Source organism: Mercenaria mercenaria, chromosome 14 (assembly GCF_021730395.1).
Source record: "Mercenaria mercenaria strain notata chromosome 14, MADL_Memer_1, whole genome shotgun sequence".
Taxonomy (NCBI): Eukaryota; Metazoa; Mollusca; class Bivalvia; order Venerida; family Veneridae; genus Mercenaria; species Mercenaria mercenaria.
The window spans coordinates 28,547,538-28,599,685 of record NC_069374.1 but is presented as its reverse complement, the minus strand read 5'-3'; the positions used below and the strand labels follow the sequence as shown (position 1 = coordinate 28,599,685).

General features: G+C 35.8%; 1 protein-coding gene across 1 annotated transcript; it reads left to right on the top strand.

Annotated features, from left to right (window-relative positions):
• The first annotated feature begins 9,998 nt into the window (after positions 1–9,998).
• On the top strand, positions 9,999–26,731 carry LOC123527103 (uncharacterized). Its single transcript, XM_053522554.1, has 9 exons — positions 9,999–10,116; positions 10,872–10,935; positions 11,283–11,289; positions 13,401–13,559; positions 16,716–17,631; positions 18,011–18,181; positions 19,238–19,330; positions 22,275–23,303; positions 26,232–26,731. Exons 1-9 carry the CDS (start codon positions 9,999–10,001, stop codon positions 26,729–26,731), a joined length of 3,057 nt encoding a protein of 1,018 aa, XP_053378529.1.
• Positions 26,732–52,148: the final 25,417 nt, after the last annotated feature.

Here is a 52,148-nt window from a genome sequence, read left to right as displayed (position 1 = left end):
GCCAGTGACCGGAAGTCTGCTTACTTAACCACTCTGAGTCACAGAGACCCCACTTCAGAGGTGATTATAAGCGAGGCCAGTGACCCAGGAAGTCTGCTAACTTAACCACTCCGAGCTACAAGGCCCCTCTTCAGAGGTGATAGCTAGGTCAGTGACTGGAAGTCAGCTAACTTAACTTCCGGTCACAGAGCCCTTTCAGAGTGATAGCTAGGTCAGTGACTGGAAGTCTGCTAACTTAACCATTCCGAGCTACAGAGGCCCCTCTTCAGAGGTGATAGCTAGGTCAGTGACTGGAAGTCAGCTAACTTAACCATTCCGAGTCACAGAGGCCCCTCATCAGAGGTGATAGCTAGGTCAGTGACTGGAAGTCTGCTGAACTTAACCATTCTGAGTCACAGAGGCCCCTCCTCAGAGGTGATAGCTAGGTCAGTGACTGGAAGTCAGCTAACTTAACCATTCCGAGTCACAGAGGCCCCTCCTAAGAGGTGATAGCTAGGTCAGTGACTGGAAGTCACCTAACTTAACCATTCCGAGTCACAGAGGCCCCTCTTCAGATGTGATAGCTAGGTCAGTTACTGGAAGTCAGCTAACTTAACCATTCCGAGTCACAGTCTGCTAACTTAACCACTCCGAGTCACAGAGGTCCCTCCTCAGAGGTGATAGCTAGGCCAGTGACTGGAAGTCTGCTAACTTAACCACTCTGAGTCACAGAGGCCCCACTTCAGAGGTTTAAATGACAAAACTTATGTAATAAAAATAATTCATAACAAACCCAAAACTTACTACCTTCGGAAGTATATCATTTTTAAATTGTAGTTCAATTTTTATTGTTGTTGTTGCTGTTGATTTTTCCCAGGGTTCCAGTTATTTCTGATGTTTTTTGTGTTACTTGTCCCAATGCTGGAGTTAGTGTCATGTCCACTGTCTGCTATGCTGGAATATATTTGCAAATCAATTTATGATTTAGCCGTGCCATGAGAAAACCAACATAGTGGGTTTGCGACCCACATGGATCCGACCAGCCTGCGCATCCGCGCAGTCTGGTCAGGATCCTGCTGTTCGCTAACGTTTCTCTAATTGCAATAGGCTTTGAAAGCGACAGCATGGATCCTGACCAGACTGCGCGGATGCGCAGGCTGGTCTGGATCCATGCGGGTCGCAAACCCCTATGTTGGTTTTCTCAGGGCACGGCTCATATATTGTAAGTTCATAAACCAACACAGTCAAATTCACTGAAATTTATCCTCAGCCAAACAGGATGTTTTGTGAATAAGGGGCTACATTTTTTAACAACACTGTCTGTTGACAGTGCGCTCGACTTTTTCGAATAACTGATGGAAGTAGGGTCAAAATATTACCAGAGATTTTCAGTCAAAGAAGAAAAATTGAAAAGACATACAATTACCTGTATTTGTGGATTTGGGATAATTTAAGTCTTCCACTTATGTGGCAATGTGTGACCATGATGGAAAGCAAGTGTATGAATTTTTATTAGCTTTGCCTGCCACAGTTATGTTACATTTTGTACTCTTGCCTTAACAGATGGAGATCATTGGATACCATAAGCAGTGTTCAAAGTTTCAAAGCCACAATGTCAAATAGTAACTGAAAAATTTAACATGTACTGTACAAAAACTGAACTGATTTCCTAGTCCAAAAAGGTAGCAAAAGGGGTCCGGTACATGAGTGGATTGAGTTTAATGACTTATTTTTGAGTCCTAGAACCATAATTATGAAAAAATCCATACTAATACAGGGAGTAGTTATATTAGTATACGGATTTTTTCATAATAATGGCTCTAGGACTAAAAAATAAGTATTAAACTCAATCCACGCATATGTGCCAGACCCCTTTGAAGGTATAGCTATAGAGACTGTTATAATAAACAAGTGTTCAAAGTAAATTAAAAGCAAAGTACGTCAAATAGGTTTTAAAAACATGAACTATTACGAAATCGAACCAATTTCCAAAAACCCAAAAGAGAGCCGTATAATTCGACGCCAAAATACTTGACATTACCCAAAAATTTTATGTACTCTTGCTACACTCACTTGTAGAGACTGTTATAAAACTTGAAAGTGTTTCAAGTTTGAAGGAAATATTTTTGATGGTATACAAGTTATTACCATAATTATCATCATAAAAACTGCAAGTTAACCAACACCAACACTGCATTGAGTAGTACATTTCTTCATATTCCTCGAATAGTCACGCCAAAAAATGTTAATTGATCCCGATATGCAAAATTAAAGACTTCATCAGTTTCTCATGGGAGCCAGAGTGCGGATGTTGTGGTTCAACCTGGTTAGGCTAAACAATTTGAGATTACACCATCCCTTAATGGACACAACCTCAGCCTCAGACATTTAAGTTATGGTAGCTAGAACTGATTGAATACAGGCCGACTCGGACCATGGCTCATTCGGCCCAGATTTACTTTGCTCATTCGGCCCAAATGGTTTTTGACAATAATATCCTGAATAAAAATAACATTAGCAAGTATAAACATTATCTCCTGAACACTGATGAATCATCCAAAATATATGATCCTAATTGACTCTTAAATCAAAGTTTGTGGTCCAAATCAGCCAAAAGGTATGGTCATTTCATACTTTCTTCGAAGTATTTGGTCCGAATCAGCCAAAATATTTGATCTGAATCAGTCTGGGCCGAATCAGCCATGGTCCGAATTGGCCTGTTTCCAAACTGATCATAATGTCTATACTGTGATAAAAGTATTCTAAGTTTTTAATTTATCGTTGAAGGTCCCAGATTTGTCCCGGCCCATCTCGATTCGACAACATTTTTGATTTTGTCATAAAGTATTGTGAGATTAACGGTGCGTGCATACCTAAGAAACTTTTTACTTTCTTTAAATAAATGATCAAGTAAGAGATTTATCGTAGAACCAGTTAGTTATTTCTGTACTTTATTGTGTCGATCCTTGGTTTTTGGACCTTGCTCATCTTTCATCGATAATAGTCTGTCTCAGACAATATCCCTACTGCTAGTTATAACCGGAATTGATTGTTAGGCAGTACACCATACTTTAATTATATAGATGTTCCACTTTCAGTGAGGTTCACAGATCCTTGTTTATTTTGGTAATCTAATTTAACTGCATGCAATTATTTTATTTTCATTCATAATAGATCCTCTAAATGCAATCACAGGGACCCATTCGGCTAATTAAGATAGCCTGTTACCTGTCCGACATCGTGCAATACTCTCTGTTTTCTCTTTATTTTTTCTTTATAAGAGCACTTGCTTCCATTTTGTAAATGTAGTCTACGTAATCAAATTGTTAAGTACTACGGGTTTTCATGGAACCGGACGCGTCTTAAATGTGTTTTTCCCGTACCGCACCGTTTATTGGGAATATAAACAGGATAAAGTTACGGTTTAGTACGGGAACTATGCACAACCATAAAACGAAAGTAGGTTTCCCGTGGGTTTTTCCAGTTTCAATTGTGTAAAGGAAAAGCAGTGGTAGGTGGAAAAATAATTTATTTAACCGGTGTAAAAATCCTAGATTTTCATTTGATTTTTTTCCCCCTTCCCTTTGCCAAGCTGGTTAAAAACAGTTAATCAGAATTTGGGTAATGTAATTGTTCAGAAAAAAGTATGTAACAACAGGAAGGTCTAATACGGGGAGTAAAAACTCCGTATAAATCAATACATTTATCTGTACTATGCGTCGTCATACCTGAATATCGACCAGTCGTTTGCGACGATATTTGTTTTCCGGCCACTATCCCATTAGCGCGTTAATTAGCATATTACCTAATTTTAATCAGGAGCTATAACACTTATTGTTCAAAGGGGTTTCCAGTCACATGTTTTAAATGGCGATAATTAGATGATCAAGATTGATCTAAAGGGATTCTGAAGCAAAAACAGCATGCGACTGCATGTGGTATATGCTTAATTATTAATGAATTAACTCGAGCTCCTTCCCGGAAGAAATATTTTACCACGTACTTCAAAACCTTTATCAAAGGGCCGATTTTTGTTGGATTTGAATAAAAAAATGGAAAATAACAGAAAGCTGAAAACTTTCTTAATCTTGTAGAGCCATAATTATAATTATTGTTTATAATGTCAGATTCTACATACAGAAAAAAAACATCTTCTTGAACTTTGGGAATGTTTCAAACGAATTGTTGTTTAAACTCCAAAATTTGTTTAATAAATTTAATATTAAAACTGATGTGTGAAAATACAATGTATTTAATAAAATAACAATATTTTTTTAAAAGGGCCGAAAACGAAGTTACATTTAGTATTCCGAACTTTTAGATAAAACTGCAGAAAATCATCTAGGTTTAACACGCATTTAAATGGGAAGGGAAAACAGCAATATCATAAACAAATATTTTCAGCAACTTTAAGTTTTGACTTCTATTTTCATTAAAATATGTCCTAATTTTTTTATTCTAAAAACTCTGAACAACAAGGCAAATATCATGTAAAAACGAATCTTTCTCTCTGGTAAGACATCTAGATTTAGCCATTTTTACAGGGCGAAAAGTACATTTAAAGTAATATTTTCCATTTAAAAAAACAGATGCAGCAAAAAATTTCATGGCAGAACTTTTGTTTTCAACAAAAAATTTAACAAATGCTTTCCCAATTTTCACTGAAAGGACGAGTTAAACTGTAAGGGGTAAGTGTTTGAGTAATAGCAGAATAACCTACGGCATACGCTTCGATTGGACGACAGCATCAGATAAGATAAATGCCAGTTTCCAGTCCCCGTATCAGTTGTTCCAGGTAACAACTCATTAATTTGAGTTCATTAATTTGAGGTCACTAGATACATTCTTTAAAAACAAAGGTTACTGTAGACATCATAAAATTTGATTATCCAATGGTTGCCAAGTGCATCTATGTATTAATTAATCTAATATTATGTATTTTGCCAAAGCCTTTGGCAAAGGGAAGATATGAATATAACATGTATAAGGACTAGCTATTATAATAAATTGTCAAAGATTAATATTGACCAATGTATGTAATGTCTACGTTCCCGCAAGGGGTTTGACGTTAATATATAGATAGTAATTAAGTAGAGATGTAAGTTTATAAAATTATTATTACCTCCCTTAGCCTTCTCGATTGCGCAACCATTAATTAAAAATAGATTATTTAAATTTCCCAACACACACTGTTTTAAAACTTGCCTAAATAAAACACAATATCCAAAAACTTTAACACAGTGTACAGTAGTCCAAAAAATTAGACCGTACATGCTCATTTTAAACCCTTTAATATTCATTATTTTGGTATTTTATTTTCAAAGGCATTGAACCCCAAAAAATTTAAAAAAGTAAAATATGTATGGACGAGGACATAATCCTTGTGGATTTTGCAAGGCCGGAACACACTTGCATCCTGCGCGCCGCATGAAATCAGATCTGCCAAACAGCTCTTGCACGTTCAGATGCCATGCTGCGCTAATTTAGATAGATCAAATGAAAGACGTTTAAAGAACTTGCTATTTTTTTGTATTTGTTTTTTAATTCCGAAGTATTCCATTCCATTGTCGGGTTATATCGTAGTTTGATTTAAGAATGCGGCTAGTGTGTTGGAATTATACACAAAGAAATCAAATGAAAAAAAGAATGTAATTTTCGGAAACAGCGAAATTTGAATTTATGTATGTATGTATCTATTCTGCATGACGCCCCGTTCGGGTATAACTGGCAGGTGCGCTACTGTGCCAGAATAAAAGTTAAAAGAATGACAGTAAGACGTCAAAGGAAGATAGTGCAAGATAAAACTGTATTAACAAGAATAAAATCAGGATAAATCAGGTTGTGGTCATTTATTACTAATTGGATGCGTTAACAGCCTGTCTAAAATGTTCAGGATCAGCTGATTGACGATCAGGGGCGGCGGTTGATTCCAAAGGAAAACGGTATATGGAAAGAAGGAGAACTTGAAAACATTAATGGTTGTATGGATCTGCCTGAGGGAGTGTGCATATGACGAGTTTGTCTCAATGGCTGTACTAGATACGGAGGGATTGGAATAGCTTAACCATGAACGATTTTGTAGAACATGAAAAGTCTAGCTATTGTCCGTCTGTCCTCGAGTGTCTGTAAGCTAAATTCATTTAACATGTTTGCTACACTATCATAATATGAGTATTGACTCTTTAACCATCTGATTTGTTTTTCTTTGTACCATTTCTATCTTATATATGTTTCTTTGTGTATGCGGTGACCATACCGTAGTGGCATACTCTAGTTGTGGTTTAACTAGAGTCTTGTAGGAGGTTTCTTTAATAATTTAAGACTGCGTCACACTACAACTATATGTGTATTCAAGGAGAGATCATTTGCTATGTCAACACCTAGATACTTTGCACTGGAGACCACTTCCAGGATTTGACCATGTAATATGTAATTGTGTGTAAATTTCTTTCTGATTCTTGTTATGTTCATGACCTGACATTTGGTAGGATTGAATCCCATCTCCAAAACATGCTCCCAAATTTCTAGTTTCTGGAGGTCCTGTTGTAGTGTGACGCAGTCTTAAGAGATTGTGGGGTAAACTGCAGTATCATCTGCAAATAACCTGACTTGTCGTTGTAAGGACTGAGGTAGATCATTTATGTATAAAAGGTATAAGAGAAGGCCAAGGACTGAGCCTTTAGGGACACCTGATGTGACTGGTACCTCGTTGGATTTCATTCCATCTACGAGTACTGACTGTTTATTGCCAATCAGGAAGAACCTGATCCATGAGATAACCTGTTTGTTAACGCCGAACTCCTATAGTTTAAACAGTAACTTAAGGTGGCTGACCTTGTCAAATGCCTTACTGAAATCAATTAGAAAGAGATCTGTTTGTTAACCTTGACTTAACTTTTTTTGTACTAGGTCATCAATAAGTTGTATTAATTGTGTTTCACATGACCTTGTTCTCTCAATTCATGTTGCAGATCAAACAAGATGTCATTCTTGTTAAAATGGATTGAGAGCTTTGATGAAATGATGTGTTCTAGTGATTTACATAGAATGCATGTTAGGTCTATAGTTGGTATAGTTCCCGTGTCAAGGGATTTTTGAAAGAGGAGTTGTATCACTGGTGCTAACTCAGGATGCAGTTTATTTAAGACAAGTGGTTTGATATTATCAGGACCTGCAGTCTTGTGGGGGTTTAAATTACACAGGAGCTTTTTGACACCATTTACACTTATATTTATATCAGTCATATCTGGGTTTTTACTCTCTGAGGGTTGAGGAAATGAAAAAAATGTGACACTTTAGTAAGTACCGATTAGAACTGTTTAGTAGATTGGCTTTTTATCTGTGCTTTGGTCTAATGTTACTCCTGTTGTGTTATAAATTAAGAGGGAATACCCTGTGCATCCTGCTTTGACGCCTTAAGGAGATTGTAGAGTTTCTTGGTGGAATATGTAGAGTTATGACCCTTTTTACAGTCTGTGAGAGACAGAAATGAAAATTTAGTCGATTTCTTACAGTTCCTTCTTTTAAAGTAAAATAAATGAACTTAAACGTCAAGAAAATCTGATCTGACAGAGAAGTGGTACAAACAAAGACTTTGAATTATTTGGCCACCAAAGAGTGTCCGAAATTTTGAAAATGTCAGAAAAGAGACCGAACGTGTAAACAAAGACACATTACAACCAAAAACCAAATGAAAAATGAACAAAGTTGGACAAATCAGTATAACAGTGACTATCGTCAGTAATCAATAGCCAATCAGGCGTCGTCAGTTTAAATACAGTAAAAATTATTGAATAAAGCTACAAAATGTAATGATAATGGGTCATAAAGCAAAACAAAACACGAGAAGTAACCAAACAAAATCCAAAACTAGAAAAAGGTCCTCATCAACCAAACGAAAAGTCTCTTCACCTGACCAAGTGAAATCGTACGAGGAAAAGGATAAAGTAACGCGAAGTCCAGATAAATTTTGACACTGAAATTGATAAACGTCAAATTTGTGACACTTAATTAAAAGACCAATTTGTACAAAATAGAGAAACAATGAATGACCAGGATAGTTTAAACAGAACACAAGTTGAGACACTAGACCAACAAGGGTCACAGGTACCTATGTTCCCAAAGCATGGCTTCAATTTGGGCTCACCAATGATGCCACATATGTCAGTCCCAATATTAATTACCTCTCCTCTACATCCGCCAAATATACAGCCCACAAGTTTATCTTACAATGATCTAGTGAGAATAGCAAACCTTCTATAAGAAGCATTGAAGGAGGAAATATACACTCTGATAAGTATGAAAGTAGATAAAAAACATCAGTCATGGAAAAAGATATTAATATTCTCGAAGAAGAAATAAAACATTTGAAAATGCAAAACTCTGAATATTACAGCTGAAACAAGTTGAAGCAGAGCAATATAGTAGGAAAAACAGTATAAGAATAAGAAATTATAAAGAAGAAACAGATGAAAATACAGCTAGCATAGTAACAACATTTGCTGCAAAGTCAATATTCAACATAACCAAATGCTGACATAGATATTTCACACAGAATTGGTGCAAAGAAAAAGACAGACACAGAGATATTATAGTCAAGTTTACCACTTACAGAGCAAAGATAGAATTCCTTAAAGGCAGAAAAGCTCTAAAGAAACTAGGTGAAAATGTTTACATAAGTGAAGACCTAACAAGACACAGAAGTGACCTTGCCTATGAAGCAAGGGAGATGAAAAGACATTACAACACCAATGTCAAAGGGTCATGGACCTTTTATGGATCAATATACATTCAAGCACTCGCAGATGAAGTTGTCAAAATAAACAGTAGACTCGATCTGAAGAAATAACTAAGCCGCCAGAACTAGAAGAGTATGAAGTAGAATGATTCAGTTACATATAACTGGCAAGTGACGAAGTGTCTGAGGTTTTAAAGTGCATTACATGTATATTTGGAAACTATTTTTTATACCTCACATCAATGTCCAATGCAAATTTCCCATTAGTTTAATTTGAATAATATATCATATTTACCAGTGATTTTATATAACATGCGCACAAGCGTTCTTTTCAATTCCTGCGCAGGTGATATAATCCATAATTTCATATCACATGCGCATCAGTGTTTTTTTGTTTTTCTGCGCATGTGATATTATTTTTTCATATTACCCGTTGAGAGATTGATACTTTCACATTGATTAAAAGACTGAGTAGATAAATTTTCAGACGAGGTGCTTATATAATTATACGTTAGGGTTAAATTACCCTTTTATGGTGCTCTTGCATGTGCAAACACGGCCGTTTCTTTTTTTATGCTACGTGCAAAATATTTCGTAAACAATTTTTCATCAAATATTGAATCGAAACCACCACAATAAGTTTGAAAATGATCTAACTAAGAAAACGAGTGCTCACACTTATATGTTTCGTTTAGAAAAATGAAAGTTATCGCCGTTTTTCGAATGCTACTGATTGACGCATTGTGGAAATATTAGAATGAATATAGGGGTCAGCGATATGTAAACGTTTCGAATAAATCTATCAAAAAAGTCTTATTACACAGCAAATTCGCCACAAATTATGAGTGCTAACAAGTAAAGACTCTTTAATTCTGTCTTCATTATTTGTCTAGTAATTACTTTTTAATGTTAAATAAATTATCATGTTGATTTTCCAGTAAATGCTTTGACCCTTATAAGCGTTCGGTATAATAAAATAAATATTGCATTCCTGAGAGGGTGAGATGGAAAATGCTCACCGCGAGATATATGAATATAGACCTCGGCTGGCGCCTCGGTCAATATTCATATATCTCGCGGTGAGCATTTTTCATATCACCCTCTCAGGAATGCAATATTTATATAATATTTATCGGAGTATATCTTAATCTAATATCTAAATTAGTTTGAAGACTATGATATTCCTTGTATTACATGTATATATGTAGAAACGCTGTATATATCTAAATTAGTTTGGAAACCTTTGATTAGCTTTGTATGTAAACTAGAAAGGATGTCCTAGATGTCCTGTTTGATATGTCAGTTTGGTAATGAGTATGCTTACCGTGATTTTGTTGATAATTATGGTTTGATGGTTGATATGATGGTGATGATGATGGTGGTGATGGTGATGATAACGAGTAAATGATGACTGTGATCTTACAGAGAATACTTACAAATTAAATAGCCATATATCTCGTTTGTTTTGATGAATTAACTATCTGCATTGTATATGAGTATGATGTTCATACTGATAACTAGTGTAGTGATTACATGAGATGTAGGTCTTGTAATCTTGTGATGATTAAATGTTAAACATAAGAATATGATGATGATGATGATGATGATGATGATGATGATGATAAATACTGATATAATAGTTAAAATAAAAACTGCATGAGATTAATGTGTAAATTAAAAAGTTATATATTAGAAAGATTTGCAATAAAAGAAATATTTGTGTGATGTGTGATAATGATGATTATAATGATAATGATATTGATGACTGCTGTTGTGAAAGCAAACAAAATAGTGTAATGATAACATGAAATGTATGTCAAATAACAAGAATACAATTGTCAATTTGTGATGAATAAAATTTTATATAAAAAAAATGAGATGATGATGATCATGATCATGATCATGATGATAATGATAACGATGATGATGAATACTGATATGATATACTGATTGCTAGAAAAAAAACTGTATGAGAATAATGTGTAAATTAAAAAGATATAGTCATATATTGAATAGATATTTAATAAAAACATTTGTATTATGATGATGATGATAATGATACTGATAAGTAAAACGTGTAATGATTACATGAGATGTACCAAGTCAAATAACAAGAATATAATTGTCTTGTGATAAATAAAATGTTATAATGAAGGATATAATGGTGGTGGTGTTGATGATGATGATGATGATGATGAAAATGATGGTGATGGTGATGAGTACTGATATGAAAGCTAGAATAAAAAACTGTATGAGAATAATATGCAAATTAAATAGTTCTATATTTGATAGATATGTGATAAAAGAAATATTTGTATGATGATGATGATAATGATGATTATATTGATGGCTACTGTTGATAGCTAATAAAATAGTGTAATGATTGCAAAAGATGTAGGTCAAATAATAAGAATAAAATTGTCTTTCGTGTGATGAATAAAATTTTATAAATAATAATAAAAATAATAATTATAAGATGATGATGCTGATTATGATTACTAATATGATAGCTAAATTAAAACTGCATGAGAATAATGTGTAAATTTAATAGTCATATATTTGATAGATCTGTGGTAAAAGAAACATTTGTAATTTGTACCATATATATTTAGTATCACTTTGTAGCAGACAGCTAATCATTTCTGAAACTAAAAAAAATAAGAGTTTAACTGCTTTAGATGAAAACCTCACTTTGCATCCCTGTCAAACATATACCGGTATTTTATAAACATTTTGTACTCAATACATTCTAACGTTATAAGATAGCAATACCAAACTACCTAATATATAATTTACTCACAGAGATGTACTGCACGCACACTATATCCAACGCAACAGCAACTAATGTAATGTGTACACGTCAGATGTTGTGGGAGATCCATTCCATGATCAAATCAGATTTCACTATCCCATATATTGTTGTCGCAACTACACTAAGCCGTAGCTAAAGACTTTCAAAAGAACGGCATGGAAATTTGACCAAGGCGACTACGACAGCTTGAGATAAGAGGCTGCATCTACCAACTGGGACTTCCTAGCGGATGATGATACTGACTATCACTCAACATATCATTTCCATATACATATTCGTAATATAATAACTAGAATTAGACCAGCCGACCCTCCATTGATGCACAATGAACTAAACATCACAAATATGGAAAACAACATATGACAAGGCAAAAAGTACCCAAAGTGAATATCACTGGACCATATACAGACAAATAAGAAGTAAAACAACTCATAAATAAAAAAAACACATCATTCACAAAAACTGTCAGATAAAGAAATAAAAAACGAAAATCTCAAACCAACAAATTACTGGAAAATTTTAAAGAAATTATATCACCTTTAACTAACCCAGCAGTTCAAAACTTAAATGATAATGCAGGTCGTATCACATCAGACACTGACAAGGCAAACCTACCAATATCTCTACTTAGCACCATCAGCAAAGTATTAGAAAAAATTGTACATAAACATGCTTTCAATTTCTTCTTAGAATACAACTTTATTTCTTCTCTTCAATCTGGATTTGTCCCTAACGACTCAACAACAAACCAGCTTGTTTCGATATACAATACATTCTCTCAAGCAACAGATGAAGGAAAAGAAGTCCGTGCGGTCTTCTGTGACATCTCTAAAGCCTTTGATCGCGTCTAGTGAGTGAGTGAGTCGGGTTTTAAGGCGAATCGACACAAAATGGTCATATATCGCCGAGAAGAAGTCATATTGCAAACGCCAACTGTAAAGCATAAACATTGATGTAAAAATCTAAAGCATTCCTAAAAACATCCATGTAAAAATGTAAAGAACACTATGAATAATATAAAACATGTCTAAAAACATCCATGTAAAAATATAAAGCATATCTAAAATCAGTTATGAAAAAATGTATATACGTTTGTGTTAAAATATCAGCTGCAAACATAATAATATTGCAAGATGTAAATAAAAATATGAAATGTTAGAACTTTTGATATATTCCTATCTGCTTTAAAAACGATAAAATATTTCTGACTTAAACGTTTTCAAATAACTCTTTCAAAGATTGAACGTCATAATATGTACTGCGTTGTGTAGCAAAGTACATACATTCTATTAAAATATGTTTAATAGTTAGCGATGTTTGACATGGTTCACATTCGGGTTGATCTTCTTTATTCAAAAGATAAGAATGAGTCAAACGGGTATGACCTATTCAACAGCGAACTGCTTTTCTGCCCTTTCTTTCCTGTTCGATCTCATAGATGCTTTTCTCTTTAATTTTGCTTTAGATACAAATGAATACACGTATATTTGTTTTCCTACATTTTATCTCTTAGCAGCAAATATACGATTCTGTTTATTGTAAAGTTAACATGTTACCGAAACAAAATAAAAAAATACGCATGGAGAGAGTTTCAAATTAGCTTGGCTTTCTACTCAATCCTTCTTGCTTTAACTATGTAGCGTTTCATGTTGTAACTGTACATATGTGAATAAAAAATTGTTTAAACCAAACAAATAAAATATTTAATTTTTTGACATAGTCACTTGATCTCAAAATATTTACTCAAAGAAATTACAAATGCAGGTTCTTGAATGAGGGGGAACACATTAATGGTTTTAGAATGTTTTTGACAAGGTTTTATTCAAATATGCTATATATGTTCGAATTACAATTGATTTGTTTTCGTTCTAGGCAAGAGATGCAGTGAGAGTAATCCGACATGGTCCGGAGCTGTCAATAAGTGAAAGTGATTTGAATGACTTTTTCGTCATACTCCTCCGTTTACTAGATGAAGTATATTCACTTACCCATGATGATAATCTCATGGAGGCTGTGGCAAGAATAAGGAAGGTATCGGCAACTGGTTTTATTTCAGTGGTAAAATACAGTGACATATACATGCATATCTTAAATATTCTATATTCATAATCATTCATAATAAGTTTTTGTCAATTATTTAACTTTAAAATCACCATTGATCCAGACATTTCTACCGAATATATAGTAGGCTTGATTAGCATTTTTATTGATAGAACTTTTTTTCAAAACATCGGGGAATGCAGTGTCGTGTAAGAACACTGTAACTACAGGTTGGTTGGAATTTCGTTGAAATATTATGTAAAGTGTGGTGTCAAGAACGTTTCTCCTGATTCGCACGTTTGTACATTTTGATATATATCTGTATTTAAACAACATTACGATGCATATACACATTATAAGAACCGTACAGACACAAACACAGACAAACATTGGAATATTATTGAAATCTTTTTTAAAACGAAATATACCAGTATTTTTCAAAAATGGCGGGGCTATCGTATCGGTGATGGCGCTATTCAGTTGTGGTGGCATTGTGGTGTATGGTGTGCGTTTGCTGTTAAATACGGGCTTCCAAGTTATTTTCCTATCAATATAAGTATGTATTATAAAAAACGACCACTTCAGGACAAAGGAGTCCTACACGTGTGGGTCACCTTGATATGGCATAATAAATAGTCCTAAGCCACTGGGGGCAAAACATGGGTTATTAGATATATAACTTTGACCAGGGAAACTGCTCTCTATGGGCCTTAAAACTACCTCACTCTAAGAAAACCCCATTTTAACACGCTTCATTGCATCCATTGTTTCTCTCTGAATTACAGTACTAAGCATTGCCATCCATGAAAACACACAACTTTAATTCAAATCTTAAACGATATTCATTTTGTTAAACTTTGTATATGACACAGTTTAACGGATAAATTTCCATCCATTTACACGCGTTTTTACACACAGAATGCATCAGTAAAATGATGCTTTGAAGCAAATTATCGGCGAGTAATTGCTACAGATTGATAAACAAATACATTTTACTAAGACTCACCACTATTGTTATACAGTCAAACCTGTCTTTAAAGACCACCCTTGGGAGAGCCAAAATGTGGTGATCTTTATTCACATGTTAAAATACACTCTAAATGTTAAAATCGAAAACAAAACATGTGGCATTTAGAGTCAGGTGGTCTCTGTTCAGAGGTGGTCTTTAACACAGGTTTGACTGTATTTCTGTTTCACTTAACATAGACAAAAATCAGTTCCAAGTAAATTTTAATACATCCTCCATATTCTACGTCGCGTGCTATTGACAGAACCGGTGATGTAACAATTGATTTTTCACTCACGTGCTCATCTTGTTTCTATGATGACTTTTAAGGCCTCAGGATAGAAAGGCAAATGACAATCCATTGAAGCATACCAGATTTCTTAAGAATAAAACTTTTTGTTCTAACGCTCGCTGTCCGTAGCCACAGCGCCACCACTACTATATAGCGCCACCACTGATACAATAACGCCGCCACTTTAAATAATACTGGCATATATTTTTTCTAAGGGAGATTTCATTTATTCTAATGTTTGTCTGTGTAAGCATCATACACATTTAGACCATTTGCATACATGATAATGTTCCTATAATGTGTCTATGCATCATAATGCAGCTGGAATACATATTGATGTCAAAATGTACAAACTTCTGAATCAGGAGGAATGCTCTTGACACCACACTATACGTTATATTTTAACGAAGTTACATTCAGCCTGTAGTAAACATGTTTCAACACGGCCTTACATTCTCCAAGTTTTGAAATAAGTTCCACAAATGAAAATATAGAATAAAATATAAATTGTTCCCGCCTATTCGCACTTTGAAATCAGTGATATCTGCACCACGGAAATGTCGACAGCTCCTAATGTTTGTCTTAAATAAGTCTACTTAAAGTTTGAAATTTGGTCACCTGGCGCTAAAAGCTGGTCAGTAAATGAAATCATAGAGAAACAATCTTAATACCCTAGATGAAAGATATTTTACAGGTACATTTCTCTTTACAAATTATAGAAAATATTAAGAACAGGGTTATCTAGGATATCAAACTGAGTCACAAGGTCATATCATAGAAAAAATTCATTTCAACATTTCTAAGGCCTATTTTCTACCTAACTGATCTGTTATAAAATCAGTATTAAGTTCGACATTCAGTTATCTTGCGTCAATAACTAGTTTACTAGATTATTAAATATATAGTTTCTGTTTGATCTATATATAATCTGGTCTTATGAAGTGTATATCGAGTCAATAATTCGTTGTCTGTGATTAAAAAAACCAGTAGGTCATTTTGTCCGTCCTTACGAACCATATTGCCAACAGCTCACATTAATGACTCATTTAAGTTCATACTCAACAATCCGTCTTTCAATACCTTCAAACACACATATTACAGATGTAATTGACCCTCCAGCTTCAAACTTGAAACCTTAATAAACAGCATTTTTGGTTGTACAGCCCACATAAATGGTAAAATTTCGTTCTTACTCACACTCAACAAACCTCTTACCAAAACCTATAAACTGACATAAATATAATTATGATCTTGACCCTTATATGACCTTTATCGTCAAGCTTAAAACTTCTGATAAACAACATTTTGGTCATTTAGCCGACATAAATGACCCAGTTTAATTCATACTCACACTCAACAAACCTTGTGGGAAAACCTTTATACTGACCTATATATCGTCACCTCAGTGCAGAAAGTGGATAACTCCATTGGCTTAATGAAGGACTTATTCACTTTTTGCGCTAAGGTGAATATATAGGTGACCTTGATGACATTCGCCTTCAAACTTAAAGCCTTAATTAACAACATTTCTGGTCCTACAGTCAACATAAATAATCCTATTTTGCCAAAACGCACTCTTTACAAACCTTGTGACAAGACCTATAGGCTTAACTTAACCTTCATATGATCTTCACTTTTAAACTTTAATGCTCCTTTTAGTTAATTGAATGGTTTAAACCAAACTGAATCCATTATTTTGAAGTTCCAATTCAGTGGCAAATATGTTTAATTTGAAAAATAAATCAGAAGTACTTTACATTATGAAATCCACTGATGATATCACGAATTCTAATTTATTATAGAAAAAATGTAGTTTTAATAGTATCATTAAGTCTCTTATGTTTTGTAGCTTCAGTCAAATACATTGCCAATAGCAATTGCTGACATAAATAGAATATTTGACGATGGTATAAAGCAGATGACTACAGTTGTTCCTAAAGAGATGGTACAGATAGGTCGAGAAGCAATAGAGAAAGTAAGTGAAGTCCGTCATAAAACTATGCACGAGATGCATGGGTTTATAGACGAAAGCGAATGCAAGATGCGAGATTTGCATCAAGAACTGTTACATGAACAGAGACATCTGCATGAAGAGATGAACCAAAGAATGCGCAAAGAATTTGAAATCAAAAGAGAAAAAATTTATGAAGTAGCTGATGTTTGCCAGGATAAGCTGCAGAAGAAAGCAGATGCTTTGTTAAAAATGCATATGCTATCTACAGAGTCTTCGATCAAAGAACATAGAGAAATACAATACGATAAAGGGAAAACTTTTGTTGAAACGGAAATTACTTTAAGTGATGCGATGATAGAAATTAAAGAGTGTGGTCAAAAGGAAAGAGAAAAAATTGCACAGTTTGCACAAGACCAAATAGAAATTATCAAATCACAACAAACAAGCCAAAAACACTTTAACGAAACGAAGCAATTACAACGCATGAATTTTGAAACTGGTGATAAAACTTCGTTACTAGACCATGAAGAATATCATAGAAATTGCGAAGAAATGGAAACCGAGACGGATATGCTCAAACAAATTTACGAGAAGGTTCCTGTTACGGTTCTTCTTGAAACAGCAAAATGTAATTTGCCTCAAGATGATTATATTTCATACAAAGATTTGGAAAACGTAATATCGAATTCCAGCCACCAGTGGTTCTCAAGTGTCTTTTCAATGAAAGAAGAGGAAATCCTCGTCAAATCTAGAACTCATAAGGAACCAGTTTCAGCAGAAATTAGTCCGACTCAGATGGAAAAGGAACAAGGTACGTTTTATTTTTTTGTGCATCATATCTACCAATTGAAATGTTGAGGACAAAGGTTATAATCTTTCAAGTGTTTTCATATCTTGATGGAATCTCACCAGTGGTCATTTTGATCAGCATAATAATCCAATCTGTAGTTAAAAAGTTCAAATCCTGCTGAAATAAAAATACTACATATGTATGCCGACATAAATTCTATTTTGTAGCAGGTCACAACTCAGTTATCATTTTTAAGAAAAACGAAAAAGGGTCGATGAAGATTGAAATATCTTAGTAAATTGTATATTTTGATACAAGTATATATTCTTGCAAAGGCACTGCAAAATCATTTACAAAAGAAGCAAAAAAAACGTATGGCTGATATATTTTCTTTTCGTAGGAATTTCCAGCGAAGATGGAATACAAAACAAATGCATAGTGTGTAAAGATAGGAAAAAATCCAGCATAATATTACCGTGTCGCCACTTCGTAACTTGCCTTGATTGCCTGAGGAAACAAACTGCTTGTCCTCTATGCCGAGGTGCTATAAAGGAAGTTTATATTTATCAAGGTATATATATTTGTTTAGCCTATACGTTTCAATGATATGCAATATCGGACCTGCTTTTGTACTTGTTTAACGTGTTTTATGCTCTTGTTTCAGGAAACGTGTATGTTTGTATTTGCTATTGACAAAGAAGTATAAAATACACAGAACTTACACAAAGTACACGTTTCTTACCATCAAAAGAAGAGTGATCATACGGTGATAATTAATTTACCGATGAATAATTGCTTTTGCATACAAAATGGCGCATGTAGAACGCGTCACTTCCGGTAAACGAGATCTCATTCAGTTGTCACGTTTTGTTTTTTGTTGTTGTTTTTTAGCATGCTTTTGAAGCATAAAACGCAACCACGCAAAATAACAGTATACTCGGTTTGACTGAGTCATGGCTTAAAGGAACTGTTATACAGTAACTTTCAACGAACATCCTAATCAAAGTACGAGTCGATTTCGTATGATGAGCGTTTGAATGAACGAATTCATAGGACGCATGTTCCTGATGTGCCTTTATAACTGATCACGTGTTTAAAACATTATGAAGATATTCATATATTTTAAACGCAATAAAATCCGTTTCAGTATTTTGTTTGCTAACGTTTTATTTTATAATAATACATATAATAATAATAATAATAATAATAACTTTATTTGATATAGCTAGCATGCAAAGTGTACAAATCATAAAAATAAAACGTACATGACCTTCAGTTAACAACAACAATAGTATACATGTATACAAACATTTACAATTTCACATAGCGTCATTAAACTTTATACAAATGATGTTAAGCAAGTGAAGGTTTGTTCCGGAATCCCTATCAAAAGCCCCTCCCAAAGTTAGTATGTTAAAAACTTTGTATTGTGAAATGACAGTACGGTATAGTGAATGTAAGTGGGGACACCAGTGTCTTATGGACTCGCATCTAGTTCATCTTTACTATTATAAAGTCACCCTTATTTCTCTTTACTTTATATTGCTCAAGCATCATGTAATCGCAGAGAAATATCTAATATTTGTTTAATTCTATCAATTATAAATGATTATTCGGATCATTGCAGATGTAGTAGATGAGCAGAATTTGCAAGACGCTCCTTCTGATGAAATAAATTATGTCGACCAGACTGAACAGACTGAAGATCGGGAAGAGTATGGTATGATTATTGCAAGACATGGCACGGCTTAATTTAGTTTTCTAACCTGAAATAGATTAGTACATCGATTATAACATTATATTTTTCTACTCAACATTAATATGATCATTTTTTAAGTCACAGAATAAAGAGAGCGAAATGGTCTGTAGCAAGAACATTTTACTCTACGATTTGACGAGATGACAGTCTGGAGTATAGAACTGAACTTCTTGCATACCAGCATGGGGTTTCTGGTGATTTCTCCGATGCTGGAAATTTTCATCTTACACCCTGGGTTGTCAGTTGACTCTCGCGATTAAAATGACTATGTAAACAATTTATGCAGTAATTTGTATTTTTAGCTCACCTGACCACGAAGTGCTGAAGTGCTCAAGGTGAGCTTTTGTTATCGCCCTATGTCCGTCGTCCATCCGTCGTCAGCAATTTGACTGTTAACAGGTTAGAGGTCACAATTTTGGCCTAATCGAAATGAAACTTGGTCAGAGTGTTACCCTCAATAAAATTGTGGACGAGTTTGATTTGGGTCATCTGGGATCAAAAACTAGGTCACATGGTTAAATCAGAGGAAAATGTTGTTAATACTCTAGAGTTCACAATTTTGGCCCGATCGTAATGAAACTTGGTCAGAATTTTACCCTCAATTAAATCTTGGAGGAGTACGATATTGGGTTTGCTGGGGTCAAAAACTGGTCACCAGGTCAAATCAAAAGAAAAGCTTGTTAACGCTATAGAGGCCACATTTATAACTGTATCTTCATGAAACTGGACCTGAATGTGAATCTTGATGATCTCAAGGTCCAGTTTGAATCTGGGTCATGTATAGTCAAAAACTAGGTCGACAGGTCAAATCAAAGGAAAAGCTAATTAACACCAGAGACCACATTTATGATCATATCTTAATGAAACTGATCTTTAGGTCAGGTTCGAATCTGGGTCATGTGGGGTCAGAAACTAGGCCACCGGGTCAAAAAAAAAAGAACAGCTAGTTAACACCTTAGAGGCCACATCTATGACCATATCTTAATGAAACTTGGTCAGAATGTTAATCTTGATGATCTTTAGGTCAAAGGATCAGATGATCGATACAGGGCCTTCATGGACCTCTTGTTACATAAAACGAGACAAATATCTATCAAATAACATTAAAGTGTTTCTTTTTTCCTTTAAGTATATTTTTCGATTAAATCCCGTTATTGTATGGTTTACGGGTGATAACTCATGAAAGGCTTGACCAATTGAAATAATTTTTGGTACACAGGTGTAACATCATAAAATACAGGTCAAGTTCGACTTTGAGGTCTATCGGTCAAAGGTCAAGGTCACAGTGACTCGGAACAATTAAATGGTTTTCGGATGATAACTTGAGAATGCTTGGGTCTAGGTTCAATTTTTTTGTACACAGACGTAACATGATTGAATACAGGTCAAGTTCGACTTTGAAGCTAGTAAGTTAAAGGTCAAGGTCACAATAACAAGAAACAGTTAAATGGTTTTCGGATGATAACTTGAGAACGCTTGGGTCTAGGATCATAAATGTTTGTACATAGATGTAACATGATTAAGTACAGGTTCGACTTTGAGGCTAGTGGATTAAAGGTCAAAGTCACAAAAACACGAAACAGTTAAACGGTTTCCGGATGATAACTTAAGAACGCTTGGGCCTAGGATCATGAAAATTGACAGGGAGATGGTCATGACCAGCAGATGACACTTAATGCTTTTGAGGTCAGCAGGTCAAAGGTCAAGTTCACAGTGACTCGGAACATTTAAACTGATTTCGGACAATAACTTCAGAACTCATGGGGCTAGGATCACGAAACTTAATAGGGAGGTTGATTGTGACCAGCAGATGACCTCTATTGATTTTGAGGTCAGTGGGTGAAAAGTCAAGCAAGTTCAGCTTTGACATTGGCTTAATTCTGTGACAAGGCCATATTGTGGGGGTATAATTCGTCACTCCTGTGACAACTCTAGTTTTTTTTAAACAAAATGGCGGCTTTCCTGTTTAGGGACGTTGACTTCCCACTCTTTGTTTAAATACGCTACTGTAAAATAAAAGTGCTATAAAGAATGCCATCCGTTTGATTTCATTTTTACTAATGTTTCTTGAATATATCATTACCTGTACGTGCAGACAGAAATATCCGGCTCTTGAATACAGTTACCCTCGAGCCGTATATTCCCATCTGGATCTGCAATTTTTGAAAGAATATAAGATTCTAAATGCATATATTTCGCATAATTATTTCACGTATGCTAATTTGATCAACTATAAGATGAATGAAAACGACTTTTGAAGGATAGACTGATATTAGATATTAAATGATAATGACTCTTTCACTTTAATGCATATCTAATCGTCAGAAAATATTCTAATGGCATTTAGATAACAGATACATATCTCATATTTATTATACTTAATATACAACTGTAAAATATAAATGAACGTTTATTGCGGACAGTTTAAGATTAACAAAACGCTATTATTGATAACAATTTCATGACTAACTCAGTTTTTAAATTGGTATAATTTACAGCCGTTATCCATCTTATATTAAGACTACTAAACACAAAATTTACAAAAGTACGAGAAAGAACAAGTCTAAAGCAAGAACAAAGATTCCAAGACTTTTCTATATGGTATTCAACGGTGTAAATATACACTTTGACAGAGTACCATAAGACTAACTGATACTAACTTGTACTGTATTGTAATACTCACATTAAAGCGACAACAATGTCATTGTTTCGTTTGGTGAAGTATAACCCGAAGACAAAAAGCTTTTTAGTCGTATTTAATTATTTAGGTTTAGATGACCTGTGATTTTAATCTGTTAATATTTTTCCGTCAAGTAAAAAACATTACAATTTTTTTATCGAGATATTTCAACCTAGTGAATGTGGTAGCAATGTACATACACGCAAGTTTATGTTTTATTTTTAGATACATATCTACAAAGACGATACTTACGGAAGCATACAGTTCGTTCTATGAAAAAGGGGATATTTCCAGATCAGAGGTTACTGAATGAACTTTGCTTAGAGTTCGGCAGAAAATCGAAATTCTTAGTACAATTATGTTACAACATAAGTGAACATATCAAGGCACTGGATGAAAACATATTGCATGTTTGGGCTGCATACACAGTAAAAGACAGGAATAAAATTACGTTTGTGGTAGTTGTCAAAGAAAACGTCCGACTGGAAAAAACAATACAGTATTCTTTCGTTAAACGTGTGGTAAATGAATACAGTTTAGAAGCAGAACATGTAATGTACAACAACAAAGAGGTCTCCATAGATCAACATGATTTGCAAAGTCTGAAAACAAGCATAAGCAATCATGCAACCGAACTAATGAGAAAACACAAGTACCTGTCGATTATTTCTGGGAGTTCTGTAAGGTCAAGAAACTATGGAATCGATCAAGCCGATGCGGTCAATTTAGTTGAACAACCTTGCATTGTTTTGTATGTACATACAAAACACTTTATTCCAATTGAAGAAGAGCCTTTTGAGGAACTTTATGATGGTGTTCCAGTAGATGTTAGAGAGGGTGAATTCTTTCCCTATATGTTTGCTACAGACCACCATGACAGACTTAGACATAGCTGTCAGATCGGTAGTTCACCAGATCGTTCTCCGAATGACAACAATAGACTTTCGGGAAGTCTTGGGTGTTTTATAGATCACCCCGAGTACAATTTGTGTGGACTAACATGCGCACACGTTCTGCTGTTTCCATGGGGATTGGAAAAAGTTAAGCGAAACGAGAATGGAACATTGCGATGGCCGTCTTTCAAGCCCCATGACATAGTGTATCAACCGGCAGACTCAAATGAAGCTATTGGACAAATTGTACAGGTTATTTACCAGGAAGGTGGAAACAATAGTTGTGGTCTAGAAGTCGCTCTATTTCAAATAGATCAACGGCAACCGATCGCTGGCAACTTTCCAACAATGAGAAATGCAGGTTGGTTGTAATGTTTGTTTAATGAATATGTAAACAGTCAAATGTCATTTCTTTTGACTATCACTTTGTCTGTTTATCTTTTAAAAAAGCAGATGTGTTTTAGTATTTATACCAGAGACTTCTCCCCACATTCGTAAAAGCTTTATAAATTCTAAAATAGTTAATTTCTTCTGTCAGAGGCCAATGGTGTCTTCTTCTTTTGCTTGAAAGCTATGTAAGGTTTTCAACTGAAAATGACAAAACATAATTTGTAACGATTGTCTTTCATTTCATAATTTTGTGATATTCTGATAGGGTCAGTTTCTGTCGTCTATATTGTTTGAGGAAATTATTTGTATTTCTTAAAAAAATCACACTGCTTCAATTGTTAAATTTTCTTACAGTTTCTGCTTTCACACTATATTTAAAGTGTCTTTAATACGGTTCTGTGGCACTTTAGCCACTGACATCATCAGCCAGGAATCGCCCGTCGTCAAGTGTTTCGATCCTTTAATCCCAGGACACTCTCTGGGCGGCGGGTTCGTAGTATTGATCAGACACAACGAGTCAGTGGTTGGCTTCCAGCTCTTCTCCTCTCTTTTGAGCCACAACCAGCTGGATGCTCTTTCAACAGCGAGACTAAGCCTTCCAACGGTCTTCTTCCTCTCTTCCCCTGTGATGCCTATGACACTGAACATTCTCCACAGTGACTGTCCTGGGAAGCCTCCCGACCAGATTCCAACAAGGAAGAACCATGCCCATGCTCACTCTCTGCACTGCTCTTTGAGCTCTGTGTACTTGGCCCACTTCCGCTTCATAAGCCTCTTCACAACAAATTTTCAAAGAAACTGTCAACTCTATCATCGCTAGGCATTTGTCTTTCCTAGACCAGATGACAATGTCTGATCTCAGTTTGGTCTGTACGATGTCAGGGAAGATCAATTTTCTTCTAAGGTAAACTCCCATTTCCCTTTGGTCTGATGCACCAAGGAAGGATGTTGTTGCTGCTTCTTTGATGCAGTCGGACCTTCATTGACGAATTGTATCATATGTGGATTCTGTTTTTTCCTCTTCTTGGTTCTCTCACGTTCCAGGGTCTCTGCAAGTTCTCCGAGTACACAGTCATGTCTCCACCTGTATCTCCCTTAGGTTAGCGTTGTTGTGCACGCTGACAGGACATGCTCTATGTTCCCTACCTTTTCTCACAATGGATATTTTGGATTATCTTGTAGTCCTCATCGGTGTAAGTTGGCAGCTGACGGAAGCAGGTCATATACAGATCTTAGCAAGAAGCTGAGTCTGATTGGATCGTAGCGCCTGATTTATGCCCATGTCAGTTTTCTGTCTGTGGTACACCAAGCGGGTTGACCCCCTATAGAAACTGTTGTTGTCCTTCTTTCTGTTTTCTTTACCAAACGTACTTTGTTCTGTATCATCTGATTGATATATCTGAAGTCCTTCTCCTTGGGGATTAAAATACCCTCTTAACAATCCAGAACCTTTCCTTTTCTCCAAATGACTCTGAGTAGTAACCATAATCTTCGCAATAGGGAGGGGCACATTTTGTAAATCTTGTACGGTATTTCATTAGGTCCTTGTGATGAGCCGGCTCTGGCCTTCCTAAACACTTCTTTCACTTCAGGGAACGTCGGTTGAACTCGGTTCCTTTGTGTCTAGTTGTGTGGTAGGTGGTGTCTCTGCTTCTAGTATTTGGCAATGACCTAGGGGTTCTTCTCTCTTAGGATCAGAGTGAGTATTCCTAAGGTATTACTGTATCTCCTCTATACTGCTCTGGAGCTTGCCAGATTTCTCTGACTTTAAGAACTTGAATGGCTTAGACACAAAAGCAGCCCTCTATTCCGAACCTTTCTTCACCTGAAGTGCTGACGTCAGAATGATATCTAACTCTCTATCTAGATCTTTCCAGTCCTGCTTATCAGAAGTCTTTGGCCAGTTGATCCTTGGTTTCTGACTTCTGTCAAGTTGCTTGGCGCTTCTCGATTCGGCTGTGGTACTTCTGCGAATAGCTCAGTGTCATCTTGAATATTCAATAGCTCAAGAAGTGGGTTGAGTCCTGACTATGATCCTCCTTCATCTCACCAGGTTTTGAGCCTTTGCGCTGCTGCTGTGCTGTCCTCCGACCACACACGGACTTCGATTGGTGGATGTGCAGACCCCTAAGATTTGCCCACATCTCGCTTCTGTCGGTGTTCCAGTCAATGTCCTTTGTACTAGCCGAATCGTCAACGATGAATACTATAACTTGAGTCTTTCATCCTCCCACCCCCACCCTCCCCCTCTCGGAAGACTCACGGGGTATTCTTCTATATTCGAGTCTGCAGCTGTTGTCAGTGGGTGTTCTCTCACGAAGACTGCATTCTGGGTTGCTGGCCCATCATGCTCCGGGTCAAGTCTTTTCCTGGTCGCCATCCAGTCTTTTCTGGAAGTCACCGGTCATCCGTGTATAAGTTGCTTTAGCCAAAAGCTAATAACAGTTTATACCAATTTTGGTTGTAGCAACCTAATATGATATTATCTTAGTTAACGTGATTTGTATTAACTGACTCGTATTAGAAGTAACAAAAGAGCTAAAATAACCACTAATTCTGTAAATTTTGGCTTTCTTTTTTCCTGTGCATTGTCATATACAAATATATATATATAATAAATAAAAAAGAAAAACATCCAATGGGTTTCCTCTATCTGTATTTCTGTCTAAGGTAGACAGAAATACAGATAGAGGAAACCCATTGGATGTTTTTCTTTTTTATTTATTATATACTTGTCCAGGAGTAACTTTTAATATATTCTATAACTGACTCAACTGACTCGTATTAGACTCGTATATATATATATATATATATATATATATATATATATATATATATATATATATATATGAATAATATCGTTATACTTATTTTACATGCACGTTATGTTTTGTTACAGGAGGTGATGAAGAAAGTCTTTTCGACTCAGGAAAATCATGTGGCTTTTCTCACATAGGAGATGATGAGGCAATTAAATTCGGTCCAGTTACTGATAAAACTACCGGCAGGTTTGAACTAGAAACTCATACAACTTGTGTCAGAACTATTAGTGAGTATTGGGATTATGATCAATTTAGAATAACACTTAACAATCAGTTATGTGTCAAATCAACTGACTCAAATGGACAGCCCAAACCTTTTGCTGCTAAAGGGGATTCAGGCTCTCTTGTATTTATTAAAGACTCCTGTGGCGAGCTTGTGAGTGTAGGAATAGTGGAAGGTGGAACATCGTATGGCGCAACGATAGTAACACCAATAAAACCTATCCTACAGAGGATTGGGGTGCATAGTATAAAAAGCTTCGAAAAGGAGAAGATCGAGCAAAAGCTCGATAACATAGACAACAGACTTCAAAGTATAACTGAATATTTAGAACAGAAACTAGGTGGTAACAAATAGTCTCTGAATTTGTGGTACAATTTCCTCATTTCTCATATTCTCACGGATAAGAAATGGAGAGGAGCTGTCGACATTACGTTCAGGCACTAGAATACCTAAAACTTAAGTGGTCATATCTTTTTTATTTCCTCAATTATTTACAACTAGAAATAGAAAAATATTTGTCTGTGTTAATTGTTGTTCAAATCAAGTGTACAATTACTTGTGAATACATGTATCTGTCACTATAAGTGCCATAGTACGAGGGCTGTTCAAAAATAACGTAGACTTTTGCTTTGCTGCCAAATGTTGCTTATTGTGTAAATAATACTGTGAAATATATCGTTGTAATCTCTCTGTAATTTGGTCATATATTTTTGTAAAATTTTTGCTGATAGGCGAAGGGCGTCGAACGTTTTTATTACCATAGCTACGCATAACCGGCGCAGTCGCTTTTTGATCTGTTGCGATTTGAATTCGATCACTAATGTTCGCAGCTAAAAGTACACTTTTGCCCAAAAAATACGCCAGGGCGACATGTGCTTAGGGTATGGCGTCATTCCGACGTGGGAGGCAGAAGATAACAACGTTTGAACTAAGTGAATATTACTGTTTATAATGCATTTAATGTCGTCATCGACTAACATGGATGATAAGACAGTTGCTTAGTCATGGCGAACAGCAACTGCAAATCGAAATTCAATGAAGCAGACGCAAAAATAATGTTCAGTCATCTGTGTCTTAACCTTAAAGTGGTATAAACGATTCTCAAATGGTCCAGAATTGCTTAAAAACAGCGGAGAACGAGGGAGAAAACGGAAAAACTGCGAATGGACGTTAAAGCCAATGTATGACGCCGTAGATAAAAACCAGGTACTCCCGTTGAGTACCTGTCTGAGATGCGTGTCGTAAGTGTTCATACATATTTAGTATTCTAACCAAACAACTTGTTTTGACTTAAGTATTGCTCATGAAAATTTATAAAATAAATTTATAAATATGAATTAATGCAAACTTAATGAAAGCATCACACTGCAATGCAGTTAGAAGAAAGACTGCAAGTCATGATGGTATATTTCTTGTTTTGCTTCATTAAAGTATATAAAAGCTAGAGAATAAAGTCTACGTTATTTTTGAAGAGCTCTCGTATTTTCATCAAAGGTGGTCAAACTGTTTGACTGAAACTTTTAGAGTGAAATTTTACCATTATTTGAACACCATGAGCATTTGAGTAATGTTAGACATTTTGAAATTTTAGCTTTTACATCCTGGTTTGCAGTCCATGAAAGACTTTTAGAGATATATGTGTAAAATTGATAAATATATTTTGAATGCAGAAATTTCAAGTATACCCAATTTTGATATTTCAAGCTGATTTCAACCAGAATTTCCGTTTAAAGAGTAATTTCTTTATCTTTTCCGGGAGCTTTAAATACTTTAAGACATTTTGACGGGTGGTACTGATGTGTGTATGTCCGTTCGCCCGATTTTGTGTCATGCATATCTCAAACGGTATTTGACATGGAGCTATCAGACATCATAGGAATGATATTCAGCGTATAAAGTTGTGCTTGTGGAGTATTGTTTGAGATTTCACTCAGTAAAAGCAGAGATATGACCGTTGAAATCAAAAATGTATATGAAGCACCTAAAAGTTTGTGTGCACGTATCTCAAAAAATCATAAAACATTACAGGATTCGTTTTCATCATCTGAAGTTTCATAGGCATCTGAGCTTTTATCTGAGTTTTTACTCAGGCAGACAAAAATTATGGCACTTTGTCAAAAATATACATACAGGGCATAAAGATTTTTGTTGCATGTATCTCAAACCTATTTGACATTGGGTCGTGAAATCTTACAGACATATTGTTCAGTATCTTAAATTATGCACCATGTGTTTTACTCAAAGTAACGGCCCTCGTTGTTTAAAATATGCATGAAGGGCCTGTACGGTTTTGTAGAAAGTATCTCCAAACGTATTTGACCTAGATTCATTAAACATTTAAGGATTGTTATATAGCATATTAAGCAGTGATGCACCTGGGCTTTTGTTGAGGATTTCGCTCAGCCAAACCAGAGTTATGGCCCTTGACTAATACATAAAGAGCCTTAAAGATTGTGTTGCATGCATATCAAGACGTGTTTGACCTATAGTCGTGAAGCATTATAGGAATGTTATTCAGCATATGAAGCTGGACAACCGGGGTTTATTTTAGATTTCACTCAACCAGACCTTTGTGTCATGTCGCACGTATCTTGAAACGTATTTTTCCTGGAGTCATGAAGTTTTACAGGAATGTTCTTCAGAATATGTTGTGCTTGTGATTTACATCCAGTTCCGTTCCATATTTATTATGCCCCCACTTTGGGGGGAGGTGGGGGCATATAGATTTGCCCTTGACCGTCCGTCCGTCCGTCCTTCCGAGAATGTTGTGTCGCGCCTAGCTCCAAAAGTATTTGACGTAGAGTCATAAAACTTTATAGGAATGTTGGTCAGCATGTGTAATTGTGCACCTGAGGTTTCGCGTCCGGATTCATTCAGTCATGTAGGCGTTATGGCCCTTGAATTTGTAAACATTGGTCATTTTAGTGTTGTGTCGCGCGTAGCTCCCAAAGTATTTGACGTAGAGTAACCAAAGTTTGCAGGAATGTTGGTCAGCATGTGTAGTTGTGCACCTGGGGTTTCGCGTCCGGATTCATCCAGTCATGTAGGAGTTATGGTCCCTGACTTAGTAAAAAATTAGTCATTTTAATGTTGTGTCGCGCGTAGCTCGAAAAGTATTTGACCTAGAGTCACCAAAGTTTACAGGAATGTTTGTCAGCATGTGAAATTGTTTACCCGGGGTTTCGTGTCCGGATTCATTCAGCCTTGTAGGAGTTATGGCCCCTGACTTAGTTAAAAATTGGTCATTTTAATGTTGTGTCGCGTGTAGCTCCAAAAGTATTTGACCTAGAGGCACCAAAATTTACAGGAATGTTGGTCATCATGTACAGTTGTGCACCTGGGATTTCGCGTCCGGATTCATTCAGTCATGTAGGAGTTATGGCCCCTGACCTACGAAAAAAAATGCCATTTTAATGTCATATAGTGGGGGCATCTGTGTCCTATGGACACGTTTCTAGTTTAATTTTTCATTTTCTTTTTACTTTGTGTTTTTTGATTGTGCTCCATGTCGATTCACGCCCAAAGCCCGAGGTAATATGAAAAAAGTGAAAAAAGTGAAAACTCCACAAGTCACTCATCATGACTGAAATGAAAATTTTGCAGGCTCGGTTTGATTGATCCTTTTCATAGACGGTAATGTAAATGCAAGCTACCGTCCACATCTTAATTCAACATGTGCCCAAGTTACCAAAAGTACAAACAAATAATTTAATGACATCTGTAGATGTGTTCATACGGCGGTGTACATGGAACACTTGTGTAATGTGTAATTCTATGAAAAGTGGCGTAACAGTGGTCCCCGGGGAAAAAATGGGCTTCCCCTAAAAAAAACAATGGTCTGAACTAAACAAATTGAAATTTAGAAAATGGAGTCTGTTTATCTCAGAAACTGCCAAAAGACAATATTAAAGAGCAGGCACAATATAACAGGGGTGATTAAACAATACCAAAAGCTATAAAAGCGGAACTGGAATCACCCAAGCAGAAATGTTCAAGATAAAAACTAAACAGTACAATTACACAACATAAATATCGTTCTGAACCAGCTAAAAACATCAAAATATACCACAACTGCTTGATTGTAATTGGCACACTTTTTACTTAGTATTTTAATGTCAATTGTTAACAAATGCATATGGCCGTGCAGTGACATGAAGTGGGGGCACATATCTAGTTTTAGCTTTCCGAACGAGTCTGCAACAATCCACATGTTTCAGTATTCTTTTCAGCTGACCATACTGTTATGATTGTGTACATGAACAAAAATATCAATGATAGCCATTGTATATGATGAAATCATTAAAATTAATCTCTCCGTGCAAACAAGTTTTATATCTAGTGTATAATTTATAATAAGAAATCAGTGAAAAAAGGAAAACAATTATCATGTTATACATGTATTTGTAAATAGACTCTTGCAAAGTATACGTCTATATCTAATAAACTTCTATGGCCGTGTGGATATGACTTCGGACTTACAATTTACATTTCAGGTCCAGACTTCATTCCTACAAGAGCCACATTTTGTTATTTATCGTTTGTACATATATATTTTAAGGTTTGTAGCACAAATTCGTTTACAAACAAATAATGATATCATACGTGTCTAAATAAGTCCAGGGCTAAAAACTCTGGCAGGTATTTATTTTAAATCCGATTTTTACAATTTACATTTTAAATAATTGATTGTTTTACTTGGATATGGGTTGCATATATCTTATGGTTTGTTTCAATTCTATTTGTATTCGAAACTTACAAAAGCTTTTGATTGTGATTGTGCTTCTGTTAGATGTTAATTTCATTTTGAAGAGATGGCCTAAAATGAAAGTTTCTAGATGGAGTAAATTCCAAATTCACTTTCATGAAGAAGTATTGTTTTATCAAAATGCATGCAACATCTTACATTATTCAAGGAAATATCTGACGAAAATGAAAATATTCTTAACATTATGGGTATTGGGAACATTCAGATTTTTTACCATCATTTTTTTAACAAATCTGGTTACTGTCGACCACAACTGAAAACTTACTGTAAATTCTGTGAAAGAAGCTGGACTTATGGTTAAAATATATGTTTGGTCCTTTACTGTGCTCATTCTTAAACATGTAAGTGACTTAAATATGGCAAAAAATGCCTATTATGTCAAAAATCTGTGATTTCAGCAATATTCAGTTACATATTTTGAACAAAATAAAAGTTCCGTTTCAAAGAACTAAACTCGGTATAGAAGATGAACATTTTGGAAGCAGACAATTTATAAATCATCAACAATTTGAAAATTTTCCAAATAGTCCAGGTCATATATTGCTTAAGTGAACTTTGTCCTTTCAGTTTAAAAACATGGTCTTCGAAATGAGAAATAAACGAGTTGTTTTCATCAGATTACATTTGTAGAATGGTTTGCTGGTAAAAAGTCATATTGATGGTCATTATTGACCATCGGTCGTGAGTGTATACTGTATTGTAAATATTGGTGTCCATTTAACTGAATGCATTTTTACTTGGTATTAATGTTCTATTCATGATGCTTACTGTATGTTTCAGCATATTTTAGAAATTATTAAATTTTAAGCTCATCTGAACTATGTTCAGTGTGAGCGGTTAGTATAGTTGGATGGTTCGGCGTCCGCTGTCCATCGTCCATTGTCCGTCGTCCTGCGTCAACACTTTTACTTAAACATCTTGTCTTCTGAAACTACAAGGTATAATTGGTAAGTAGCATTCTTGCATTGACCCCTATCAAGTTTGTTCAAATGGTTAACCATGGGCCCCTTTTAGGGGCAGCCAGAACTAAAAGTAGAAAAACATCTTCTCATGAACCGCTTGATGGATCTTTATCAAACTTGGTCTGTAGCATCATTATAAGATCATCTCATAACTGTTTCCAAATGGGGGCACATGGCCTCTTTTAAGGGCCGCTAGGGCTAAAAATAAAAATACTTATTAACGACTTCTTACCATGAACCGCTCAATGGATCTTCATCAAACTTGGTCTGTAGCATTATTATAACGTCCTCTCCAAAATGTTTTCATTGGTCCCTTTTAGGGACCGCTAGAGCTAAAATAGAAATACTTTTAATGACTGCTTACATGATGCGCTTGATGGATCTTCATAAAACTTGATTTGTCATTATAAGGTTCTTTCTCAAATTTGTTTAATTGGAGACACATTTGTCAGGATACGAGTTATATGACCCAGGGAAGTGCCTACGCCTTTAGTATCTTGAACAATGAAATGGTTCCTATCGCTAAGGTGACTATGTCTTAGACTAGCTGACAAACGATATAGAATGTCCTTTGTTAAAAACGTAAAACTGGTGAGACCAAATATCTCGTATATAAAATTTTCCTCTGGCTACCTTGCCTAAATGATTCGTGTACAATGATTCGTAAATGATTTCAATTATGAGCTAGACACTTTCAGGGATCAGGCAAATCACTAAATGTTTCAAACTAACAATCTTCAAATAATTATAATTATAATTAGCTCAAACTCCTATAGACTGGTCTTTTTATTGAAGTTCCCGTCAGACAATGTCTTTGAATCAACAACATACGAGTCCTATCGCATAGATGCTCGGCCTCTGTCCTCTTAATCGATGTTACAACTCTATATAATTGCCCTGACTTCTGGATGTTCAGCGCCTATATACTATCACATGTAGCATTCAACTACCATATAGATATATCCCCGTTGCCTTGGCTGTACTTCGCCAATAACGCTGAACCGTCTTTAAGCTGGAGCTCTCCTACTATCTCAGTAGATTACCAAACTCTGGGTCTCTGTCTCGGCTTTCCGATGCTCAGCCTATATTTGCTATCGTCTATAGCATTCAACTACCCTTAAGGTAAAACTCCTATGCGCTGGCCCTATAGCTCGAAACCTTGTTGAAATTCTGCAACTCTTCTTTAGTCGATGAACTTCAAACGTCTTCTTTTTTAATTTTTAATCCGCCCTGACAGGGTAGTTGTAATAACCTCCTTCTCAAGATACTGGGATAAATTATTAGTTGAATCCTCGATGTGTCTTCTTCAGTCGCTGGATACCGATTGCTCTCTCTGTCATCAATCTACCTATTTATACCCTAGCAGACGTGCTTTGATTGGTGCTATTTATAGAAGGTGTTCTGATTGGTCCAAATTTATATATAGTATTTTACAACGAGTACTTGCTCTAACAAATATCTGGTTCCCCTTAACTGTTGTATATGACAAAGTGTGTGATGCTGGGATCCAGCTATCAACATAATGAACCCAAATTAGCCACAAATTACCCAAATCCTATTATTAACAGGAATTCAACAATAATTATATCAATGAAACCATGAAAAGGGAGTCAAACACTATCTCTGCTTATGTGTTACGTTATCAATATATCAGATATACAAATTTTTCTGACAACATTGTCCTTTTATGGGTGCGGGGGTGCTACAGATAAAAATAGAAATACCCTTTAGATAACTTCATATCATGAACTGCTTGATTGGTCTTCACCACACCTTGCCTGGAGCATCATTATAAGGTTCTTTACCATGTTTGCTCAATCGGGGGTACTGGACCCTTTTAGGGACCAAAAGAGCTTAAAATAGAAATACCTTCAAAAGTACTCCTTCTCATGTACCGCTTGATGGATCTTCATCAAACTTTGTTTGTAGCGTCATTATAAGGTCTTTGTCAAAATGGGGTCGTTTAGGCTCTTTTATGGACCGCTAGAGTTAAATTAGGAAGACCTTTGAATGGTTTCTCCTGATAATGATGCATTTTTGGTGCATGACAACAAAATATAGAAAAAAATCTTTAAATAACTTTTGTTTTAATGAACAGCTGAAATGATTTTCACAAAACCTAGTTAGAAGCAAAGTCAGATGGTTAAGGTTTTCTTCAGGTGAGCGACTTAGACCAGTTTGGGCCTCTTGTTTAATTATATGTAGCTTAAATTGTATGTTTCAGTTTACAAAGTAGTAATTAATATTTCAATACGTTTCGAAATGTGAGTGTATTTCAGAACGCATGTAAACTACTGTACATGTATATATTTTTAATCTTGTTTTGTTGTCATGTTTAAATAATGTGAAGATGTAAAAGATGTTTCTTGTCAAAACTATGATTAATAAATTTATGCCTGGTTAAAGCACTCCTGAAACATTTAAAATGTACATGAGTTTTGTCTGGTGTGTATGACCCTTTTATTGTTTTATTGTACAAATGTATTTGATATTTATTCAGAATCGCACATTGTTTGTTCTCTTGGGAAAATAGCATTTAATTTGACAAATCACATTGCAGCATTTAAGCATGTCAGGGATATTGGGTTTGTCCGTTATCTCGGTCCTGACGATCTTCGCGATCGAATTGCTAAAGTAATTTACTTCAAATGAATTATACCGCATTGTTGTATGTTCAAGATGTATTTGGAGCTTGTGGTTCACCCATGGTAATAATGCGCAAATGGACATTTTTGGAAAACAATTCACAGATTCCTCTATAAACCAACCTTGCTATTAGTGGACAAGATTCTTGCTTCTCGCTATGTACGGAATTTTTAAATATCCCATGGCAGATATGTCATTTAAGTGAATAATGGCTGTAAAGCAAAATAGTAATGATCTCTAGTTTGGAGAATCCCAAATAAAGTGTAGTGAAATAGTTTTTAGGCTATGCGAGTCTCCATTTTGGATCGAAAAACAATGGAAATGCGGGGCAAAATTTTGAATATTATTTAATATAGAGAAAAACATAAAATTTGACAATAATATATTGACAACTTTGCATCCAAATATATTCTGTTTTAATTAAAGACTTTATTTTTTTTATCATGTTTAATGTTAAAGATTCTTGATTACAGCTTTAGAACTTTGTTTGAATGAATGTTGTGAATGAAAGACTAGAATACAAAATGGAAAAAAACATGACTTAGTTTTGTTGATTTCAGTAAAAGTCCTTCAATGTGTGGTCGTCCTATGGTTTCCCTACATAATAAATAGAGAGGGTATTTTCAAAGGCTAACTTTTGACGATTGCCATTAATGCAGGACATGAGTGATAGTGCCAAATGTCACAAAGTAGAATTTTTATTACAGTTAATTCATTAGAAAAAGCATGATGGTTTACTTGAATAGTTTATGTAGTTTCTTTAATCACTTGAAATAAATTTTGACACGGTTTGAATTTTTACTCTAAATCTAGTGACAACGACCTCTAGCGGACATTATATGATTTTGGAGGATCAATCTCAATTGGCTCTAACCAAAGGCACGTTTCCCAAAAATTATTTCAAAATTGAGCCAGTAGTAAAGGGGATTTTGTTTTAAGAATTTGATGTCTAAGTGCAATAATTTTGTTGTGTGAAAATCATTCATCTCGAAATGTAGTAAGTGTGGATGAAATCAAGCAGATCCTTTTGCACACAGGTACTGTTGACTAAGTGAAGCAAACATTAAAAGGGCGGTTTATGAGAGGAAGTTGTATAAAGGCCTTCCCTATTACAGTCAAGTAAAACCACTCGAAACAAAAGCTGTTGTATGAGGCAGTTTTGTACGCTGTGACCTTGAATTTTGACCTCAAAAACAAAAGGGCCATCTACTATTTACAGGAAACCAATAATTATGTAAAAGCATTAATCACAACTGTTCTTTAGTTGTCATGCAGGAATTGTTTTCATTCTAAGGTATATCAAATCCAGGAAGAAGGCCAACTTTGGCGTGCCTCCGTTGAAGAAAGATGGCATCACATACAGCACAGCCAAGAAGAAAGCTGATGTACTAAACCTGCAATTTTCATCTGTGTTCTCCAAGGAAGATTACACCTCTCATCCAAACCTTCCATCTAGTAAAATTCCCTCAACTGGCACCATCAGCATTACAGAGAAAGGTGTTTTTAAGCTTCTACAAGGGCTCAAATCACAAAAAGCTGCGGTGCCAGACAAGAGCTCTTCTAAACTTTTGAAGCTTGCCGCTGATGAGCTGACATCAGGGCTTACAAAGTTCTTCCAACTGTCTGTTGACCAGGGTCAAATACCATCTGAATGGAAAATTGCACTAGTTTCCCATGTGTTCAAGTAGGGCAACCGCTTTACTCCTTCCAACAACCGTCCAATCACCTTGACCTCTGTAACCTGTAAGCTCCTAGAACACATCATCTTCAGCCACATCATGTCTCACTTTGATTCCAGCAATACACTAACTGATTTCCAGCATGGCTTCTGAAAGAAACTTTCCAGTGATACCCAAGTTATTCTCACTATAAATGACCTAGCTAAAGGCATCGACAAAAAACAGCATATTCGAGCTGACATCAGGGCTTACAAAGTTCTTCCAACTGTCTGTTGACCAGGGTCAAATACCAGCTGACTGGAAAACTGCACTAGTTTCCCCTGTGTTCAAGTAGGGCAACCGCTCTACTCCTTCCAACAACCGTCCAATCTCCTTGACCTCTGTAACCTGTAAGCTCCTGGAACACATCATCTTCAGCCACATCATGTCTCACTTTGATTTCAACAATATACTCACTGATTTCCAGCATGGCTTCCGAAAGAAACGTTCAAGTGATACCCAACTTATTCTCACTATAAATGACCTAGCTAAAGGCATCGACAAAAAAACAGCATTCTAGATTTTAGTAAGGCATTTGACAAGGTTAGTCATCACCGCCTCCTACAGAAGCTAGATCACTACTGAGTCAGGGGCAGCATTCATTCTTGGATCGCCAATTTCCTGCACTGTCGCACACAACAAGTAGACCTTGATGGTGCTAGTTCAGAAGTCTTTTCTGTCTCATCTGGTGTCCCACAGGGCAGTGTTCTTGATCTTCTTCTCTTTCAAGTACATCAACGACTTGCCTTCGAGAGTCAGATCAACAGTCCGCCTTATTGCAGATGACTGTCTAATGTACAGACAAATCAGGAGCCAGGAAGACGCCAGACAACTCCAACGCGATCTTGATTGTTTGCAACATCTATGGAACACTGCTGAAACCTACAGAAGGCGCTAAATATCTCGGAGTCACCATCACACCCGATCTCCCATAAAACCCAAAATAAATAACATCACCAAAAAAGCCAACGCCACCATGGTATTCATCCGCAGGAACATCCGCTCAAGTCCACCAAGAGCCAAATCAACAGCCTACAAGACATACGTCTGTCCCACGGTGAAGTATGCTTCCACTGTGTGGTCCCCCTACACTGACAGCCACATCAGCCAGCTGGAGATGATTCAGCGAAGAGCTGCAAGGTTCGTCAAAAACGGGCTACCAACGATTAAGTTCAGTTTCGAATATGCTCCATGAACTCAATTGGGAAACACTTCAGCTCAGACGCAATATGTTCAGAGTAACTATGTTGTACAAAATTAGGCATAATCTTGTCGACATTATTCCTGATCCTCCTCTACTCAAAATCAGCCAGAATCCATAACCAACAGTAAAACCAAATCTGCCTACCAACACAGTTTCTTCCCAGCCACTGTTGTCATTTGGAACAGCCTGCCTCAATGAGCCGTAAATCAGCCTACGCTAGATGGCTTTAAGGCTGTTCTAGGAAATATCAACGCATTATAAATGCCAGTCTTTGTTTTATCAGATTTTTCAAACTGTGTACAATAAAAGACTTTTAGACGTTTAGTCTTTTAGATGTAAATAATTGTCCCTTGCGGCTGCGCATGTACAGTATTTTAATGAAATCGCGAGTGTACTCTTCTAGAGTGAGGCAATTATTGAAGATAATGATGACGAAGGTACCATTAAATATGACCTTGCCCTTTCATCTGCTGAACAATAAGACAATAAGGGGCAAATTACTGACCACTGCCAATTCTCCTATGAAGTTTGATTTCTTACTAAGTGGAAATAATTTTTCTCGAGGTCACTGTGACATTGACCTTTGATCCCTAAAATAACAGGGGTCATCTACCATTCTGTGAAGTTTGATGATTGTAGTTTAAAGCGTTCTTGAGTTAATGAGCGGAAACCATTTTCAGTCTCAAGGTCGCTGTGACCTTGACCTTTGACAAACTGACCACTGAAACAAAAGGGTCTTCTAATGAACATATTCAAATAACCTAATGAAGTTTGACTTTTGTGAGACCAAGCATTCTCTAGTGACCTAGTTTTTGATCCCACATAACCCAGATTTAATCTTGACCTAAATTTTATCAAGGCAAACATTCTGGCTAATTCTCATGAGTTTCAAACTTAAATTGTGGTCTCTAGAGTGTTAACAAGATTTTCCTTTGATCCGGTCTAGTGACCTAGTTTTTGACCCCACTTGACCCAGTTTCGAACTTGACTTAGAGATCATCAAGGCAAACATTCCGACTAAGTTTCATAAAGACTGAGTCACAACTGTGGCGTCTAGAGAATTCACAAGATTTTCCTCTGATCTGGCCTACTGACCTAGTTTTTGACTCCACATGATCCAGTTTCAAATTTGACCTAGAATTCATCAAGACAAACATACTGACCAAATTTCATAACGATTGGGTCACAACTGTGGCCTCTCCAGTGTTCACAAGCTCTTCCTTTGATTTGACCGGGTGACCTAGGTTTTTTGATCCCACATGACCCGGATTCGAACATGACCCAGAGATCATCAAGACAAACATTCTGACTAATTCTCATGAGTTTCAAACTTAAATTGTGGCTTCTAGAGTGTTCACAAGCTTTTCCTTTGATCTGGCCTACTGACCTGGTTTTGACCCCACATGGCCCAGATTCGAACTTGACCTAGAGATCATCAAGAAAAACATTCTGACCAAGTTTCATAAAGACTGAGTCACAACTGTGGCGTCTAGAGAATTCACAAGATTTTCCTCTGATCTGGCCTACTGACCTAGTTTTTGACTCCACATGATCCATTTTCAAATTTGACCTAGAATTCATCAAGACAAACATACTGATCAAATTTCATAAAGATTGGGTCACAACTGTGGCCTCTCCAGTGTTCACAAGCTCTTGCTTTGATTTGACCGGGTGACCTAGGTTTTTTAATCCCACATGACCCGGATTCGAACATGACCCAGAGATCATCAAGACAAACATTCTGACTAATTCTCATGAGTTTCAAACTTAAATTGTGGCTTCTAGAGTGTTCACAAGCTTTTCCTTTGATCTGGCCTACTGACCTGGTTTTGACCCCACATGGCCCAGATTCGAACTTGACCTAGAGATCATCAAGAAAAACATTCTGATCAAGTTTCATAAAGATTGGGTCACAACTGTGGCCTCTAAAATCTGGCCTACTGACCTGGTTTTGACCCCACATGGCCCAGATTCGAACTTGACCTAGAGATCATCAAGAAAAACATTCTGATCAAGTTTCATAAAGATTGGGTCACAACTGTGGCCTCTAAAGTGTTTACAAGGCGACGGACAATGACAGGTCATAATAGCTCACCTTGACCACTTCATGCTCTGGTGAGCTATAAACATGGGAGGTCCATACAAGGATCCTACAGACTTTGATGTTGATCTATCATGTGGCTCATAAAAGGAACTCATAAAACTGAAAATGTTCTATGCCAGGATGCAGGACGTCAGGAAATTCGGTGTAATTCCAATCATTACTTTCAGAGGAGATATAAATATCGAGGAGTGATGGACGACGAACCATCCATCGATACTAATAGTTCACCCTGAACAAAGTTCAGGTGAGCTAAAAAAAACCCCTCTTCTTATGAATGCTGGTTTGTAATATCCTTGTATGGACCTATATAAATGTGTTCAAATGTTTCTGCTTGACCCCTTTAAGTGATGGCTAGAACTTAAAACTTAATGTTTTTTTTTAAATGTTGATTATCTTCATAATCAGTGAATCATGACATATATTAAAGTTCAAATGGTAATGGTCTGTTATGAGATTTAGGGCCATCATGGCCCTTGTGTTCCATTTTGCATTTGATAATAATCACGGGGCAAATCATGAAGTACATTGTGTAGAGAAATAACTTTATTTGCGTAAAAATAATATAGATGCATTACCAGAATGCTATTTTATAAGTAACAAATATCACATTTTTCTCTTAACATACAATAAATAAAACAAAATAGAAATATATACAAATAAAATGACTTGTTTCTAAGACAAAAAGGTCCTAAATGCTGTGTTTTCTTACTAGATTTCACTGTAATTGAATTATCAAAGTTTTTTGATTTTTAAAAAAGATATTGCCCTATTTCACCAGACAATGGTCTTATCTTTAAAGTTATACTTAAATCATTGCAAAAAGTTATCTAAGTATTTAGATAAATTATCTAAGTCTATAGATAAACAATTATGTATCAAAATGCATTATTGCCTTGAAAAGTGAAAACTAAAGCATGCATGGTTGAAAAGTAAAGCTCTATTGAAGTCCATAGAAGACAGCAATGTTTTGTTAATACACATACCAATTTCATACAACAAGGGAGATAATTAAAACAAAGAGCTGTCACTGATGGTGACAAATGCCCCCACAGTGCCTTGACCTTTGACCTGGTGACCTTGACCTTTGACATGGTGACCCCAAGGTCAATAGGGGTCGTGTACTCAATAAGTACTATAAGCATGTGAAGTTTGAAGGTCCTGGGTGCAGTGGTATGCGAGTAAAGTGCCTTCATGTAAAAAAGTTAACATTGGCCCCTGTGACCTTGACCTTTGATCTGGTGACCCCAAAGTCAGTAAAGGTCGTTTACTCAATGAGTACTATCAGCATGTGAAGTTTGAAGGTCCTGGGTGCAGTGGTTCGCGAGTAAAGTGCCTTCATGCAAAAAGTTAACATTGACCCCTGTGACCTTGACCTTTGACCTGGTGACCCCAAAATCAGTAGGGGTCGTGTACTCAATGAGTACTATCAGCATGTGAAGTTTGAAGGTCCTGGGTGCAGTGGTTTGCAAGTAACGTGCCTTCATGCAAAAAGTTATCATTGGCCCCTGTGACCTTGACCTTTGACCGGGTGACCCCAAAGTCAGTAGGGGTCGTGTACTCAATGAGTACTATCAGCAGGTGAAGTTTGAAGGTACTGGGTGCAGTGGTTCGCGAGTAAAGTGCCTTCATGCAAAAAGTTAACGTTAAGCATGTGAAGTTTGAAGGTCCTGGGTGCAGTGGTTCGCGAGTAAAGTGCCTTCATGCAAAAAGTTAACGTTGTGACTAACGAACGGACAGTTGAAAACTAATATGCCTCCCTTCGGAGGCATAAAAAGTAATCTTGCACTCTCCACTAACAGACATCTATCATGTTACTAAGATTCTGTACATTTCCTTCAGTAGATGTAAAATTGTCTGAACATGGACATAATTTTGCATTAAAAAATGATTTGAACAAGATTCAAGATAGAACCATGGTTTCTATGTATTGAAATATCCTTTCATTGTCATCTGTCAATACTCAATGCACAGTGGTTTTTAATGTTTTTCATGCAATTTTGAAATGAAGCATATAAAGTTAAGTAGAACAGAAACATTTTGCTGCAAAGCTGACTTTGATTAAATTAGAAACATATTAAAGAAAAAATCACGACCAGAAAAACTCTTAAAATACAATTCTACCAAGTTACAGTTCACATTTTATTTTTCTAATTTTTAAAAGTGATAAAAATAATATCCAGATGTAAAAATTTGACTATCGTTCTGTCAATCAAGTGTTACTTTCAACCTTTTGAATGACTTTACATAGCGTATGTAACAACTGTTCAAAATATATAATAATTTTCAAAGGAAATGTGGTTTGTATCATGGTCTCATACATGTATATAGTTTGTGAAGTGTATTTTAAACATAACATATAGAGACTCGAGGACAACCATATATACCAATTTCTGTCAACTGTAAATATAAATGAAAACTTGGAAAGACTATCAATTAAGCAAGGAGTATATTATTAATCAGTATTAAAAAGCTGAATGGATGATCAATTAGTAAAAGATTGGATATAACCAGTATATCTACAACAAATACTCTAAACAAACACTGTAAAACACATATTATTCGCAAGAACTTTATTTTTGCAAGTATTTACAATTTTCAACTTTGAAAATTTCCAAATAAAATTTGACAAATTAACATTTGGTGAATCCAAACTGGATGTCCCATTGCACTTTTCATACCACTGCAAAAATAAATAAAATAGGAAAATCAGGACAAATTCATGAAACAAAGTTCCCGCAAATTCAAAGGATTTTACAGTACATAACACTACTCTAAACCTAAACATAAAAATATACATTTTAAAACACAAGAAGACAGACAGTATGTACCTGACATACATGTACAAAGTTATTGCAAAAAACTTGTGAGGCAATATGGATAGAGAAAGTAACAGTTGTGCAGAGATAATAATAAAAATAAAAATCTACAGATAAAATAAAAACCTTATAAATCGAGCTAACTTAATCACTCAAAATAAACAATTATATAAATGCAAAAGTAGTCAAAAATGCTAACAAATGGCCTAACTTGGCCTTAGTATCTCATCTGAGGAGATGAGGACCTCAAAACATGTAACCATTATAACGAACTTAAGAATCTTGTCCATATGAGTCATGGGAAGAAATTCAGATAAAGAGTCATCAAGTGGTTCATGAAAACAAGTCATTTAAAGGTTTCGTCTACTTTAGCTCTGGCAGGACAAAAACAGGAATTAAATTGAACCACATGAATAAAATCAAAAGATGACTATACAACTATGTTACAGACCAAATCTGGCAAAAGATCTATTGAAGTATTTCATAAGAAATAGTTGTTTAAAGGTTTTCTTACTTTTAATTCCGACAGTCCCTAAAAGAGACCAAGTGAAACCATCTAAACAAAGCAGTCTGAAAGACAGCTAAATCCTCCACCACTGCTATGGATAGTGAAAGGGTAAACGTTTGACCTGAAGCTGTGACCTTGACCTTGAACTGACTTGGCTGACTCATGAATTCTGCAAAATGTCTTGATGAGGTGATCATTTGACCCAAGTTTCATGAAAATCCTTCAATGGGTTTAGGAGATACAGAGCTCAAACCTTTGACCTTGAGTTGTGACCTTGACCTTGAGTTGACATGGCTGACTCATGAGTTCTTGATGAGGTGATCATTTGACCCAAGTTTGATGAAAATCCTTCAAGCGGTTTAGGAGATACAGAGTAGACACAAAATGGAAGGCTCAAACCTTTGACCCTAAGTTGTGACCTTGACCTTGAGCCGACATGGCTGACTCATAAGTTCTGCACATCGTTTTGATGAGGTGATCATTTGACTCAAGTTTTATAAAATTCCTTCAAGGGGTTTAGAAGATAGAGCAGACACGCAACAGAAGGCTCAAACCTTTGACCTTGAGTTGTGACCTTGACCTTGAGCTGGCATGGCTGACTCATAAGTTCTGCACATCACCATGATGAGGTGATCATTTGACCAAAGTTTGATGAAAATCCTTCAAGGGGTGTAAGAGATACAGAGCGGACACAATATGGAAGGCTCAAACCTTTCACCCCAAGTTGTGACCTTGACCTTGCGCCGGCATGGCTGACTCATGGGTTCTGCACATCATCTTGATGAGGGGATCATTTGACCCAAGTTTTATAAAATTCCTTCAAGGGGTTTAGGAGATATAGAGCGGACACAAAATGGAAGGCTCAAACCTTTGACCTTGAGTTGTGACCTTGACCTTGAGCTGACAAGGCTGACTCATGGGTTCTGCACATAGTCTTGATGAGGTGATCATTTGACCAAAGTTTCATGAACATCTTTCAAGTGGTAAAGGAGATATGGAGCGGACAAGAAAGTGTTACGGACAGATGGAAGGACGGACGGAGACCATTCCTATAACCCCCCACCATCTGTGGCGGGGGATTAATAAACTTGAGAGAAGACCATAGAATGATTTAAAAGTTGTTTTTTTCTTTTTCTAGCACTGAAGTCTAGCTAACCTAAACAGAGAGTATTATACAGGGGTGCTGCATAGTAGTCAAAATTTGGTGAAAGTCCATCATCTGTTTCATGAGAAAAAGTTGTTTAAACATTTTTCTATTTTTAGGTCTTGTTGGACGTAACAGGTCTAAGCAAAACCATTTGAACGAAATCAAAATAGGATCACACAAGGATACACTACAGACAAAGTTTAGTGAATCAAGCGGTTCATCAGATTAGGTCATTTAAATATTTTTTCTATATTTTTTTTACCTCTAGTTACCACCAAAAAGGGGCCCAGTAGTACTATCTGAACAAATTTGAAATGAGAGGCAGAAGTCAAAATTTGGTGCAATTCTATTTGTTTGATAACAGATTTCTATGTCAAAATGTTGACATGTTACAATGGACAGCAGACAATGTACTACAGATGCTCCACCTATACTAACAGCTCAAACTTGAATAAAATTCAGGTGAGCTAAAATTGTAAATGCACTAAATGAATAAAACCATGATTTCAACCATGACTTTGCGCTGCTCACCTCCAAATTTATGTCAGTTTTTTTGTGAAATTTAGAACATACTGTAAGTACATAGTAATTACAATAATTATTATAGATAGAATAATAATTATTAAGAAACTGATGCTGCATGTTTCATCATTTTTTTTATCTATAAAATTAAAAAAATATTTCTGTTCATCTGGAGGTATGTCCCTTTAAAGCAGACATGAAAGTCTTGTTTTGTGTTACCATTTTGTGCTAAATATTAAGTAAACAGTGAAATAAATGAGTTAACTAAGCAAATCTGGGCAAGTATGGAGGCTTCCATCTATCAAACCAAGATATGTATTTTACATTATCATAAATATCACAGTAAACTAACTTTACAAACTGGAAACACAAAGATAAGAGATACTGACTCACAATAACTGATTATAATTTGATTGAATTTAACTTCTCATCTGTCTCACTTAAATTTACAAAATAAACTTGAGATAGTTTTACGGGTGAATCTTAACCCAAAATAACTATTTCTTTAAATTCTCAGAAAATCTCACTGAAAAATGCATAATTGTTATTTTACTAATACTTATAAATTTATAAAAGAATAAAATAACTGTGTTACTTCAAACACTGTGAACCTATGAGCCAAATCACTGGTTCACAATAAATGGTTTGATTGTATTTATTTTCTCATCATTCTGTATCACTTCAGTTTGCAGAATAAATTTGAGATGATAGTTTTAAGGGGGGATCTTAACATCGAAAACTTTTTTTTAATTCCCAAATATTTTCATTGAAAAATACGTAAGAAATTGTTACATGTATTTTACTATAAATATTCATAAAAGTCATTGTAAAGAATACAATGATGGTTTTACTTCAAGCATTGTGAATCTATGAGCCAAATAAATCATGAGGTATACACTTGACTGATAAAATTAAACTAATATAGCTTAAAATTAATTTAACCCTATCCATTATCTAGCACAAGATTCTCTACCATTTGTGTGTTTACATTTTATTCCAAATTAGATGACATTAAAATTTAGACTTTGAGACCAGTCTATAAATGTTAACTTCTGATTGGCTATTCCAGAACCAAAATCTTGAACTGACCAATGGCAATGTTGCAGTCAGAGACTGGTTTATAAAACTCAATTTTATAAATGTTGGATCCAGATAAGATCATATCACAGGTTTATAGAATTGTACATTTTGAGTTTTCCGCAGGAGTTTCTACATCATCAAAGTCGTTGTCAGTAGGTAACCTTGGAATGCCGTCAAGAACTTTCAGGTTGGGCAAAGCTGCAAACACTCTGAAATACACAAAGTATTAGTAACACACTACAAGTAAAAGCACCCGTCCCTAGATTTGCCACCTAATGCCACTCTTTGCCACTTATTTCCATGAAAAAAGGGTGGCAATAGGTGGCATTAGTTGGCATTTGGTGTAATTCAACTCTTTTTCCACACAAGTGGTAAATTTGCCACCAAAAGCCACTTTATTTTGGTGGCATTTAGGTGGCATTAGGTGTAAACTTGAACATAGTTTTTCTTTATGGTGGCAAAAAGGTGGAAATTGGTGGAAAGTAGAACATATTTTTTTTTCATGGTGGAAATTGAGTGGTGTTTAGTGGAAAATAGGGACTTAGAAAAAAATTTGGTGGCGAATAGGTGGAAAAAAACTTAGAAATTTTTGTGATGTTTGATTTAAAAGTGAACTGTAAGACATTGAATTACCCAGTATAAAAATCTTCACATGGACTCCAGTTGGAATCAAGGTGTAATGGACACTAAACTTCAAACTTCAGGCCTAACTGACAAGGACCCTGACTGTGCTAAAACTCCACATTTACAACAGCTCTTAGAACACAAAATGCCGCCCCCCTCCCTTGATGCATTCAATAACTGTACAAGAAACAGAAATCATTTGGTCACTGTGCACTGGACGTTTGATGTACTGACTTCCGATCAATAATTATGGGTCATTTACCAGTTTTAAGTGACTTCTCTATCAAATGTGATGTTAGACCAAAGCATTCTCTAGTTATTGGGCAAAAAAGAAGTTCTAGTGTTCTGGGTCAATGTGGCCTAGACCTTTGACCAACTGACCTCAAAATCAATAGGGGTCGTCTGCTGGTAATGATCAACCTCCCTATTTAGTTTCATGATCCTAGGTCTAAGAGTTCACAAATTAACATCCGCAAACAGATTAACTGTTCCAGGTCACTGTGACCTTGACCTACTGAACATTGTTCTACATACCCAACGACTGACAGACTGACAGATGGACTGACTGACATCTGCAAAACAGTATACCCAGGCTCCTTCTTCAAAGGATTTTCGCTAAAATGAAAATAAGTCTAGGCTGACTCCAGCTGGACAAAACTTATATTCAGAGTGGTATACAGAAACTCTGAATATTGATTATTTTGTGAGACAGATTATTTATTATTTATTGTATCTTTGTATTATATTCAATGTAAATATTAATAAGTCACTTTTTCATTCAACAATTCTGAAAGACAGAAAAAGGTGGAAAATAGGTGGCAACTAGTGGAAATTGGCTGTACTGGCTGAATCTGAAAAGAACATTTTTGAATGTGTCTGCAGTGTATTATTTCTGCATGAGTGAAAGTCGGTTAAAGATCAGATTAACGATAGATCAAGTTACAAGCTCCCACACAAAAGTATAGAAACAACCCCAGGTGGAATTTGGGTCAGTTAAGAGGAAACATCAGGTCAGATGCAAAGAAATAGTTCTTGCCTTTTCTCTTCATTAATTGAAAAAGAGTAGTGTATATAAAAAGGATGTTTTTACAATAGCTTTTCAACTTAAGTATTTGACACCTATAGCTGACCAAAAAAGTGTAAGTGTGGGATCAATTTATCTGTGTAGTAATACCAAAATTTGAAATCTGGCATTTGATGAGTCAGTCAGGGAGAAAATGGAAACACATCATGAGAGGTAACAATATTATATTGTTTATTCTAGGATAGAATTCCTAGGTTGACGTACCATCATATAACCTAAGCTTTCATGTTTAAAAGAAAATAACAACACTTCCGATTATAAACACAAGTTTATTTTTCGTTTAGGGTAAGTGTGGATTGAAAGACGGTCATAGTGGCTTACAACTTCAAACGTTAAATGGCGATTGAAGTTGAAAATCCTCACAAAGGGTGCGACCTGGGCATGCCTTAGATAATTTGAAACTCGTTGCGCCAAAGCCAGGTAGAACCAGGCACCACCTTTGGTACCATATAAAAACCAGGTACTTCCATGTACCATTTACAAACCAGGTACCCATTTTGTACCATATACGAACCAGGTACTTCCATGTACCATATACGAACCCGGTACCTATTTTGTACCATACACGGACCAGGTACTTCCATGTACCATATACGAACCCGGTACCCATTTTGTACCATATACGAACCAGGTACTTCCATGTACCTTATACAAACCAGGTACCCCTTTGGTACCATACAATAACCAGGTACACCATGTACCATATACGAACCAGATACCATTGGCGCAACATAAACCTAATAACAACAAATGTAACCTATGTAAATGGTTGAGCAACTATAAGAACGCCTAGCCCTTTTCGCCATCTGGCCAATTCTTATATGCTAGAAAAAATGAACCAGAAAAAATTGAATTTTGAACCCACGAGTGTCACCAACCCCGGTAAATGGCGGCGGCTGGTCAGGGACCCATGAGTATGCAAAAAGATTTAGTAATTGACAGTTAACAACTCAGTATGGCATGCCCTAGTCGCACCCAGACGTAAGCATTTTCCGCCACAAAATAACAAAGAAATAACTTAAATTTCTTTTTATTTCCCCCAATATTCTTACAATACTAGTTATAGAACACGTTCATTCAATGAATCCCATGGTAATATTCCCAAACGGACTGAACCGTTATTATCCGAGAGCGAGCAATTGTATCGCGTGCTTTAAGCCCTAAAGACACACACTTCTCTTGCACCAGCAAGCGACGGACAAATTACTGGGTAACTTCGGGTTAACCTTAAAAAGTCTCCGATTATTTTTCGTTAAAAAGATGACATTAATACTGGATGTGTGACATGCGAATCCTGGGTGTATGACATATGACAACAAGCGCCACCTGCATAAAACCTTATGGTACTTCCATGTACCATATACGAACCCGGTACACCATTGGTACCATACACAAACCAGGTACTTCCATGTACCATATAAAAACCAGGTACCTATTTGGTACCATACAGTAACCAGGTATTTCCATGTACCATATACTTACCAGGTACCCCTTAGCCATAAAGACGGATCCCAAGATTCCTTTTCTAGCTAAATCAGTAGCCTTGCCAATACAAAAACTATGCGTTTAAAAGTTTTAAAAAGTCTTAAACCTACGGAAAAATGTGCACTTGCGCAATATCACCGGAAATTGATATCGAGTAGCGTGATTACCATTTTTTTTTTATTAACAAATCGTGGGCCTTCCCAACTCGAACTTGCCTTCGAATGAGTTAGGGCCGACTCAGTTGTTAAATTCAAAAGGTATACTGATCGTATCCGAAGTATAACAACGATTAGTTTCAAATGAATGCATTATGATTTGAACCGAATTGATACGTTCGAGAACAATGTTTTTAAATTGTATTGTTACATTGTGTTTCGCCGACACGAAATAGTCAAGAAAAACATACAAACAAAGAAAAAAAAACATACAACTAGTCAGAACAAGGTCCGGAAAAGTTTGGACCAATAACCATTATATTAAACAAATTCCAAGTATTACCCTACAAGACCAAGTATGTTCAAGTTTTTAGAAGTGATACAAAGTACTATTCAAGTTAGCAATGTATTATAAAATGCCTCGAATATCAAAACTTCGATTTTGAATAAAGTACTGTCATATCACATTATCATGTTGTATGTTTTCTTATTGTTTCATTATACTGTTCGTCTTCAAATAATTTGAAATGCTGCTGTACCAAATATCGCATTAGACTTATATATTGTTAAAATTTAAATTATTAGGGATGCATATAGTTTTCAACTGTCAGACCGTTAGTTAGATCGCTCGCCCGCCACGTCAACTTTGTGCCTGAAGACGCCTTACTCGCGAAGCACTGCACCCAGGATGCTCAAACTTCACATGCTGAAAGTACTTATTGAGTATACGAACCCCGCGACCCCGGGGTCACCAGGTCAAAGGTCAGGGCCACAAGACCAAAGCGTTGTGGGGCACCATCCAACACCAGTGACAGCTCATGTTTTTATTTATTTATTTATTTTTATAAAGAAACTAGCACCCGTATAAATATATATGTGGGCAATATCCCTACTCGCGTCAAACACTCTGATGACCAAAATAAATGAAGCAATTTCTGATTATTTCACGAATTGGACATAAATTCAAATAAAACTTAAATTTATCAGAAGAGGAGTTCAATTCTTCATTGCCTTATGTAAAAATAAAAAACAAATAAAAAATACAAATTGTTCTGATGATATAAACCTATATTTGTACTGTGCCTACCCGCAGGCGATAAAACCAGTAACTTATATATGATTGTGAACCATTATTTTGGTCCTTAATATAACAGTTTTGACGTTTGGACTGCCAATCACAAACATACAGCAATCCGACAGTCGAATTATTTTGACTGACAAGAACTGCTTATCCCTATATTTTCTAAAAACAACAATAATAAAATCAATTCAAACTTACCAAAACGTTACGACATCCTGTTAATACACTTTATGCTAAGTCGCAAAAATTCTATTTATAGACTCGTCAGCCAAATAGGGTGATCAAAATGATTTACCTAGCTATATTTAGATCTGAATTACTATTTTTACTGAATAACACTACCGAGATAACGGACCATTCCATTATTAATCAAGGAAAGCGCACTACACAGTGTATGTACTTTAACATGTGTAAAATTTTGCTAAATAGCAGTTAACGCTAAGTTTTTAAATTGCTGCAATACGTTCATTATTTAATATTTTCCCATTCTGATTTTTGCATTTTGCAGTCCAACATCTGAGCTTTATGCATATAGTATGTTACATTTATTTACTTTTTGGACACACGAAAAATTTAAGAACGCGCTGTATAAATTCATAAGCATGCAATTTCATTAAAATCGACCGTTTTTGTAGAATTTTGTCTGTATTTCTTTCATTATCTTATTTTAACTGTTATAGAATTCAAACTTTATCATTTCACAAGTGGTGATAGAAATATTAAACTTTTAATAGTAAAACGAAGGTACCATGCGCGCGTTGTATATATACGCGGCGCCTACGGATCGCGAAGTTTCTGTTTATTACTTGCGCAAAGCTGATACTTGCAACTGTGTTCGTCTGGTTGATTACTAAATTTCTGCCCTACGGGTATTTCCTATAAAGGGCTCTTTCACGTACCTACTGCTTGCTACGGTCACCCGCCGGTCAATGCGTGCCCTCATAGCTCCCTATTCTAATTTATAAACAAACGTGGTGACCTAACTTTTGTGGGCAATAAATTTATTTGTTTAAAATATTTTGATAAAATTTCACGCAATTCCGATTTATAGGATACTGACCAATTTTAAATGGATTCAGCAGTTCACGCAATTTGTCTGGCTGAATTAAGGTATGTAACGTATCCCTTCGACGTTCGATTGAACCAATATTGTATTAACAGTTGTTTGAACGACATTCTATCGTACCGGTGTTTGAAACCTAGGAGAGAAATCCACTAACTCCACCGCACCCTTCAATTCGCCCCTACTTATATATATATATATATATATATATATATATATATATATATATATATATATATATATATATATTGTGTGTGTTAAGCTCGAATGAACATGCAAAGTAATAACATTCTAAAGCAAACATGCAGTATTAATATTCTGCATCATAAAATCTGAGTAATAAAAAAGTCTCATTTCCTTTGTTTACGCGGTCCTATGTACCGCAATTTGAAACCGAATTGTAATCTGTGGTAATAGCTTGATTACTACATTCGATAAAGGACAGAATTTTCTGTCTTCCTATTACGAAATGACTGCTGACACACGAGACCGTGAGACTCAAATAATTTGCTGGAAGTCGATAAAATTACCTCTAAAATTCTCCATCCCATCTGCGGCGTTTCTCTCATACCTTGCCGGTACCCAACACTTCTTGTTTTTTGCCACGTGGCATAACTATCGCTTAGCATATTTGGTATTCATGTCTTGTTCTTAAAACGGCCTCGTGCTGAATGGCAAATCGGAAGCACGGCAAACACGTGACTTTACTTATAAATTATCGTCTGCTACGAAATCTCGCGATACATACCATAGCAACGACTTAGCGTTATGACAACCGATGCAAAATTACAAACAAACAATTAAATT

What these genes read in the sequence shown, in the direction of transcription:
- LOC123527103 (XM_053522554.1), top strand. Translation starts at nt 9,999, where the DNA reads ATGTCCTGTTTGATATGTCAGTTTGGTAATGAGTATGCTTACCGTGAT. An exon ending in TCAGATGGAAAAGGAACAAG is followed by an intron (nt 17,632 to 18,010) that starts GTACGTTTTATT and finishes TTCTTTTCGTAG; the next exon opens with GAATTTCCAGCGAAGATGGA. An exon ending in TCCAACAATGAGAAATGCAG is followed by an intron (nt 23,304 to 26,231) that starts GTTGGTTGTAAT and finishes GTTTTGTTACAG; the next exon opens with GAGGTGATGAAGAAAGTCTT.